Here is a 72,089-nt window from a genome sequence, read left to right on the forward strand (position 1 = left end):
TGGATTCTCCTATAACCTGTTGAATGTGTATGTTTAGCCAACCCAGTCAGAATAAAGCTCCTACCCTAATCCCTCCTCCTTTGAAGTGCCTGTCTCTGGTCTTGACCAAAGGCTGTGCTTCCCAGCCTGCAGGATGGCCACCTTGTAGGCTGTAACCCTTTATAAAAAATAAATTCTCCTTCTCCTTTTCTAAATTTATAGATTTTTTTTTTGACAGAATCTCGCTCTGTCACCTAAGCTGGAGTATAGTGGCGTGATCTCGGCTCACTGCAACCTCTGCCTCCTGGGTTCGAGCGATTCTTCTGCCTCAGCCACCTGAGTAGCTGGGATTACAGGTGCCCACCACCACGCCCAGCTAATTTTTGTATTTTTAATAGAGACAGGGTTTCACAATTTTGGCCAGGCTGGTCTTGAACTCCTGACCTCAAGTGACCCCCCAACTTCATCCTCCCAGAGTGCTGGGATTATAGGTATGAGCCACCATGCTCGGCTGAGATGTTGGCTTTTTTTTTTTTTAGTTAATATATCATTCCAGCAAGAATTTCAAATTTTAGCTTTGCTAAACATTTTTATTGTCATTTTAAAAAATCCTAGATTTTATTTCATCACTGACGTAAATTTTCTTTTCACCAAGGGAGCATCACAAGCCTCTGAAAATTGAGGCTTACACTGTATTTTCTTACTGGAATTTCACCAATGTGTTCTGGTGAAAAATGTTACTGGTTTAGTTTCACCATAGAAACCCTCATCTTTCTGTTGTGCCAGATGGACTTGGTGAGGAATCTCAAATACTGGCACTTTCTTAAACCACTCATTTCACAAGTTTCTCATCAATGCATTTATTTGGCAAATCTTCACTGAGCAACTACTATGTGTGGACACTGTGCTAGGCTCTGAGCATACAATAGTACATAAGAACAAGCTTAATCACAACAGTGTATTTTTAACTGCAAAGAACAGAAATCCACTCATTAAAGCTAATTTAAGCAATGGGGAATTTATTATAAGGACACTAGAACATTTCCCACAAGCCATAGGTAGGAAGTGGAGCTGGGTGTTTGCAGGGACTAGAACAAGGGGCTCAGTAGCTTTGAGGACTACAGGCAACTCTTTCTTCCACCTCACTTGTTATTCCTCCCTGAGGCTACTCGTCTCGCATCCAGGCTGCCCATTTCCTTCATTCTTGTCTCTATAGGCCATCTCCTCTGCACTCTCATCTACTTGCACACAGGTTCCAATGCTAGCCCATGTGACAACTTCGTGCAAATTAGAAGAAGGTATCCACTCCAGGGCACACAGTTTGGCAAGCTGAGTTTCCAGGCTCACTTGCTTCTCAGTTGGATGCCCTTGTACATGGCGGTCCTGCTTGCACATGGCCTTCTTCTGGCAACCCCAAAATGGTGTCCTCAGCCTCCAATTCCACATGACCTTCCAGCTAGGCTTCTCACAAGTAAATGACTACATCTTCATTACTCAAATTCAATTTCCTCAGAGACAGAAGTTAATTAGGCCAGGTGTCCATCTTTCATCCAATCAAGTGAGCCTGGGGTGAGCCAGGAGCAGACCCATGATAAACAGGGCTCTGGAAGGAGACTCTAGGAACCATACCTCTGCTGGGCTAGGGCAGTCCCTAGAGGGGAGTCACTGCAGGGGGTGTATGGCATCTGAATTAGATGGAACCGAGTCCTGGTCTTGCACATGAAACACTCAGACCCAGTGGGCTTGGAAAAGCAAAACGTTGGATGTTGATGACAGCTGTGCTTTATCCAGTGTCAGAGAATTTTAGGGTATTCTGTGGTTTTGATTTTCCACATCCTGCTCCTCTAATCTCATTTGAGACTGAGACACCTGTCTTGCGCATTTCATAACTATCCTTCCATATATAGCAGTTCCCACTGGGTCACCAAGACACAAGGAAGAAGGGGCACAGGTCACAGGGAAAGGAAGCTGTGTCCATTGAAATACAACCTTCAAAAACCTCCACCTTGCACCCCAGCATCCTTTAAATATGGGAGAAGCTCCAGTGAAATGTGCCAGGATCCATCAGGGTCTCCTTTTCCTCCTGTCAGCTGCAAGGCTTCTAGATCTTTTTAAAGGCCCCTTTGAGCTGCTTCTTTGAAAATACCTCTGAGAAAATTCAACCTAGAAAGTACTATCTCATTATACAGTGAGTTGTGGGAGAGCATATTGCAAAACATCTGATATTTTTATCTAAAAAAAAAATCTAAGAAATAATAAAACAAAGGAAAAAGAAATAGTTGAATCATGTAGACTCTCCTTATTAAGCATTTGGCTTGGGTGAAGGTGGTACAGTGAGTTCATGTTTTGACTCAATATCTTTGCTTCAGACATACAGAGGTGAGAGATTAAATGTTAAAGTAGAAAACCAAAAAGGTATAAGATGCATGGCTCAGGAATAAGTTAAGTCCACGGACCAGAAATGCAACATGAATGGGGCTTCATCATTGGGTCTGTTGATTCTGGGTCTAGAAGCTCACAATGATCACTAGGAGATCCACCTCTGAGGGATCTCAGCAATTAACAGTGCTCACCAGACCAAGATTAACAGTGCTCACCAGACCAAGATTAACAGTGCTCACCAGGCTACACTCACTGCTTAAAGCTGCTTAAAGCTTGGAGCTGGAGTGTAGATCCCTTAGTTGTGAAAGGAGACAGAAAAGTGCTGATCACTACCTGGGGCTATGGCAGAGTTTCTTACCCTAAGCGCTGTTGACACATTGGGCCAGATAATTCTGTGTAGTAGAGTTGTTCTATGCATTGTAGAATGTTTAGCACTGTTCCTGGCCTCTACCCATTAAATGCCAGTAACAACAACCCACCCCCTCCAGTTGTGACAACCAAAAATATCTGCAGACATTGCCCAGTGTCCCTTGTGGAAAAATTCAGAATTGCTGGGCTATGACTGTAAGAATGATGGGAACCTATAGAGGCTGGAGAACTCAGAGCTTCTTGAGTAAGAATTCAACTAAATTGGCCACTGCTTCATGATTGGATCTATGATTTTCCCAACAATACATGGGACAGGAGCCCTGAAATGCCATTAGAAGATCTGATTGGGGGTGATCTTCATGGAGGTAATTGCAAAGCTGTCAAATAAGGAAGTCAAGCAAGCAATAAAAGGTAAAATAAACCAACAAATGAAATAAGAACCAATTAGAAATCTTGAAAATAAAAAATATAGCCACCAAACTAGAAAATCAATAGTATAAACTTTAGAGTATATGTAGTTGGAGAAAGAATTAGTGAACTGGAAGATAGCACTGAGTTAACATGTGCTTTAGTTAGTAGCATGCAGCAGTAACATGACATTTTAAAAAACAAAACAATAATTTTTTTAAGTTAAGAAATATAATATATAGATCAAGAACTCCAATGTAAGAAATAGCAGAGAAACAGTATCTGACAAGAAACTGAAGAAAGGCATGATCACCTTATGTATAGTGTATGCTGAATTCCAAGCAGTACATATAAAGAAAAATTCACAGCTAAACACATCATAGTAAAACTGTAATACATAAAGTATAGTTTCTTATGGGCAACAGTAAAGGCCAAAGACACTGAAGGAATATGTTCAAAGTGTTGAAAAAAATAACTGTCAACGTATAATTTTTCCACCCCACTAAACTATTATTCTAGAGCAGGGACCTGCAAACTTTTTCTTAAAGGGCCAGAGAGTAAATGTTTTAGGCTTCAGGGCAATATGACCATTTTTGCCCACTAAGATTTATGTCACATTTGGGAGGAAGATAGAAATAATGAGCAATTTGGGACTTTGTTGTACAAATGTAGAATTAAGTAAGTTGGTTAAAATACTAAGGATGGCAGAATGTGGTGGCTCACCCCTATAATCTCAGCACTGTGGGAGGAAGCAGGAAGATGGCTTGATCTTAGGAGTTTGAGACCAACTTGGGCAACATAGTGAGATCATGGCTCTACCAAAACTTTTTTTAAAAATTAGCTCAAAGTAGTGGCATGTAGCTGTAGCCCCAGCTTCTCAGGAGGCTGAGGAAGGAGGATTGCTTGAGCCCAGGAGGTCAAAGCTACAGTGAGCCATGATCATGCCACTGCACTCCAGCCTGGGCAACACAGCAAGATGCTCTCTCATTTTTTGATGTCTCAAAAAAAAAAAAAAAGATTAAGGACGGCCACTAGAAGACTAGAAATACACTCTATACCTTCCAAACTTACAATGTAAACAAGAAAAATTATAGAAAACTTTGTCAATCTAAAAGAAGCCAGAAAATGAGGGGAAAGAAGTCAAGAAGTGGATAGCCAACAGAAACACACAAAATAAGATGACAGAAATAATTCAGTATCGCAAGAAATATAACTAATCAATTAAATGACAGAGACTATCAAATTGAATCAAAGCAAACTAAAAAATAAAATGTGACAAAGTCCAGCTAGATATTGGCCCGGAACTCTCCTAAAGGGCTGTCTACCACAATTACATTAGAAGTGAAAGATCTTCAGATTATTCCCCTGCTCCACCTAATGTCCGGTTCCTACAGAAGATTTAGTACCTTGTAGTTAGATAAATTTACTTAGTCCCTTCCATGAACTGATAGCTTAAATGTGAGTGAATTGGTTTGGAAGATCTCCAAGGTCTTTCTACCTCTAAAATGCCAAGCTATAGTGATTCCCCTGGATAGGCAGAGCTTTGTGCCCGCATTCAGGAGCATAAAGGACACTGTGGTTACCACCGACCATGTGATGGAGGCTGGCCTTGGCACTTGGGCAGTGAGCATTTGCAGTACAATCTCAGTTTGCACGTTGTCATTGGCCTGTGTTAAGGAGACTTTTGCAGTTGGACACATGCTTGTGATTACCATCGCGTATGGGCAACATGGAGATTGGCCTGTAAGAGGCAGGAGAGGGCTTTTTGCTCCTAATGTGTTATGAAAGTTTGATCAGAGTGGGAATTTTCTGTCATGGGTGATTAGTATCATCTCCTATTAATATTTACTTTCCCTAATTCAGTATGAAAAGTGCCAACATAAAAACACTTTGCTGTGAGAGGGAAAGAGGATGCAGAATGATGCCACATACAGGTTCTAGAGTCTCCTATCTTAAGATGATGGCTCCTCCCAACCCCACTGCCACCCTGTTTATTCTTTTCCATGAGTTTAGCCTCCTTTTTTCCCACCCTCACAATAATTCCTGAATTCATTGAGCTATCTATCCCAAGTCAGGGAGGAATGTCAGAGTTCCTCCATGAGTCCAATTACAAATACATAATAATAATAACAGTAATAACACTGATACATAACTATTGTGTATGGAGTGCTTACTGTGTGTCAGGAATTGGGCTAAGTTCTTTATGGATATTAATTCATTAAATTCCCTCCTACAGCCCTAGTGTCCCATATTACATATGTGGAAACTACGGCTTAGAGAGATTGTGGCTTGCCTGAGTTCCCGCAGCCAGTAAGCAGCCGTGTAGGGCTCTAACTCAGTGGGTGGGACTGGGATTCAACTATGTGGAACAGTGTCACCCGTGCTGTGGAGGAGAAGACCCTAACTTTTCTTTTTTTGAGGATCTCTTAGGCTCTCAACCAGAATTTCTCAGTCTTGGCCCTATTGACATTTTGGGCTGGAGAAGTCTTTGTTGTGGGGATTGTCCTGTGCATTGTAGGATGTTTAGCTGCATCTTTGGTCTCTATCCATTAGATGCCAGTAGCAGCCCTACTCCTCACCTCCAAGTTGTGAAAATTAAAACTGTCTCCAGAAATGTCCAAGTGTCCCTAGGGGGCAAAATCACCCATGCTTAAGAACCACTGCTGCAGACCAAGCTCTTCAACCCTCTGCCGCAGTGTCACATGGGAAGGAAGCCCTACTTCTTTCCTGCCCTCACACATTTGACAGGAGCTGCTGTTTGCAGAGATGGGACTAGTTCTGAGTTTTGTTTCAGGTGAGAGGGAGTTTCCTGAGCTCTGAGCTTCTGCTGTCTTAAAGGTATCTGGGCTTCCACTAGTCCAGTAAAAATGCAAGACTCCTTTGAGTCTTCTGGCAGTCACATTGGGTGGCTTGCCCAGCTCCTGTTCCCTGGGAATGGCTCAGTGTGCTCAGGGGGCAGCCATGTGTCTAGCCAGAGCTGATAGGCCCAGGATAGATTCTTAATCCACTTGAGGCAATGAGTTCTGTCTCCCAGGAAGCTGAAAGTGGGACCGACCAGGTTGAGTCTCTCTTGGTGGCTATGACTGTGACCCGCAAGTGTGGCAGCTCCATTGACCTTCTTCCTGCCCTGTACACTAGCTGGTATAGAGAAACGGTTCTCAAATTTGTGCTCAGATCAGTAGAAGTAGCATCACTGGGAGCTGGTCAGAAACACACATTCTCAGTTCCCACCCCAGACCTACAGATTCAGAAACTCGGAGGAGGTGTCCAGCAACCTGCAGGTTACCAAGCCCTCTGGGGGATTCTGATGTTCACTAAGGTTGGCACAGAGAGTGAGAGAGACTCAAGGAAATATGATCTATGGAATAGAGAGAGGAAACTCCTGTTGAAGAGATAACTTCCCAGTTCCCAGTTCCAGCTCTTCCTGCTGCCCAGCCACATTCCTGTCCTTCGGTTTAGTGAGACGCTTTTATGTCCTAATTACAAAATCTACCTGACTTTCCCCCTGCCCTTAAGTTGACTGAAGTCAGTTTCTGTTGCTTGCAACTGAAAAATTATTACTCATTCATGTCACAATACAATTCACGTGGAGAGGAAATTATATGGAGCAATGTCACCCCAGCTGCTCAGGAAAATACTGTAATTTTATCAAGGGCTCTTGGAAATATTTAAAAGCTTTAGAGAAAATACCCCATGTTTATTTTCTTATTATCGAGAGCAAGAATTGTGTATTTGTGTGTCTATTTAAAGAAGCTTATGTACTGACTGCCCCTACCCCTTATCTCTCTTTGTATTTTTTATTCTTCAGTGCTAAATGCTTGGTATTTTCTTGACTCTGCCCTCACTTTTTTCTTCCAGGTTAAACCTGGAATTAAGATAGATCTCAATCAGCCAACAAATATTTATTCAATGCCTACAGTGTGGCATGTGTTTGGAGGGTCGGTTGGTCATGATTCCTACATAGTCTCTCCTCAAAAGACTGATAGCTTTGTAGGAGAGAATGCAATTATCCTACTCCTGTGACAGTAAGACACACAGTGTCATAAGTCCAGGATTAGGTCTGTGTTTAGGGTTCAGGGGAAACCCAGAAGAGAGAATGATGAGCTGCCAGGAAGGGGGAAGTTCTGGGAAAAGAGGAAGGAAGGGTGGTAATCAGGGAAAGCTTCCTAGAGGAAGTTCCACCTAAATTAGACCTGGAACTATGACTAAATGTCTACCAGGTGGAAAAGGCAAGGGAAGGAGAATGTTCAGTTTGTGGTTCACAAGCACCAGAGAGAAGAATTTGATGCTTTGTTGCTTATCTCCTTCTTGATGTGGCTGACTTGGAGGGCTACAGTATCATATACACATTGAAAATAAGGTAAGGACTTTTTAAAATTTCTCAAAGCCTCTAGAAACTATCCGTTATAGCACTGGCAGTGCCTCTTTTTGGACATAATTTATTAGCTGGACTTTCAGTGTGACATGGCTGAACATCACTGGCCTTTAAAGTCATCCTTGTAAGGAGAATAGGCTGTCTGTTGGTTTATCTCAACTAGAAGAAAAATAAAGAGTATGAAGAGGAAAAATTCCCTATTAAGTTTTATAATTATAATATGAAAATTCAGTTAATTTCTTTTATCGTAGTGAGTCATTAAAGACTGAAGTAGGTTCCCAGCCTTTTGTTTCCAGAACAATCCCCCAGAGGCTGAGTGCTCTGTCATTCGAATGGGCCTGATTAAAGCAAGGAGCCACTATCTTCAGATTACTGCTCTTTGTCATTACCATTACGTTATCTTGCTCTTCAGACTGATCTTTAATTTTTATGCTTGCAATTATAAATGATTTACAGGGACATTCATCGCCCGACCTGTCCTGAGTCATTAAATTCACCTAGGTTGAATAGCCCGATGTGCACCTGAAATTAACCAAATCGGTGACATTATCTTGCTGGATTTTTCAGAGGCTTTAGAAATAGGGAAGTGACTCCATTCTCCCTCTCAACTCCTCTCCTTAATGGGAAAATATTTTTAATTGATAAAAGAGGTAACTAGGCAAGGCTAAGAGGTATGCACTAATTATGCAGTATATCTCACATAGTTTGGCCACGGTTTTTGGAATAGAAGGGTAGAAGGAAAGTGATTCGAATACAGACTTGGCTGTAGTCACATGGGGCTAGTTTGAGTGTTTTATCCTCAATCAAGTCTAGGAAGAGAACTGTGAGGATTTTTATTGAGCACGTACTATGTGTCAGGAAGATAACTCTCCCAATGGTCTTTTTGCCCCCTCAGTGTTTTGTGTTGCACTTTTCTGACATAAGGAATGGAAACTCCCTCAGGCTGGCTCAGATGAAATGGAGACTGTGACCTCACACAAGCTAAGGAAGAAGGAACCAATGGCAGGCTCTTTCATACACTTTCTCTGTTGTTCAGGAGCCACGTTATTGTTCTCATTCTGCTTCTCTCTCTCTGGCATCTGTTTTCCTCTCAGCTCTCTTTTTTTCTTCACTGGCTTCCTCTACTTATTTGTTTTGTGCTTGAACCCAAATAGCCCTTCCAACCCCCTTCGCCCAGGACCTTGCACCTGAAGTGTCTACCACTGGCTGGTGGACACTCCACTCCTTAGATGACATTCCCTATATAATGTCAGTGGTTTCTTATCGGCCAGTGGGTTTTCTACCCTCGAGTCAGGAATATGTCCCTTCTCTTCTGTGGCCAGAAGGGACAGGAATTGTGGGTGGAACAAGTAAAGTGGGGATAATAATATCTGTTTGGTGCATCTTTAAAAGAGGTATGATTTTCCCATTTTACAGAGGAGGAAACTGAGGCTAATGGAGGTTAAGTTACTTGTTAGAGGACAGCTGGCAGGTGTCAGAGACAGGAATTAGGGACAAGGTAAGACAGACTCCATCCTCTTGCTTCCACTTGATGTGCTGACTCTGCAACATCCTGCTATTTGTTGCACAAGATGTGTGAACAGGGGACACTCAACAGCCAGGCTGAATGCTGGTTAATGTGGTTGGAGACCCAGTGACTCTTCGGGCAGTATGGACAACACTAGCTTCTGCCCCATTCCCATATCTTTTTCTGTGTCTGTCCAGGGATATTGAAATAGCACATCCTGCCCTCCAAAAATCAGAAATGAAAGGGAAGATATGTTGCTTCATTTGAGCTTTGGAAAGCATCCAAAGAAAATCTGGTTGAAGGGTCATAAAAATATTTTTAAGGCTTTGACAGTGAGGTACGCTAAGTGAGGGCACCTGAAATTAACCCTTTCCTCCCTGTCAGAGGATGGAGACTTGTGCCTCCCTCTACCAGCTCTAGTATTTACTAGCTGTATGACTTTGGGCAAATTACTTAACTGTCCTGATTGTCTGTTTCTTCATCTGTAAAATTAGGATGATATAGTTTCAAAATTAGACCAAGCAGTGTGTACCAACAAGGACAGGCCCTTAGAAACAGCCGTCATCTTACGACTGTTCATTCTCCCTTTTTCCCTTTGCAGAGCCTGGCCCCTTCATAATGGTAGCCTTGGAGTTAGCTATTACTCTGGGTCTGAGACTCCCCTGGAAAATCCTACTGATCAAGGGATTCTAGCTTTCATTTTTCCAGCATCCCTTTCCTCTGTAAGGACCAAGGGAAACTTCCCCTTCACCCTCTGAAGGTTTGCTGAAAAAATCAACTCAAAAAAGACAGATTAATTGGAAAAAAAGCATATAAACTTATTTAACGGGTGCATGGGGAAAATCACAGTGTTTGCCTGTCCTTCAGCAGGGTTCAGAAACTTATATGCCATCCTGGCAACACAGGTTATGAGAGGTGGGAGGAAAAGAGTGGCAATAAAGGATTATTAGGGAGAATGAGTGGATCCCTAGTAATCCACTCATTAGTGGAACAGAAACTCACTTATAAATAGTTGTCTTTGACAGTGAAAGGGTCTGTTTAGGTGTGGTTACATTCTTGATATTTCAGGGAGAGGGAAAAAAAAACAATTGTTCTCCTTGGTAGGTCTGGATCCTAGGGAGATAAAGGAACTTCAGCTTCTTTGAGAGAGATTATGAGGTTCGGGGGGAAGGTCAGAGAGACCTTGAAGCTTCTTCAGTTGATTATGTCAAAGTATCATATTTTGGGGGTTTGGTTTCTGATCCCCAACACCTCCTTTACATAAAGCAGCACCCCCTTACTTGGAGGGCAGTGCCATTTTCTTCCAGTGTGGTTCTGACGAGGCTGCCAATTCAGTACCACCCCTGGCCTGGGCAATGATAAATGCCATCTGCTTGGCCTCCCTGATTGGGCCAGAGATGGGGACATGACTGAAGATGTTACCCGAAAAATACCAGGGTGGCAGACTCATCACCAGGCGGGAGCATACTGAGGCCCTTCTCCTATTTCCCTTTCGGCAACACACTTGAGTTAGCCCGAGCATGTTTCCTCAGCTCACTGCCTCACCTGTCAGCAGCCGATAAGGGAGGTTGAGTCAGAGCTCAGTCTACAGTCCCACCTGGCTCTGTCCCACCTAGCTTTACCAGATTTGTTACCTGAAAAATACCAGGGTTTCTTACCTGTTGAATAACAAACAACTCCCCACGAGAACACGGGTTTTGATTGATAGGAATTTTATTTCTTGGCACAAGTAAGGATGACACTGGGAGTATTCTCCAAAGCAGCGTCTCTCTGAGGGAAAGTGACAGTAGGGTTTTATGGGGCGGTGGAGAGGGAAGACGGGGGTCATTGCATGTTGAGGAGGGGTCCTAGTTGCATAGATGCAGCGAGTCATCATGTCAACACATAGGTTGCATGTTATAGTAATGAAGCTACAGCTCCACCTAGGGTGGAGACTTTAGCATGGTCATGAGAAAGTTCACTCGAGTTCATCTATGTTGCTGTGTTGCTGCTCCGTTGAGGAGCTGGTTTAAACCAATAAGGTGACTGCATTCCACCCAGTGTTTGGGGAAGAACAGGCTGCAGGGCAGGAGGTGGTAAACCAAGCTGATAGGTGGTTGATTAAATTCCTGTTATTCCTGGAGACCCTCCCTATCTGCTTATAAATCTTCCCCCTAGGGATCTTTCTCTAGTTGAGATCTTCCCCCTAGAGATATGTCATCCTCATTCTTCAGGGGACTGAGTCAGAGGTCATTCTTCTGTAACTTCCTCATGCTGACCAGGGCTGCCTGTGACAACTGTAATATTTCTTTTGGATGCTTAACCTACTTATTGCCTGCAGTCAGGAGGCCTCTTTCTTTCCAAATTGCCCCATGGGCGTGGAGTACATAGAAGGCATAAATGACATGGTTTGGCTGTGTCCCCACCCAAATCTCATCTTGAACTGTAGTTCCCATAATTCCCATCTGTCATGGGAGGGATCCAGTGGGAGGTAATTGAATCTTGGAGACAGTTGCCTCCTTGCTGTTCCTATGATAGTGGGTGAGTTCTCATGACATCTGATGGTTTTATAAGGGGATTTACCCCTCTTCACTCTGCACTTGTCCTTGCTGCTGCCATGTGAAGAAGGAAGTGTTTGCTTCCCTTTCCGCCATGACTGTAAGTTTCCTTAGGCCTTCCCAGCCCTGTGGAACTGTGAGTGTCAATTAAATCTCTTTTCTTTATAAATTACCCAGTCCCAGGTATGTCCTTATAGCAGCGTGAGAACGGGCTAATACACTTAGAGTCTGTGTAGAGAGTGATGGCCTTGCCTAGCCCTAAGGACAAGGCTTTGGTCAGGCTGAGATAATAATCTCAGCCTTCTGGGCCAATGTCCTGGGAGGTAGGCTATTAGCCTGCTTAAGCCCAAGTAAGCACACCACTGCACACACTGCTTTTTGCTGGCCCATTGTTATGAAACTACTCCCGTCTACAAACCAGACGTCTTAGAGTTCTGAAGGGGTTCACTTTCTAGGCCCTTTCCACTGGAATATATTTTATCAATAGTGGTTGAGCATTCATGTAGGAGGGGCTCCTGGGAGGTGGGCAGGAGCTTGGCAGGGTGAAAGATCTGGCACACCTTGATATGGATACTGGGGCTTCTCCAGGCAGGTTGTAGCCACTGCCATTAGCCATAAGGACCATCCCCTTGTGTTTCAAAAAAATAAGCCACCACTCTTCTCAGTGGTCCTAGCATTTGGGTAAGCACACCCACAGACATTTCCTGCCCTTCATGGACAAATAAGTAAAAAGATTTAGCCAAGTTAGGCAGGGCTAAAGCAGGAGCAGTGGTCAGTGCTTCTTTTAGATTGTTGAAGACCTGGTTACACTGCCCACCTCATTCAAAAGGGTCTGGCTCTGGCCCTTGTAGCTTTTCATATGAGGGCTTTGATAATATGCCAAAATTGGGAATCCATATTCTACAGAATCCTACCATTCCCAAGAATCCATGTAACTGCTTTTGGTTCTCAGGAGGAGGCATTTGACACATAGCCATTTTCCTATCCTGGGGAAGACTTCTCTGTCCCTGGGAAATTAAGTAGCCCAGTATTTAACTTGATCCCTTGAAACCTGTGTTTTCTTTTTAGATACCTTATAGCTACTTTCAGCTAGAAAGTTTAGGGTAATGACAGTATTTCTGTCAGATTCCTCTTTAGAGAGGCTACCAACCAAGGTATCATACACATATTGTAAGATAGTTCCCTTTTCTTTCTTTTTTACACACTTTTTTCCTTTTTTTATGGAGACAGGGTCTCTCTATGTTTCCCAGGCTGGTCTCAAATCCCTGGGCTCAAGTGATCCTCCCGTTCTGGCCTCCCAAAGTACTAGGATTACAGGTGTGAGCCGCTGCACTCAGCACCCTTTTCTAAATGTAAATATCTCAAGTCTTCACTTAACACACTACCCAAAATAGTGGGAGAGTTCTTGAATCCCTGAGGCAAGGCTGTCCAGCAATATTGTTGCCTTTGATGGGACTCAGCATCTTCCCATTCAAAGGCAAACAACCCCTGGGATTCTGGGCTCAGGGGGACACAGAAAAAGGTGTCCTGAAGATCTAGCATGGTATACAATTTGCTTTCTCCTAGAAGGTTAATCATAATGTTATAAGGATTGGGTACAACTGGGTGAATATCTTGCACAAACCAATATTCTTGAACAAACCAATATTCTTCAGTTCTTGGCTTTTTGACTGGCAAGATATAGGGCAACTGACAAACATAGATTACACCTTGCTCCAGGAGATGATGGAGCACCAGTAGAATGCCTCTCAGTGCCTCAGACCTCACTGGGTATTGCTTAACCCTGGGTCTCAGTTCTGGTTCCTTCAATCATACTGATGCCACTGGTCTAGCCGTTTTTGCTCCTCTGACCTCTTCCTGAGCTTACACCACAGGGTTAACTTGGCTCTCAATTTCTAAAGGAATCTCCTCTGCATCCAGAACTTCCCCATGAACCAGGGCCAGCATGGTGGCACCATGGGCCCAGAGAAACTCCACCATATCCTGTCCTGATTTAGAGCAATTATAGCCCCAAACTTAGTCAGAAGGACCTTTCCCAAAAGGAGAATGGGGCATTCAGGGACATAGAGGAAGAAATGAGTCAAAGTCTTAGATCCCCTTCACAGACCAGAGGCTCCAGGAATCTTAGAATTTCTTTTAGCAGACATACTTTTATATTATATTCCCTCTTGGAGAGGGGTCCCCTTTTAGTGAGACATAGAAAATGTAGCCCTAGTGTCAAGAACTCAACTGGCTGTCCCCCTACTTCTAGGGTTACCCAGGGATTCTTGAGGGAGATGTGGATCTTGACAATCCAGGCGGGGAGCCCCAGGACCCCGTTAGTCAGTTTTTTCTCCAGTTACAGGGAACTGGTGCTCAGGTTTGTCCTCTTTCTTCCCCCTCTGGAGAGGATCTGGACACTTCCTTTTCCGGTGTCCCTCCTGCTTGCAGTAAGCACATTGTGTGGGTCCCAGCTTAGGCAGCCTCTGAGTCCCATGGTGGGGTCTCTGCTTACTTATCCATGTTTTCTTCTTCCTTCCTCCTGGTTTACCTGAAGTAGTCTGTAGGGCTACTGCCAGAAAATGAGCCTGTCTCTCCATCTTCTTGTCCTCCCTTTTGTCAGATGCCACATCTCTATTTTTGTTGACCTTGAAGGCAATGTCCATCAGTTGGGAAGGGAGAGTGCCTGGATTTATCACCAATTTTGGAGTTTCTTCTGAATATCTAGGGTACTCTGAGAGAGGAAGTGGGAACCAAGCACTACTCGGCTTTCAGGGTCATCTGGGTTCCAAAGGGTGTAATCCTGGAGCCATTCTCCTAGTCTCTTTAGGAATACTGATGGATTTTCATTAGGGCCTTGTTCTATTTCCCAGAGTTTTCCCCAACTGACCAGGGGATGGCTAATGTAAGCAGCATATTCCTATAATAATCTAGCTGCTTTTAATCCCTATTACCGTTGGGGCTCGGTGAGGATTGGCTCTTGGGAATGACACCTTAGCAGCCCAGTAGGTTTTGTGACCATGGTTATCAGCACACATCTTGTCTGCCTCCTCCTTGGCTTTAGCCATGATGGCAGATTTCCCTTCTCCTATGCAGGGTTGCCTTTAAGGTCTGCATGTCTGGCCATGTGGGGCTATGTATGGAGAATATTCCCCTTATGAGAATTATGAACTCTTCTGGGCTCACCTATAAGACCTTAGTATGGAATTTCCAGTTACACAAGTCAGCAGTTATAAAAGGCACACAGACCCAAGCAAAATCTCTATGTCCATCAGGCACCTGCCTGAGGGGGAACAGCCCCCTTTAGGGTTATATGTATTCCCATTATGAGTGGTGCTCCCAGGCAGGGAGGGGTACAAGGGAGGAGGGCTGCTCTTGCCATAGTGGGAGCTACAGTCAACTCCTCAGAGTTTGGAGGGCCCAGCAACTGATTCCGTTTGGCTGTGTCCCCACCCAAATCTCATCCTGAATTGACGTTCTCATAATTCCCATGTGTTGTAGGGGGGACCCACTGGGAGATAATTGAATCATGAGAGTGTTTTCCCCCATACTGTTCTCACAGTAGTAAATAAGTCTCATGAGATCTGATGGCTGTATAAGGGGTTGCCCCTTTTGCTTGACTCTCCTATTCTCTCTCCTGCCTGTGCCATGTAAAATGTGCCTTTTGCCTTCCACCATGATTGTGAGGCCTCTCCAGCCACGTGGAACTGTGTGTCCATTAAACCTCTTTTTCTTTATAAATTACCGAGTCTGGAGTATGTCTTTATCAGCAGCATGAGAACAGATTAATACAGCAAGTATGGAGGAGGATGGTTGCTTTCCTGTGGAGCCACTGAGCATTCAATTCCTGAGGAAGGGGACTATTTCTTCCCTCTATTGGCAAAGGTTCCAGTCCTTGAGTGGGGTTAGAGGGCCTCGCTTCTTCTCTTGGAGGGAAGTAGAGACACTCCTTCTTCCTGTTACCTTCCCTACAGGTCCCCACATGACTGTTTTTTCTTCTCCAGGGGTGCCTAGAATTGGCAACATAGTTCTCTTTGGCCGTTTGGCCAATTTCCATGCCTCGTATTTCTTCTGCAGGGCTGGGTTTATATAGAAGGCCATAAACATTGTACATAGGGCATTTCATCCTACTTGCCTTGTTTCTTGCAAAATAAATCCAATTGGAAAATTACATCATAAGTGAGTGATCCATGTTCAGCCCATCTCTCCTAATCTCTTAGGGAGTAGTGGGGCCAGGCTGCATTACATTAATATATCATTTGCATTGTGTTCATGGGTAGATACCCAAACAGTTTCCAATGTCAGAGGAAGTACCTTAGTGGGCTCTCTTTTGGTATTGAGACCTGGTTCCCCATATTCTAGGGTCTTTGCACAGAGTCTGATTCCATGCTCCAAGATACTTCTATTGAGGGTTAGTGGTGACACAAATCCTGCAACTTTTAGCCCTCAGAATATTTCTGCCCTCCTTGCTTGCTACCACACCTAGGCCACCCTAGAGTAGAGGTCCCGGGAAGCAATGAGAGGATAACAGGGATTGCCTCTTCCTGGATTGTTTGGTCTGGGAAGCTTCCCAGGAGATCTCACAAAGCCACTAGAGTAGTTCTGGGCTGGGCTTGCGTGGTGGGGAGGTAGGTAAATCAATCAGGTAAGAGAGATGTTCCCTCAGGTGAAGGCACACACACTGTCTCTCTCTGTTCACCTATCCTTTGTGTCACTGCATTCTAGTTCCAAGGATCAGGACCCCACAAAACTGCCTGCTTCAAAAATGGGTCTCCTCGTCAAACCAGTAACAGTTCTCTTGTGACTGCTGCAAATGGAAGCTCAGTATTTTAGGGGTTGCTACAGACTAAGGGGAGGGGAATCCAGGCTTCACAGTCATTCAAGTCACAGACAAAGACAAACAAACACTGACAAAGTTGAACAAACATTCAGTCCTACGGATATACAAGACGGGCTGAAATCCTGAAGATGACAGTCCTTGTCTTTATGTTGGGCGTTCCCCTTGTTAAAATGGATGGAGATGTCTCTCAATCTCCCAGACCTGAAGGGGAGTCCTCCCTTTTCCCAACAACCCTGAATCCCTTGACCTAGGACCTAACCCTGACAACCCAGAGTCCTAATGATCAAAACCAAAATTACTCTTTTAAGTCAGTTCACAAAACTGCCACCACTTACCGCTGCAAAAGAGCACTGAACTGCCGGGCGCAGTGGCTCATGCCTGTAATCTCAGCATTTTGGGAGGCTGAGGTGGGCGGATCATGAGGTCAGGAGATCGAGACCATCCTGGCTAACACGGTGAACCCCGTCTCTACTAAAATACAAAAAAATTAGCTGGGCGTGGTGGCAGGCGCCTGTAGTCCCAGCTACTCGGGAAGCTGAGGCAGGAGAATGGTGTGAACCTGGGAGGTGGAGCTTGCAGTGAGCCGAGATCGCGCCACTGCACTCCAGCCTGGGCGACAGAGCAAGACTCCATCTCAAAAAAAAAAAAAGTGCTGAATGAAAAGGTCCAAGTGGCCAATTCTGCTGGCCCTGGGAGGTCCTGTGGCACCTGTGGGTTGACCAGACACCAGGCAGGAGTGTCCTGAGGCCCTTCTCCAGTTTCCCTCTCAGCAACTTAGGTGAGTTAGCCCAAGTGTCCACAGGTCGCTGCTTCACCTGATAGGAAGCCTATAAGGGAGGCTGAGTCAGAGCCTGGTCCACAGTCCCACCTGGGGTACCAGATTTGTTACCCCCAAAATACCAGGGTTCACTCACCTCATGAATAACAAATGACCCTCCACAAGAACACTGGCTTTGATCAACAGGGGTTTTATTTAACTCAAGTAAGGATGACACTGGGGGTATTCTCCAAAGCAGTGTCTTTCCGAGGGAAAGTGACAGGAGGGTTTTATGCGGCGATGGAGAGGAGGCAGGGAGCATCACTGCATGACGAGGAGAGGTCTAGTTGCACAGATGCAGTGAGTCATTATGTCAACACATAGGTTGCATGTCATGGTAATGAAGCTATAGGTTGCTCAGGGTGGAGACTTTAGCGTGGTCATGAGAAAATTCACTTGAGTTCATCTGTATGTTGCCGGGGGTCTGTCAGGAGCTGGTTTAAACCAAGAAGGTGACTGCATTTTACCCAGGGTTTGTGGAAGAACAGGCTGCAGGGCAGGAGGCTGTAAACCAGGCTGATTGCTGAAGTTGGTTAAATTCCTGTTATCCCTGGAGACCCTCCCCATCTGCGTATGAAGGTGGACTGATGAGAGTTTATGTTCAGATGTTGGCCGACTGGGGCTCTTGTTCTCTTGGGAGATTGTGAAGCTGGGATGATGTAGACTTGAGTTGCCTCAGTCATGCCTTCTACTTGCTGCAGAAGGAAGAGTCTGCAGGGGCAAAGAGAAACAAACAGAGATCAAGAGGAAGCTGGATGGTGTTCATCTGAGAAACTTGCTTCAAACCTTACAGTTCCTGAGGCCACTCTTCGACTCACCAGTTACTCAGGACAATAGATTCCCTTTTTTTGCTTAAGCCTTTTCAGCTGACTTTCTAGCCCTTGCAACTAGAAGGGATGGGGTAATTTACCTGAGACTGGTAAATTACCTGGGGTTGGTAAAATACCCAAGACTGGGTAATTTATAAAGAAAACAGGTTTAATTGGCTCACAGTTGTGCATGGCTGGAAAAGAGAGACTCAGCTTCCCCTAGTCAGGTACCTAGATGAGGTGTGGTTCAGGTCCCAGTGATGAGCCCTTCCAGCCAGAGCCATTCAGCCATTGGAGATCACAAAAGGCTCCTTGGAAGAGTGGTACTGCCACAGTGATGTCCCTGACTACCGATCTTCCAGAAAGTAGGCATGAGCCCTGAGGACCTCTTATGCTGTCTTCTATCCTCACCTCCTAAGCTGTGACATTAGCAAAAATGCAGTGCACCTTATGATCAATGAGCACCATTCCCAGCCATGGCTCAGCACCTGCTATTAATCTCTGACTGCGTACTGCTTGAAAAGCATGCCTCATTTCCTATCACAAAACCATTTAATTGGATTATAGATGCTTGCACTCACAATGTCTTCATGAGTACAAACCATCATTGATGAGGTGAAATGTGCTTACTGTTGCAGCCCTGACACAGGAAGTCCCACATCTCCACCCCCATGCCCGCATGTTTGCTCTCATCCACATCTGTAATTTGTACCTGTGGGTGTGCCCCCAATGCAGCTTCCCCTTCCCTTAGGCCTGCGGGGCCTTTACCTGGGTATTGACTCCTCTGGAATTTCTCCAAGCCTCCTCTTGCTGATTTCCAAGGTGAGCCTCATTAACAGCTTCCCTGTATTCTTCTGAACCAAATACACGGTTTCTAAGAGGCAACCTCAAGGGATAGACTTTGGAGTCAAATAGACTTCTGTTTGGATTTCAGTACTATTAACAACCAGTTATACAACTCTGGATAAGCCTCACTTTTCTCATCTGTAAAATGGAGATGTCCTAGGTTTCCCAGGCAGTGTGGGATGAGATATTTGGCAACAGCTTCCTCCCCTTGGATCCATTTGCATCTGTTATGTTGCATCAGAAACAGGTGCCTTCTGTTTGGAGGTATGCGGGTAAAAGTTTTTAACAACCAGCATATATGTACATACATAAGTTCATTATGCATTTTACTGATAAAAAAGATGCTTGGCACACAATTTACAAATTATAATGAAATATACAATCTTCTTTATTATAAACTGTTTACGGCCAGTTGGTTCTCACAAAATGTCTTTATTGATTTTTGGCTGAATTCTTCTATCCTTAGCCAACTTTTAGCTGCAACTAACAAACAATTGTACTTCTGGCATGAATGTTCATTGATACTTTTGTGTGCATGTTAATGAGTAAGAAGTATGTTGTGAGCTAAAAATAATAGTTTTTGAATACTTAAAAATATTTCCTTTGGCTGGGCACAGTGGCTCACGCCTGTGATCCCAGCACTTTGGGAGGCTGAGACAGGCAGATTGCTTGAACCCAGGAGTTTGAAGCCAGCCTGGGCAACATGGTGAAACCCCATCTCTATAAAAAATGAAAAAAATTAGTTGGGTGTGGTGGAGCACACCTGTAGTCCTAGCTATTTGGGAGGCTGAAATGGGAGGATCACCTGAGGCAGGGAGGTCAAGGCTGCAGTGAGCCATGATCACACCACTACATTCCAACCTGGGTGATGAAGTGAGACCCTGTCTCAAAAAATAATAATAATACTAAAAAAACTTTCTTAATTTTTAGTGCTGTTTACACTGCAGACATGATGCACTTTTAAACTTAAAATGCATTTTTAATATGTTCTTAAGTCTTTAGTCTAGCTCAGGGATCAACAAATTATGGCCCTTGGGCCAAATCTGGCCCACTGCCTATTTTTGTAAATAAAGTTTATTGGAACACAGCCATGTCCATTCCTTCAGGTATTGTCTGTGGCTGCTTTCATGCTACAAGAGCAAAGTTGGGTGGCTGTGACAGAGACCAGATGGCCCACAAATCCTAGAAGATTTACCATCTGGCCCTTTAACAGGAGAAGTTTGCTTACCCTCCTTCCCTATACCTACAACCAATAAAATAATAAATTCAATCAATAAATCAAAACAATAAATTTGCAGTGTTTGCTGATTTTCTTGGTATTCATAGTCCCACTATGGCAGATTTCAAGTTCTAACTCTGTGTCACGGAATACAGAGTGAGAAGGAGATTGACAGAATATAATATTCTCACTGCACAGATACAATAGATGTAAATAAGCTAAAGAGCATAGATAATAGTAAAATGTCATAAAATAATTAGGGATGATAAGTTTTGAGTATTACTTTGTTTTAACATAATTTCTTTAATTGTAAATCTATATTATTTAATTTTTAATAATGATCATCTTTAACCAACTCATAAAAAGTTCTGAGAATACAACAATTGGCTGTTGTGAGCTGGTACACACCAGCTCCCTGCCCCTGGGGAAAAATTGGAACTGTTTCTATGCTGAGGTTTGAATATACAAAGGGTGATTTAGTTAGAGATGGGGTGGGCAAGGGGAAGGGCAGAGGCCAACAGCAGGCAAATAGCAAAGAAGCAGAGTAGACCCCTCTAAAGAGAATTCTTCCTGAAGAGCAAGTGTCTGATTCCATTCCAGAGTCTGAGAATCGATGGAGATAAGCCAGGGTCCCCAGGCAGCTGTTGCTTTAATCCACCCAATCCAGTTGTTCTGGTGGAAGCTGCATGCCTGACTAGGAATGGGGCTATAAGTAAACCTAAAAGAGCTGAAATATCTCTGGATGCATCAGCTTTGCTGGGGGACCCCCCCAAGTCAATGGGTCTCAGATAAATACAGAGTGCTTCTGTACCCACGGTGCAGCTGGCAAAGGAGCACTCTTATCTGGGGTAGAATGGCAATGATGGCCACCCAGACACTGGTTCAAGTGGAGCATTGCTTGGTTTCCAGAGCCATTCTGGTTACAGAGATAATAATTCCTCCTCACAGGGTGTTTCTGAGTTGAAAGTGAGATAATAACATGCCAGGCACCTAGCACAGCATAGGTATTTAATAAGCATCTGTCCTGTCTGCTGCTTGTTTTCCCTCTCTCTACTATTCCAAGGCAGCTACCTCAACTTTATTATCTTGGTCCCTGATATAATTAGGCTTTATATCCCCACACAGAATTGTAATCCCCATGTGTCAAGGGAGACAGCAGGTGGAGGTAATTGAATCATGGGGGCTGTTTCCTCCATGCTATTCTTGTGATAGTGAGTGAGTTCTCACAAGATCTGATGGTTTCATAAGAGGCTCTTCCCACTTCAGTCGGCACTTCTCCTTCCTACTGCCTTGTGAAGAAGGTACCTTGCTTCCCCTTTGCCTTCTGCCATGATTGTAAGTTTCCTGAGGCCTCCTCAGCCATGGTGAACTGTGAGTCAATTAAATCTCTGTCCTTTATAAATTATCCAGTCTCAGATAGTACCTTTACAGCAGTGTGAGAATGGACTAATACTGTCCCTAAGTAACTTGCCTTGCCTTCCAGATGCACAAAAGACATCCAGCCCAGGTAACTCACTGAGCATTGTTCAGCATGAAGCTTATATTTCAGTTAGCTCCTGCTGTGTAACAATTCATCTCAAAATTCACTAAGATTCACAAAAACAATAATGATTAATGTTGCTCATGAGTCTTTTATCTTTACTAGATAGTTCTTTTAGTCAGAGCTGGGCTTGCTCTGCACCTGTGGTCAGTTAGGTATCTTTATTGATCTTGGTTGTACTCCTTCACATGTCTAGATCTTGGCTGGGACAACTGGGGTGACTTGGCACTGTTTTATGTGGTCTCATGCTGCAACAGGTTAGCCTGGGCTTGTGCTCATGGCAGAAGAAGGATCTAAGAGAGCAAGCACAAACACTGCAAGCCCTCTTGAAGCCTAGAGTTGGAATTTGCACACCACTTACACTATATTCGATTGGCCAAAGCAAGTCAAAGGCCTGGCCAGAGTCATAGTGGGTGGGGACAATGAAATTACAGGCAAGGGGCATGAATATAGGAGGCCATTAATCAGGGCCAGCAATGCATCAATCCTCCACAAAGCCAAAGTGTTTGTTACCACCTGCATGACACTTTCGCATGTGGGATACACACAGGGATCCCAAACAGGGCTGCTTAAGGCTTTGCTTTGCTCTCAGGCCCCCTGCCTCTCCAGGCATCAGAGGCCACTGTTCTGGGCCCTTGGGGTTTCCTTTTCAGGAGATTATAATTTTGGCTTATTTTCTTACAAATGGTCTTTCTGAACATGAAATATCCAAGGAAAGTCCTTGCTATATTACAAAAAAACTGTGGGAACTGGATATGTATAGATTTAGAATTTTATTACTTTTAAGAGTATATGACTTACTTCTAAAGTATTTTTTTTTTTTTTTTTTTTTTTTTTTTTGAGATGGAGTCTCGCTCTGTTGCCCAGGCTGGAGTGCAGTGGCGCGATCTCGGCTCACTGCAAGCTCCGCCTCCCAGGTTCACGCCATTCTCCTGCCTCAGCCTCCCGAGTAGCTGGGACTACAGGCGCCCGCTACCACGCCCGTCTAATTTTTTGTATTTTTTAGTAGAGATGGGGTTTCACCGTGTTAGCCAGGATGGTCTCGGTCTCCTGATCTTGTGATCCGCCCGCCTTGGCCTCCCAAAGTGCTGGGATTACAGGCGTGAGACACCGCGCCCGGCCTTTCTCAAGTACTTTCAATGGAGTCCCAGCTCCTCTCTAATTTTCTCTTTCCTTGCTCCAGGAGGGAAATCATTTCTCCTGGTTTTACTCCCATCTCCAGACCTCTTGGTCTCATTCTCCCTGGAGCATCCTTCTTTGTGCGCTCTTGAGTTCTCCCAGAAGCAGATGTTGAAACTAAGATTTGAGTGTGAGTGATCCATCTGGGAGGTGATCATAGGGCACACCAGTAGAGCCATTGAGAAGTGAGACAGGGAAGTGAAAGATGCAAGTACAGGGTATAGTAATGAGGAGGTAACTGCTGTGAGCAACTGGGGCTCGATCCCACCGGGACCTCTGTGAGATGGTATGGAACACATTTGAGTTGTCCCACAAGAGTCCCATCAACATTGGCTGAGGGCTGTTTACCCTGGCATTTCTGGCCTGCATCAAGCTCGACTTAAGAGAAAGCCCTTGGATGGAGTTACAATAGGATGCCATTGGCATGCTTGGAAACAGTGAGTGCTGAGCAGATTGGGCAGGGCACTGAGGCTTCTGTCACAACTCCATACATGCAGGTTTTGCCCTCTATTCTCTTTTCTGCCCGTACTCAGTGCTCTCTATGTACAATGTCATACACTTCATGGCTTCAATATCAATCCACATACCAATTTTTGCCAAATCTCTGTCGCCAGCCATACTCTCTTTCTCAGGTTTTAAGCTTCTATTTTCCACTGCTTAATGGAATTCTCCACTTGAATGTCCAACAGGCATCTTGAAGGAAACACATCAGAAGCTAAACTTATCACCCTTTTCTTCCTACTCCTCTCCAGACCACACATTCCTTTCATAATCTCATTCTTAGTGGATGACATCACCATTCTCATCCTCCTAAGCTAGAAATTTGAGTCATCTTTTTGCAGCATCCCTATGATTAGTCTTCCTGCTGTCATATTTTCCTGCTCCAACCTATCCAATATTTAGCAGCCAGAACTATTTTCATACAGCGTGCTCATACTACTCTCCTGAAAGCATGTCTATCATCTGTTGTAAAAGACACCTTTTGAGATATCTGCCTTGCTCCTAATGGCCCCTGTAACTTACCTTTATATTCACATAGATGGGTCTGTTGCAACCGTGTTACCTTTAAGACTATCCTCATCTCCACCATCACAGTTAATTGTATGAACTTCACTAGTCAGAGTCTCCCAGGGACTTCTAATGTTCTTGAATAGAGAGAAAGTAAAACTTGAGCTGGGCATAGCAATGTTTCTTCTACCATACTGACTGAAAACACAGAAAACTGGTCCATAGAGAAAGAAAGAAGAAGCTGTGATGGACATGTTTTGACTGTCCAGTATCTCTGTGAGAAATCACCCTTTTCATTCTCAGTCCACGGTTCAGGTGGACTCCCATCAGGGAGGCATGGCCAGAGAACTCTGCTCCCCTGACTACAGTGATTGGCTTGAGGTTGAACACATGAATCAGGCTTGACCAATCAGTGTACTCTGATTTCTGGCTACAGTGATTGGTTCAAGAGTGGGTTTATGACCCAACACCAGGCCAATCAGCCATTCCCAGAGCTTTAGCTGGAACTGTCAGGCAAGAGACTCTCTTTTGGTGGCAATCATGAGGTATATAGAAGATTTAAGAGCAGGGTGGCCATCTTTGCCACCAAGTAAAGAGATTCTTCTTGAAAATGAAGCAAATAAAGAGGAAAGAAGAACAAAATAGTGACAAGATTCCCATGAAGGCACTTGAACTGTTGCATCTAACAGTGCCTGGAGTTGTATTTATTATACTTCTGGACACCTCACTTAAAAAAAGTTGTGGTAACCTATACAAAGCATTTACTATTTTAACCATTTTTAAGTGTAAAGTTCTGTGGCATTAGGTATCTTCACATTATTGTGCAGTTGTCACCACCGTCCATCTGTGGAATATTTTCATCTTCCCACACTTCCCAAATCCTCTTTGGCCCCAGCCCCTGGCAAGCACCCTTTTACTTTTTGTCTCTATGAATATACTATAGGGACCTCACAGAAGTAGAGTCATACAATATTTGTCATTTCGTGACTAGCTTATTTCACATAGCGGAATGTCCTCAAAGTTAACCCCTGCTATAGCATGTGCCTAGACTTCTCTTTTGAGAGTAAACAAATTCCCTTTCTGGCTTAAACTATTTTGAGTTATATTTCTGCCACTTATGACGAAAAGAACAGGTTAATAGAAAATAGATGTGGAGAGAGAGGGGGAAAAAAACCAAGATAAAAGATTGAGGAGATCACACCTGTAATCCCAGCACTTTGGGAGGCCGAGGCAGGTGGATTGCTTGAGGTCAGGAGTTCAAGACCAGCATGACCAACATGGCAAAACCCCATCTCAATTAAAAATACAAAAAATTAGCTGGTCGTGATGTTGCGCACCTGTAGTCCCAGCTACTCGTGAGGCTGAGGCAGGAGAATCGCTTGAACCAAGGAGGCGGAGATTGCAGTGAGCCGACATGACACCACTGCACTCCAGTTTGGGTAACAGAGGGAGACCTTGTCTAAAAAAAAAAAAAGAGAGCGAGAGAGAGAGGAGGAGAGTTTCTTTAGCTTTCCAGTTACCAATTTCAGCCTCTTTTTAGGTCTGACTATATAAAGCCCTTGAGTTCTTTGAACACTGAAGGTCATCTTTCTCACTTTTAGGCCAGTTCATTTGGTTAAAAGCAGAGTTGTAACCAACACACCTCCTCATTCTATCTAGGATAAAGCCTGAACTTCTCCAGCATGGATAAAGAGCTTCCATCTGCTTTAGGGCCTGTGCCCACCAGGTGAATCCTATTCTTAATCCTCGCAGAAGCTCTTGCCATTTACCAAATAATCTCCATTTCTCCTGCCTCTCTGCCCCATGCTGTCCTCTCTGCCTAGAATGTCTCTCTTTTCCTAACCAGAAAACTCCTACATAGCCTTCAAGACCCTGCTCAAGTGTTACCTTCTCTTTGCAGGCTTCTCTGGCTTCCTTTTCACTCTCCCAAGCCAAGGACACCTTGTATTGCAACTGTTTGTAGGTTTATCAGTCATTAGTCTAAGAGCATGGGTTGTGTTTGCTTCTTTGTGTCCCAGGACCTGGCACAATTGCTGGCACTTAGTGAGTTTTTCTTGAATAAATAAATATAAAAATTACTTGATAATTTTCGATATTTGATATCCAAATAATACACTGAAAGCTTTAAAAATATTTTGTCATCTAAATGGGTTAAGTATGTCTCTGAAAGCTTTTTAAAACTTACTACTTCCATCACTAATAAAAAATTCAGAGTAAGCCTTCAGCCCAGTGCACACAGATTTAACAAACATTTCCAAGAGTGGAAACCCAGATTCATGAGACTTGACCATATTTAGTCAGATGGAGCACAGCATTTTCTGTGGCCTGGCTTGTTCTTTGCAGTATTTATTCTTTTTAAGGACATATGATGCCAAGTCACTTTCTAGTTATATTGGATTGTTCTTTAATCCTTAGATTCCTGGGTGAACTACAGAACTGATGGGTCCTGACATAACGAAAAAATTCCACCTTCCTTTGCTGCCTAGCACTGTCTCTTTCTTTTTCTTTTTTTGTTGCAATTGTCTCTCACTGACGTATTTGAAGGATATTTGAGCTGGAAAGCTCAACCAAATGATGCGTTTTTGCTAATATGATGACTTCTCCATAGACTTCTTTAGATTTATATATGTTCCCGTGCAACTTATCAAACCTTCTCATAGTGCCTCCTGGCTTATCATGGCTTTTGAAAGAATAGAGGATCTTTGTCATTTGAAGTTTCATGTCTTTGATTTTTTTTCACCCACTGGTATTAGGATTCACAAGTACAGACTATTTTCTTCAAATTTCTCTGTTCACCTAATTCCTTTTTTTCTCCAAAAAAGTACTTTGTATGATTTTGATATTATTACAAGTTCATTTGGAAACTTGGAAAAGGATAAAGAAGAAAAGAATCATCATTAATAATCTCACAGAGACTAATTTTGTTAAGATATTGGTATATTTGCTACTTGCTAAGATATTGCTATATTCCCCTCCATTCTGTTCTTTCTTTAAAATAACTATACTGAGGTATAGCTGACATAAAATAAGATGCACATATTTAAAGTGTGCAATTTGATGAGTTTTAGCATATTTACAAACTTGTGAAACCATCACTACAATCAAGATCATGAACATCACTACCATCGCCCCCAAGTTTCCTGGTGCCCCCTTTGTAATCCCTCCCTTCTGCTCTACCCCCAGGTAACCATGCATCTGCTTTCTTTCACTAGAGATTAGTTTGACTTTTCTAGAAATTTATATAATTGGAACCATACATTATGCATTCTTTTTTTTTTTTTGATCTGGCTTTTTTACTCAGCATAATTATTCTGAAATTTTACATGCTGTTGTGTGTTCATTCCTTTTTATTGATGAGTAGTATTCTATTGTATGGATGTGCCACAGTTTGTTTATGAGCCTGTAGACCAACATTTGGTTGTTTCCAGATATTACAAAAAAAAAAAACCTACTGTAAATTAAAATCACAATGAAATACCACCTTACTCCTACAAGAACGGCCATAATTAAAAAGTCAAAAAACAATAGATGTTGGTGTGGATGTGGTCAAAAGGTAACAGTTTTACATTGCTGGTGGGAATGTAAGTTAGTACAACCAATATGGAAAACGGTATACAGATTCCTTGGGGAATTAAAAATAAAACTATCATTCGATCCAGCGATTTCACTACTGAGTATCTACCCAGAAGAAAAGTCATTATATGAAAAAGACACATGCACATGCATGTTTATAGCAACAGAATTCACAATTGCAAAGATATGGAACCAACCTAAATGCCCATCAACTGAGTGCATAAAGAAAATGTGGTGTGTATACACCATGGAATACTACTCAGTTATAAGAGGGAATGAAATAATGTCTTTTGCAGCAACTTGGATGGAGCTGGAGGACATTATTCTAAGTGAAGTAACTCAGGAATAGAAAACTAAATATTGTATGTTCTCACTTATAAATGGGAGCTAAGCTACAAGGACACAAAAGCATAAGAATGACATAATAGACTTTGAGGACTCAGAGGAGAAGTTTGGGAGGGAGGTGATGGATACAAAACTACATATTGGGTGCAGTGTACACTGCTCAGGTGATGGGTGCACTAAAATCTCAGAAATCACCACTAAAGAACTTATCCATGCAACCAAAAACCACTTGTTACCCCCAAAACTATTGAAATAAAAATAGATAAATAATGAAAAAAGCTACTGTGAATACTCCTGTACAGGCCATTTTGTAGACATACGCTTTCATTTCTCTTGGATGAATAACAAAGAGTAGAATGGCTGGGTCATATGGTAAATGTATTTTTTACTTTTTTAGGAAACTACCAAAGTAGTTTCCCAAGCAGTTGTGTAGTTTTACATTCTCATCAGCAGTATATGAGAGCTCTAATCCTTCACATCTGTATTAGACCGTTCTCATGCTGCTAATAAAGAAAGACATACCTGAGACTGGGTAATTATAAAGGAAAGAAGTTCAATGGAGTCACAGTTCCACGTGGCTGGGGAGGCTTCACAATCATGGTGGAAGACGAAGGAAGAGCAAAGGGACATCTTATGTGGCAGCAGGCAAGAGAACGTGTGCAGCAGAACTCCCCTTTATAAAACCATCAGATCTCATGAGACTTATTCACTATGACGAGAACAGCATGGGAAAGACCCGCTCCCATGTTTCAGTTATCTCCCACTAGGTCCCTCCCATGACACGTGGGAATTATGGGAGCTACAATTCAAGATGAGATTTGGGTGGGGAGACAGCCAAATCATATTAGCATCCTTGTCAATACTTGCTATACTCCACCTTCTTAAAAATTTTTTTTGAGCTTCATTTCCAGTTCTACCTTTTTTTTCAACTTTTTTTTAGGTTCAGTGGGTACATGTGCAGGTTTGTTACATGGGTAAATTTCATGTCACTGGGGTTTGGTATGCAAATGATTCCATCACCCAGGTAGCACACCCAGTACACGATAGTTTTACAACCCTCACTGCCCCCCACCCCAAGATGTCCCCCAGTAGTCCCCAGTGTCTATTGTTTTCATCTCCATGTCCTTGGGTATTCAATGTTTAGTTCCCATGTATAAGTAAGAACTTGTGGTATTTGGTTCTCTGTTCCTGCATTAACTTGCTTAGGATAATGGCCTCTAGCTGCATCCATGTGGCTTTAAAGGACATGATTTCATTCTTTTTATGGCTGCATACTATTCCACAGTGTGTGTGTATATATATATATATATCACATTTTCTTTATTCAGTCTGTTGTTGATGGGCATCTAGGATAATTCCATGTCTTTGGTATTATGAATAGTGCTGGGATGAACATATGAGTACATGTGTATTTGTGGCAGGATGATTTATTTGCTTTTGAATATATACCCAGTAGTGGGCTTGCTGGGTCAAATGGTAGTTCTTCTTTAAGTCCTTTGAGAAATCTCCAAACTGCTTTCCATGGTGGCTGAACTAATTTATATTCCCACCAACAATCTATAAACCTTTCCTTTTCTCTGCAACCTCTCCAACATCTGTTATTTTCATGCAGGTATTAATAAATAAAGACTCCATTGGCCTGACACAGCTCCCTCAAACTCCGCTTGAAGAGATGACTCTTGACCTGTGGTTCTCCAGTGTAAAAAAGATGACTGAACCTTGCAGAACCTGACTTTTTAATAATAGCCATTCTGACCAGTGTGAGATGGTATCTCATTGTGGTTTCGATTGGCATTTCCATGATGATTAGTGACGTTGAGCATTTTTTCATATGTTTGTTCACTGTATGTATGTCTTCTTTTGAGAAGTGTCTATTCATGTGGTTTGGTCATTTTTATACAGGGTAATAGGTTGTCTGATTACTCTGTTAATAGTTTCTGTTGTGCAAAAGCTTTTTAGTTTAATGAAGTCCCACTTGTCAATTTTTTGCTTTGTTGCAATTGCTTTTGGGGACTTGATGCTTTTTAGTCATCAATTATTTGCAATGGCCAGTGTTCAGCATGTTGTTTCCTAGGTTTTCTTCTAGGATTTTAATAGTTTTAGATCTCACATTTAAGTCTTTAACCCATCTTGAGTTTGTTTTTTGTATATGGTGAAAGGTAGGGGTCTAGTTTCAATCTTCTGCATATGGCTGCCTTGTTATCCCAGCACCATTTATTGAATAGGGAGTCCTTTCCCCATTACTTGTTTTTGTCAACCTTGTTGTAGGTATGTGGCTTTATTTCTGGGCTCTCTATCCTGTTCCATTGGCCTATGTGCCTGTTTTTATGCCAATACCATGCTGTTTTGGTAGTGTGATGCCACTGACTTTGTCTTTTTGTTGTTGTTGCTTATGATTGTCTTACTATTCAGGCTCTTTTTATTGGTTCTATATTAATTTTAGAATAGTTTTTTTCTAATTCTGTGAAAAATGACGTTAGTAGTTTGACAGGAATACCATTGAATCTGTAAATTGCTATGACCATCCTAACAACATTGATTCTTCCTATCCATGAGGATGCAGTGTTTTTCCATTTGTTAGAGTCATCTCTGATTGTAGAGATGTTTTGCCTCCTTGGTTAGCTATGGTCCAAGGTGTCTTATTCTTTTTGTGGCTGTTATAAATGGGATTGCATTTTTGATTTGGCTCTTAGTTTGAACATTATTGGCATATAGAAATGCTATTAATTTTTGTACATTGATTTTGTATCGTGAAACTTTACCGAAGTTCTAGGAGCCTTTTGGCAGAGTCTTTAAGGCTTTCTAGGCATAGTGTCATATCATCTATGAAGAGAGATAATTTCACTTCCTCTCTTCCTATTTGGATGTTTTTTATTTCTTTCTCTTGCTTGACGGCTCTGGCTGGGACTTCCAGTACTATGTTGATTAGGAGTGGTAAGAATAGGCATCCTTGTCTTGTTCTGATTCTCAAGGGGAATGCTTTTGGCTTTTGCTTGTTCAGTATGATGTTGGCTGGAGATTTGTCATAGATGGCTCTTATTATTTTGAGGTGTGTTCCTTTGATGCCTAATTTATTGAGGATTTTTAACATGACGGATGTTAAATTTTATCCAAAGCTTTTTCTGTGTCTATTGAGATGATCATATAGTTTTTGTTTTTAATTTTGTTTATGTGGTGAATCACATTTATTGATTTGCATATATTGAAACAACCTTGCATCCCAGGAATAAAGCCTACTTGATTATGGTGAATTAACTTAGTGATATGCTGCTGGATTCAGTTTGCTAGTATTTTGTTGAGGATTTTCACATCTATGTTCATCAGGGATATTGGCCCAAAGTTTTCTTTTTTATTGTATTTCTGCCAGGTTTTGATATTAGAATGATGCTGGCTTCATAGAATGAGTTCAGGAGGAGTCCTTCCTGCTTGATTTTTTTGGAATAATTTCAGTAGCATTGGTACTAGCTCTTCTTACATGCCTGGTAGAATTTTGCTGTGAATCCATCTGGTCCAGGGCTTTTGTTGGTTGGTAGGTTTGTTTATTACTGATTCAATTTTGGAACTCGTTATTGGTCTGTTCAGGGTTTCAATTTCTTCTTACTTCAATTTTGGGAGGTTGTGTGTTGGAATGTATCAGTTTCTTCTAGGTTTTCTAGTTTATGTGCAAAAAGGTGTTCATAATAGTCTCAGAGGACTTTTTGTATTTCTGTGGGGTCAGTTGTAATGTCACCTTTGTCATTTCTGATTGTGCTTGTTTGGATCTTCTCTCTTTTTCCCTTTGTTAGTCTAGCTAATGTTCTATCAATCTTGTTTATTCTTTCAAAGAACTATCTTTTGGAGTCATTGACCTTTTTTGTATGGAATATCACATCTAAATTTCTTTCAGTTGTGCTCTGATTTTTATTATTTCTTTTTTCTGATGACTTTGGAATTGGTTGGCTTTTGTTTTTCTAGTTCTTCCAGATGCAATGTTAGGTTGTTAATTTGAGATCTTTCTGAATACTTGATGTAGCTGTTTAGCACTATAAACTTTCCTCTTAACATTGCTTTAGTTGTGTACCAAAAATTCTGGTGTGTTGTGTCTCTGTTTTCATTAGTTTTAAAGAATTTTTTGATTTCTGCCTTAATTTCATTCTTTACCCAAAACTCATTCAGGAGCAAGTTGTTTAATTTCTATGTAATTGTATAGTTTTGAGAGATCTTCTTGGAATTGATTTATATTTTTATTGTACTGTGGTCTGAGAGTGTGGTTGGTGTGATTTCATTTTTTTTTTTTTAATTTGTTGAGACTTGCTTTATAGCTGAACATGTGGTCAGTCTTAGAATAAGTGCTGTTTACAGATGAGAAGAATGTATATTCTGTTGTTGGGTGGAGTATTCTGTAGATGTCTATTAGGTCCAATTGGTCAAGTGTCAAGTTTAAGTCCGGAATATCTTTATTAGCTTTCAGCTTTGATGATTTGTCTAACACTGTCAGTGGGGTGTTGAAGTCTCCCACTATTATTGTGTGGTTATCCAAGTCTCTTCTTGGGTCTCTAAGAACTTGTTTTATGAGTCTAGGTGCTCCAATATTGCGTGCATATATATTTAGGATAGTTAAGTCTTTTTGTTAAATTGAACCCTTTATCATTGTATAATGCCCTTCTTTGTCCTTTTTGATAATTATTGATTTAAAGTCTGTTTTATATGACACAAGAATAGCAACTCTTGTGTCTGCTCTTTTTTGTTTGTCATTTGCATGATAGATCTTTCTCCATCCCTTTACTTTGAGCCATTACATATGAGATGGATGTCTTGAAGACAGCAAACAGTTGGGTCTTGCTTCTTTATCCACCTTGCCACTCTGTGCCTTTTAAGTAAGGTGTTTAGCCCATTTCCATTCAATTAATACTGATATGTGAGGACTTGATCCTGTCATCATGTTGTTAGCTGGTTGTTATTTAGATGTGATTGTGTAGTTGCTTTATAGTGCTAGTGGCTATGTACTTAAGTGTGTTTTTTTATGGTGACAGGTATCTTTCTTTCATTTCCATGCTTAGCATTCCTTTAAGGACCTCTGGCAGGTCTAGTGGTAACAAATTCCCTTAGCATTTGCTTGTCTGAAAATGATTTTATTTTTTCCTTTGCTTATGAAGCTTAGTTTGGCAGGATAAGAAATTTTTTGTTAGAATTTATTTTCTTTAAGAATGCTGAAAATATGCCCCCAATCTCACCTGGCTTGTAAGATTTCTGCTGAAAGGTCCACTGTTAGCCTGATGGGGTTCCCTTTGCAAGTGACCTGCCCTCTGTGTCTAGCTGCCTTTAATTTTTTTCTTTTGTATTATTTTGGAGTATCTGATGACCATGTGTCTTGGGAATGGTTGTCTTGCAGGAGTTCTGTGAATTCCTTAAATTTACACGTTAATCTCTTTAGCAAGATTGGGGAAATTTTGTGGACTACATCCTCAAATATGCTTTCTAAGTTGCTTACTCTTTCTCCTTCTCTTTGAGAAATGTCAGTAGGTTTGGTCTCTACATAGTCCCATATTTCTTAGAGTTTTTTGTTCCTTTTTAAAAATCCTTTTTTTCTTTATTTTTGTCTGCTTACATTGACTCAAAGGATGAGACTTCAAGTTCTGAGATTCTTCCCTCAGCTTGATCTGTTCTGTTGTTAATACTTCCATTTGTATTATGAAATTCTTGTGGTGAATTTTTCAATTCTAGAAATTCAGTTTGGTTCTTTCTTAAGGTGGCTATGCCATCTTTCAATGGTTGGATCATTTTCCTGTTTTCTTGGAACGAGGTTTAACCTTCTCCTGTGTTTCATTGAGCTTCCTTGCCATCCAAATTCTAAATTCTGTGTTTGTCATTTCAGCCATTTCAATCTGTTTAAAAATCATTGCTGGAAGCTAGTGTGGTCATTTGGAGGTAAGAAGACACTCTGGCTTTCAAAGTTGCCAGAGTTCTTGTGCTGGTTCTTTCTCATCTGTGAGAGCTGGTGTTCCTTTATCCTTTGAAGTTGCTGTCCTTTGGAGAGGGCTTTTCGTTTATATGTTATTTACCTGGAAGGTTTGACTGTGGAATAAGTTGGGCATAGTTGATTGGCTTCATTTCTGGATGCTTTCAGAAGACCAAGGCTCAGCTTGGCACTCCTGGGCTATGTGCTCTAACCCAGCAGGGCTGGGACCAGACCCACAGCTTTGTCTTCTCACTTCTCAAAGTTGAGCACTGGCTGAGTTTGGGGGGGTTGGGGGAGACAAGGTGCTCCAAAGCTGCTAGCAAAATTGCTCCACTGGGGGTAGTGGCAAAAGTGCCCCATTGGGGTGGCAGGGGCTGCTGGTGAAAGTGTTCCAGCAGGGCAGTGTGGGGAGCCAGTGAAAGTGCTCTGGCAGAGCAGTGGAGGCTGTGCTGTGTGCCTGCTCCCATGGGAGGGGCTTCCAGGCAGGGACCCTGGGAGAGGCTGGTGGATGGGGAGTGCACAGATCAGACTCGCCCCAGTCCTGTGGGAAAGATGGTCTTGCTGTCTTCAGGTCCAACAAATAACAAAGGTCAGAGGCACTTAAAGGAATAAGGAGAGCCTTGGGGGATGGACATCTCTGGCTGTGTTCCTTTGCCTCTGCCCCGATGCCAAACTCCCTGGGCTCCAAAGAGACTCAGGATCTGTTTCTGCCAACTCTCAGGCAACCCCCATGCCAACGTAAATGTCCATGATGATGTGGGATCTACTGCAGCTAGGACCCTGCAGGTCTGTGGTGAGAGTGGGCTGCCCTGCAGTTCTTTCACTTACTGTTTCCTTGGGAGCCATTTAGTGCCAGGAACAAGCCCCAGCACTCAGCAACCCTGCACAGAGTTCTCAGCTTCCTCCCACTTCAGCCCCATTGTCTCTATCATCTCTTCATCTGCTCTCAGTGCTTCCTCTCAGAAGATCTGTTCAGAGTATGCTTGTCTGCTTGATATTCTGATCTCTCTCAGGAGGAGAAGCTCTTCCTGGCTGTATCTAGTCAGCCATCTTGTCTACCTTCTTAATTTTAGATGTTCTAGTGGATGTACAATGGATATCTCATTGTGGTTTTAATTTGCATATCCTTAATGACTAATGACATTGAACACTCTTTTATGTTCTTATTGCCATCCATATGTATTCTTTGATGAAATACCTATTCAAGTCTTTTGCACATTTTAAAATTATACTGTATGTCTTATTATTGAGTTGTGAGTGTACTTTATGTATTCTAGATCCTAGTGTTTTGTCAGATATGTTTGGCTACTATTTTCTCTCAGTGTGTTGCTTGTCTTTTCATTTTTGAAATAGTGGGTTTTGAAGAGTGTCTTTGTCTGTTTGGGATGCCATAGCAAAACGCCTTAGATTGGGTAATTTAAAAACAACAGACATTTCTGGAGGCTGGGAAGTCCAAAATCAAGGTGCCGGGAGATTTGGTGTCTGGTGAGGGCTCTCTCTGTGCTTCATAGATGGCATCTTCTTGCTGCATCCTCAAAAGGCAAAAGGGGCAAGGCAGCTCTCTGGGCCCTTTTTTTCTTTTTCATCCAAAGGATTATGTGAGGAGGGCCATTTTCATAAGGGCACTAATCCCCACTCATGAGAGCTCCACCCTCATGACCTAATGACTTCCCAAAGGCCCACCTTCTAATGCTATCACCTTGGTAATTGGGATTCAACATATACATTTGTGGGGACATAGATATTCATTCAGGCTATAGCAAAGAGAAAAGGGTGTTAATTTTGGTGGAGTCTAATGTGTTGATTTTTACCTTTATAGCTTGTACTATTGTGTGTCCTATTTAAGAATGTTTGCTAAACCCAAAGCAACAAAGATTTTCTCCTATATTTTCTTCTATACGTTTTTAAAGTTTGAGCTCTTAAATATTGATGTATGATCCATTTTGAGTTAATTTTACATGCGATGTGAGGTATGGATTCAATTTCATTTTTTAAATGTGATTCTCTAGTTGTGGCATTTTGAATAGTTTTGTATCATCCATTAGTACTCATACTAGGATGAACTTGATATCTCTGTTGTGCCATTGACTAACTGTGTGACCTTTGACAGATCACTTTGACTTTCTGAATATCTCAATTTAAAAATCTGTAAAATAGGGATAATAGCTATTGGCTCTATTTATCTGACAGGGTAGTTACAAAGATCAATTTGAGATAAGTAATATCATTTATGATTTTTTTTCTCTGAACAGTCGGAAACTTGGGAGTCAATACCTCCCTTCCCATCACCCCCACACTCAGGCACCTCTTAGAGATGTCTTGGATCTTTTGTCTCCTCACTGCTTCTACCCCCACTGTCCTGGTTCACAGCAGACTCTGCTCTCACCTCTACTGTTGCAAAATCCTACTAACTTATTTGCTGATTCCAGGGTCTTGTTGTCTTCAGACCTAACCTCTCTGCTGACCCCAGGGTGACCCATCAAACGTTATTGGTCATATTCTCTTCAGCTTACTCTGTATCATCTGCAGGGTCAAGTCCAAGCCGTAGATCTTGTGTCCAGGCCATTCATGCTGTAGCTCTGCCTCACCTCAAGCCTCATCTCTCACTGCTCTCAGCCTGGCATTTTACCTGCCAAAACACACTCCCTCCACACTCCCTGAGCAGGCACGCATGCATGCATGCACACACACACATGCTCACACACACACACGCTCACACACACACATGCATGCATGCACAAGCACACACCAATGCCATTGTTCACCTCTATCAATCTTGACTCCAGCTATGAGATTTGCTACTTCTCTGTGTTCCCATCATTCTATGGGCCTTCCTCCATGCCCACAGCACCACGCTGCCTTTACTACATTGCATTATAAGTACCTACTTGTGTCTCTCACAATAGAATGTAAGTGGCTCAAGGGGAGGACTATTGTTTTATTCATTTTTAATTCTTGACATCCAACATAGAGTCCTGCTCAGAGTAGAACCAAGGATTGTTTGAAGATCTAAACATGATACCAGGAAAGGGATGACTATTATTATGAAGAATTACAGCAGTTTGGTGCAGAAAGGCTCTTAGAAGTCATTCAGTAGTGTGACTATGGAACTGTCCTTACTCTTTGAAATACACACTGAAATATTTAGGAGAAAGTGGCATGACATGCACAACCTACTCTCAAATAGTTCAGAAATAATCAGTTAATCATAAAGCACATGTGGCAAATGTTAAAAATGGATGACTCTGTATAAAAGATACCCAGGAGTCCACTGTACCGTTCTTGCAAGCCTTTCTGTCAGTTTGAAAGTATTTTTAAATAGAATCAGGCTGGACATGGTGGCTCACACCTGTAATCCCAGAACTTTGGGAGACCAAGGTGGACGGATTGCTTGAACCAGAAGTTTGAGACCAGCCTGGACAACATGGAAAAAACCTGTCTCTACAAAAAATATAAGAATTAGCTGGGCATGATGGTGTGTGCCTGTGGTCCCAGCTACTCAGGAGGCTAAGGTGGGAAGATCACCTGAGCCTAGAAGGTTGAGGCTTCAGTGAGACATGATCACACCACCGCATCCCAGCCTGGGGTGACAGAGTGAGACCTTGTCTCAACAAAAAACAAAAAACAAATAAATAAAAATAAAATCATTTAAAAAATCACCTTTGGATTCATTAAATAAATGACACTCTGCCCATACAAGGGCGTATTCGGCAGTCATGATAAGAAATATATTTACTGGCATGGAAACGAATTCATGATATGTAATTGATCAAAGAAAGCAAGTTTCAGTATGATCTTGGTTTCATTAGAACAAAACAAAAATCTCCTGTCCTAAAAAAGTCTGGAAAGATGTATACCAAAATGTTAATTCTGGTTCTTTCTGACTTATGGAACAAAGGGTGACTTAAATTTTCTTCTTTTTATCTATACTTTCTACTTTTCTACAGTGTGCATGCATTAATTGTGTAATAAAAGTTAATTGTTTAAAAAATATGAAGAAACAAACGATAAACAAGCTTTAAAGCCACCCAAATGCTTGGACTGATGTTGGGATCCTCTTAGCTGGAGTACCTGCCTTATTTAGTAACCTCTTTCTGGGGCAGAGATTCAAGTTCTTTCAACTTCCCAAATCACACCGTGGTGATTCCAAGAAAGAAAAACTCTTCATGTTCCATCGTCTGTCTCCTCCAATTTTGCCTTCTTCAGAGAGTTATTTCTAGCATATTTGATATTCTGAATTGTTCTCCAGGGATTTTGAGTATTTTCTGACACTGGTGATTTGAAATAGAGTTTTACATTACTGCTGTGCACATTCTCCCGGACTTGTCCATAACGAATTGCAAGATGCTGGATATTGGGGATTTTGTTGAGTGCTGTGGGTGTGGGAAGCATCACCACACCCTTCTGAGCTTCCATTCTCACTGATTCACAACAGGTGCCCAGGAATGATTACTGTATCCCTAACCTGCTTAATTTTGAGGCTTGAACTATCCAGTAATCATGTTTCAGAGATGGTTTCTTGGAAATCTGTTGCTGAGTGGGCAACTCTAGCAAAGGCAAAAAGCACAACAGTTGTGATATCATTAGTGTGTAGATTCAATTTTTATCTAATCTAGTCTCTCTTTCAGAGCCATCTTTAATGGTTGATTCCACTTCTTGATGTCTGAAAAAGCAGATCATTATCTACCACATTTACCCTTTAAGATTGTATTTTCCTGTTAATTGAGCATAATGTCACGGTCTTCTTATTTTTACTCAAAATGTTTTAATGCATTTGTTTCACATCCATCTTTTTTTTTGTCTTGAATTTTTCATTAGCTCCTTTAACATTCAATTTCTGAACACCGATTTAGAATTTTTTGCTTGTTATATATTGTGCCTCTTAAGACATGTTGGATTTTCTTGTCATTTTGACACTGATTTACCAGAATGAACTTCCTGTGAGAACACTGTGGCAAAGAAATTGTTCTTTCTGACAGTAGATGATTTTCATTATTTTTATTTTCCTCACTTTGGGAGCCCAATGTATGCACATTGAAATGTGAAGTAGCAGTGATCTGCAGCCAAGTGGGTCTAAGCTTTCTCCTAATTTGAACTCTTGCCAGCTCGTTATATTAGCTTCTTAGATTTAGAGCTAGGCAACTTGGTTTGGAAATATCATTTTTAATATTAGTATATTACCAAGTGGCAAGATAAACATAGCATGGGGTAAAGGCTTATTTTGATATTTGCTCAACCTCACATCTTGCTAGAGTTGAGTTCTGAGAAATTTTCCTTATTACCTATAGCATTTGTCCTTTAAAATAAAGCCAAATATACTAAGAAGCAACAGAAAGCTAAACAAAGGAAAAACTCAGTATTCTCCAGGTCATGGTTCTTCAAAATATGAGACTGTCGGAAAACATTCCTTCCCATTTTTGTCTTACCTCCAATATTTTTGGAAGCAAAACAGTTTATATGTTTCAAATAAATTTATTTATCTATGGGGTCATCTCCTCTAGGTTTGGAAGTACTTGAAAAATCTAGACCTAAAATTATACTTAAATAGAAAATGGGACAAGTTCACAGGTATAGCCATGCAGAATAATAGGTAACTGAGGCAGAAATCTACCTAGGGAGTGTGGTGTTTCTTTGTGGTGAAGAACCCTAAGTTTCATCAATAACCTCAAAGCCTGGAAGGAGTTGGTGGAGGCACTTGGTTTTGCTGCAGGTGCCATTGCTACCAAATACTGACCTTGGTGAGAGCTGGAAGCCAGTGAGCCAGGAAAGGTCCAGGTATCTGTCCTTTAAGCCCTTCCCTGAATATCTCTGGAAGCCACAACTTTCATTTCCATTGTTGCCACTCAGCCCAGTTCTCAATATCTCAATAGTCTCCTAACCGGTGTCTCTGCCGCTACATATGACTTCACTAATCCATTTCCTAGAGTGCTGATCTTGAAATAAAAAGATGGTCATGCCACTCCCTTCCCAAAACAGAATAGCTTCCTGCTGTCTTAGGATAAAATCCAGTTCCTATGTGATTTGGCCCAGCCACCTGCTCCTGCCTCATCTGCTATCTTGCTCCCTTCCAGTCCTGTGGTCCAGCCACAGGGCCTCACTGGTTTTGGTTTCTCAGAAGCTCTTTGCTCCCACCTGCCTCTGTCTAGGTTAGGTTCTTTTGTTATTGCATTTCATACAACCATATACAGTTGTCCCTCAGTTTCAGCAGCGGGTTGGTTCCAGGATGCCCTGTGGATACCAAAATCCAAGGGCGCTCAAGTGCCTGATATAAAATGCCATAGTATTTGCATATAACCTATGCAGATCCTCGTGTATATTTTAAATCATCCGTAGGTTACTTATCATACCTAATATAATGTAAATGCTACATAAATAATTATACTGTTTTTAAAAATTTTTATTATTTTAATTATTTTCCTTCTTTTTTTTTCCTGGATATTTTCTACTTGAAGTTGGTTGAATCTGAAGATGCAGAAATGGCAGATACGGAGAGCCAAATGTATATAAACTTCCTGCGGAACACTCACATTTAATTTGTGATGGAGTATTCAATATTGTCTCTCTTTGATTAGTGTAGGGTCAAGAGAAGAGAACCTTTTATCATGGTGGTATCATCAGCACCAAACCCAAGGATAATGTTAATGTATTAGTCCATTTTGCATTGCTCTAAAGGAGTACCTGAGACTGGGTAATTTTTTAAATAAAAGAGGTTTATTTGGCTCATGATTTTGCAGGGTGTACAAGAAGCATGGTGCCAGCATCTGCTTCTGGTGAGGATCTCAGGAAACTTTCATTCATGGTGGAAGGTGAAGGAGAAGCAGGCAACACATGGCAAGAGAGGGAGAAAGAAGAGAGAGCAAGAGGTTCCAGGCTCTTTAAACAACCAGCTTTCATGTGAACTAACAGACTGAGAACTCACTCATTACTGTGGGAAATTCATGAGGGATCCGCCTCATGACCCAGACACCTCCCACTAAGCCCAATCTCCAACTTTGGGGGTCACATTTCAGCATGATATTTGGAGGGGACAAACATCCAAACTACATCAGTTAAAGTGGTAAAACTTAAGTCAAAGTCTAGATTGATTTACCAGTTTCTGTTGAGGAGTTGAGATCTTAGCTCCACAAATTGATTGTGCTTGAGTCATTGCCACCAAGAGACCAAGAAAGACTTCTGTTGTACCTCTTGAGTAAATTCCTGTTATGACAATGCAGTAAAAATTAGTTATGTTCTATAATATTTACTATGCAAATTTCATTGGCTTAATCTTCCTCTGGCTCAATGGCTGAACAGGTCACCTCTCCCCTTTGAAGCATCCCTCAGCTTTTCCTGGAGGTTTCTAAAGTGTAACAGTTGCCACCCCTCATCCCTCTGGGTCTTTCCCTCTTGCCTGGCTCCCTGGTTTTGATGTCTGTGACACTGGACACCACCTGAAGGAACAGCACAGTGGCCTTCATTAACAATCATCACTATCCACACCCTAGCTGGTTACCAGGGTCCTGATATAAGGAGTCTTCTTAAATAAGGGAAAAGTCTGGCCCAAAGGTGAATGTAAGTCTCCACCCATAGAGACCAAAACCATTTGCAAATTTTGAAAAACAAGCAAACAACAACAATAACCACAAAAATCTTTAGGGTCCAGAAATTAGCCAGGACACAAAAAATATGCATTGTCTTATTTAATTGCCACAAAAATCCAATCAAGTCTGTGTTATTATTTCCATTTTAAGGATAAGAAAAACTGGCCGAGCACGGTGGCTCAAGCCTGTAATTCTAGCACTTTGGGAGGCTGAGGCAGGTGGATCACCTTAGGTCAGGAGTTCAAGACCAGCCTGGCCAACATGGCGAAACCTCGTCTCTACTAAAAATACGAAGATTAGCCAGGTGTGGTGGCAGGCGCCTGTAGTCCCAGCTACTTGGGAGGCTCAGGCAGGAGAATCGCTTGAACCCAAGGGGTGGAGGTTAGAGAGAGCTGAGATGGTGCCACTTTACTCCAGCCTGGGCAAAAGAGCAAAAATCCGTCTCAAAAAAAAAAAAAAAAAGAAAGAAAAAAGAAAAGAAAAAAAGAGATAAGAAAAACTGAGGCTCTGGGACATTGAGTGACTTATTGAGATCACACAGGAGCAGGGCCAGGAATCAAATTCAGATCTAATGACCTTAAGCTTTTAGACAGTATTCTGTACTGCATGATGACAGTAATAGAAATGATTGATATGTCATTTATTTCTATTAGTCTTCCTGGGCCCTATATACCTGAATAATTCTGTGATGACAATATTAAAATAGGCTTGATTGAAGATAAATTATTTTCATAAAGACACACAGAGTACATTCTTAAGTGCTAGTTTCATCTTAATCTTTTAAATTTATACATGTTCCCATTTAAGGTATTTTCTATTTCTTTTTTTTTTTTTGTCTTTAAAGAACTTTTTTTAGAGACAGTGTTTCATTGTGTCATCCAGGCTTGAGTGCAGTGACACAATCATGACTCACTGCAGCCTTGAACTCCTGGGCTCAAGTGATCCTCCCACCTCAGCCTCTCAAAGTGCTGGGATTACAGGCATGAGCCACCATACCCAGCCTCTATTTCTTAATGTGGGTATTTATCCTTGAAACCACATAATCTGCTACCACCACACAGTCAGAGGCTTCTTTGTGTGGGGTCCCGAGGCCTGAATTGCCCTTCAGCTGCCTGTGCGATGCTCCTTGAGGACTCTGCACAGTCTCAGGCTCATGCTGCCAAACCCGTGTTTATTCTGATTTGAGGGGAGTGTGGGAGTGGACTTCCTGCCAGAATCCTGCCCTGATATTCCAGGTAACTGACCACAAGCCGTGGCCCATTCTATGCTATTTATAGTGAGTGACAAAAATAGCCTCACCCCTCTGAAAGGCATACCTGTGCCATCTGCCCACTGGCCTCCTACAACCTGACAGGCGCTTTCTCTCCCGACCTCAGGAGGAGGCAGGACTGTGTCCTCACACAGACCCAGGAGCACTGGGTCCCTCATGTGCACACTTCCTTCTCCAGAGGGACCCAGGGCTTCAGAAGGCACCAAAGCAGGGCTTCAGCACAGGGGTCCAGGCAGAACCTAGTTATGGATGCAAGGAAGGAGGCGGGAACTTGGGGAAAGGGGAGAAGATAAGACCAAGTCCCACTGTTGGAGCTAGATACAAAGTCAGGCTGGGATCATGGGCACTGCTGGTCTGATTCTGAGCCATGGTTGCCTCGGAGACTCATTGGTCCTCAAGTTTGGGCTGGGGCTGAGTCTGGGGGTGGGGAGGTTAACGAACCCAGCTGAAGGGGCTGGCAGGAGGTCCAGAGTGTAGACCTCACCTGTCTTTCTCTCTTTTTCTTTCTCTTTCTCTTTCTTTTTCTCTCTCTCTTCTTTCCCTCCCTCTCTCCCTCCCTCCCTCCTTTCCTTCCTTTCTTCCTTCCCTCCCTTCCTTCCTTCCCTTCCTTCCTTCATTCCTTCAATAGAGGCTTGCTTAGTCACCCTGGCTAGAGCTCAGTGGGGTGATCATAGCTTACTGCAACCTTCAACTCCTGGGCTCAAGTGATCCTCCTGCTTCAGCCTCCTGAGTAGCTGGGACTACAGGCACATGCTAGGCTAATTTTTAAATTTTTTTGTAGAGATGGGGTCTCGCCCTGTTGCTCAGGCTGGTCTCAAACTCCTGGGCTCAAGCTACTCTCCCACCTCGGCCTCCCAAAGTACTGGGATTATAGATGTGAATCACTGCGGTGGGCCCTGATCCTGCCCCTTTCTGGCTGCGTGAGTGTGAGCAACTGATTTCATCTCTCTAAGCTGTTTCCCTATCTGAGGGGGTAGCGCTAGACAAGAATGTCTTATGCGCAGGTGTGTACATCAGAATCACCTGGGGAGCTTGTAAAAATAAGGATGCCTGGACCCCTCCATGTGGGTTGATTTGGAAGGCCTGGGAGGATGATGCTGGGATCTGTAGGTTTACCTGCTTCCCTAGGAGATTCTGATCCACGTCAGTGTAGAAAGCACCTGTCCCAGATGATCCCCAAGGCATCTGTCTTTCACTTCTAACATTCCCTTATTCTAGCGTACACTAAATCAGGGATAAGAAAGCATGAAGATAGGAATTCGCTTCCTATGACAATTAGGCAGCATCAGAATCAGACACTTTATCAGTCAGTTGTTACATCCCAGGAAACCCACTGGGAACTTATATTCAGAGCCAATTTTCTGTGTGGAAGGCTGAAACTCTGGCCTCAAGTTCATCATCCCCTCCTATCTTCTCTCCTGGGCAGTGTCTGTCTCCCTTATGGTTTGATGGCCGTCTATCTCAGAAGTCACAAACTGGAGGCCCACAAGGCAAAATGAGGCAGGCCACACTGAGTTTTATCCACTCTGCCCAGTATTTTTTAAAGTCTGAATTTGTCTGGTGTCAGACTGGTATTTGCTGGCCAGTGCACCACAGTCCCACCACAACAACTAGGTCACACCCAGCCAGCTTCAACTCTTTACATTGCCTGTCCGGACCCTGAGTTTAGACCTAATTCAGTCTCTCAACTCCCATCTCCAGCCCAAACCTCTCTTCTGATCTTCAGGCCCATCTATCCAATTACCTCCTGGTGAGATCATCCAGTTTGTGTGCTTAAAGGAAGGCCTGGCCTGTAGTACATATAGTACAGGGCTAAATAAACGTGAGTTAGTGACATTATTATTCCTGATGCTCACCTCTTCTTAAAATCTCACAGGTACCCAGCTCAGCCTCTTCAAAATGTCACTTCATTTTTTTTTTTTTTTTTTTGAGACAGGGTCTCTCTGTATCACCTAGGCTGGAGTACAGTGGCACAATCACAGCTCACTGCCTCCTTGACCTCCCAGGCTCAATTGATCCTCCCATCTCAGCCCCCCAAGTAACTGGGACTACCCAGCTAATTTCTGGGTTTTTTTGTTTTTTTTGTTTTTTTGTAGAGACAGATCTCGTCATGTTGCCCAGGCTGGTCTCGAACTCCTGGGCTCAAGCCATCTGCCCAAAGTGCTAGAATTACAGGTGCAAGACACTGTGCCCAGCCAAAAGTTCACTTCAACTTGACACTTTCCCTCCTCATCTTCACCCCAAGCCTCCCCTCCACCAGTGAAATCATCAGCAAGATGCCTGAGACCGGAAGTCGTCCTGGGCTCCTTCCTCTCCTTCACTCTAGTGTATTCCCAGACCTTCTGTAAAATCTCTCCTGAATCCATCCAGTTTTTTCCATCTCCTCTGTCACCACCTAGTCTAAGCCACCATTGTCTTTGCCAGGACTGTGGTAGAGGCCTAACAGCTCTCCCTGCAGATATTGTTGTTTCTATTGTAACCCACTGTTCAATTTGAAGCCACAGATCTTTTTACTAAACATAATCATTTAGTTTACTAAACAGACCATTTTACTAAACTGGATCTTGCTCTCCCATGCATACAACCCATTTATTGACTTCCCATTGCCCCAGGATAAAATCCAAATTCTTTAACGGATCCTTCCCAGCCTGGCTCCTGCCTCCTCCCCAGCCTCCCCTGGCAGTATGTGTTCCAGCCATCTGGGACTTCTGTTATCTCTGGGATGTGCCACACTCTCTCTCTGGCCTCTGGGCCCTCACACGCATTTCTCTTCCAGGAAGACTCTTCCCCCTACTGTTCACTGGGATAGCTCCTACATGCTCGTCCTGTCTCAGCTTAGCTGTCCCTTCTCAGAAGGTCTGCCTGGACTTCCTAGACCAAGTCAGGCCCCTGCTAGATCCTGCAGAATCCCTGTGCTTTTCCCAGCATTGCGTTCATCACAATGCATCATAATCTCATCCAGTGATTTCTTCCTCTCTAGACGAAGGCTACCTGTGAGCAGAGACTTTTGCCACCTAGCTTGTTCACTGCTGTCCCTTCCATGCCCACCAAACGCTTGGAATGTAGTAGGTGCACAACAAATATTTGTGGAGGAAAGGAAGAAAAGGAGAGGAGAAAAAGAAGGAAAGAGTGGAAGGGGGCAGCCCGATTTTTCTTTCCTCTGCAAGCGGAAAGTAACACAGCTAGCATCTACTTCTTGCCAGAGGAGAAAACAGGAGCTGACGCTACCCAGACCCTTTATTGAGAACTCCTGAGGAAAGGCATTTTCCCTTGCCCAAAGATGTATCCTCAGCATTTAACTAAGAGCAGGTGTGCAATAGAGATTTTGAATGAATTCACTCATTCTAAGAACCTACTGACCTAGACTATAACCAAACATATAACCAGCCAGAAAAGTGTGTGTGTGTGTGTGTGTGTGTGTGATAAGACTTGAACAACTATTTGAATTTTTAAAAGTAGTCACATATATATAAACTTCAATAGAAATTAAAACCTAAAAGAAAAGAATCAAGGGGGAACATTCTCACTCAGGAGCCTATTACTGCCAACCAAATCAGGGCATGAACTTCCAAACATGGGGCATATTGCCTAAATGCGATGACACTGTTTCAAAGTCCCAGAACCACTTAAAAAAATGCAGTTCATCCACTAGACTGAAATGTAGATTTTGTTTTCGCCATCTAGAGATCCAGAATGGGGGAGAAAATGAGAATTTTGCATCAAGAGAGCCCAAAGTTTGGGTCCAAGTCCACCAGTTACTGCATGCATGTCTTTGGGAAACTTATTCCACCTCTTTGCTTTATTTTCTTCCCTTAGAATGGAGAAACTGAGACCTGCTTTGCAGGGTTGTTTTGCAAACTAAGTATAAAATGTAAAGCACCTAGCACCGTCCTGACACATACCAGGTGTTCAGTAGACTGCATTGTTTAAATGCAATTCAATTATTTAAAAATATAATTGGGCTCACACAGAAAACAGGGTGCTCATGAAATATTGCTCTCCTAGTGGGAAGAGGCATGATTTCTTTACTGTCCAAGAGGAAAACAGTGGCAGAGAATAGAAAAGAAAGGTAAGGGAAATAAAAGCAAGTGATTTTGATTTTCACTGGATCTTGGAGTCATGCTGAAAATTAAGCAAGCCTTTTCTTTTCACCTTTCCCCTTTCCCTCTGCTCTAGACTAAATGTTTGTCCCCACTCCCCATTCATAGTTGAAACCTCATCTTCAGAGGTGAGTCCTTTGGGAGGTGATTAGGTTCTGAGGACAGAGCTTTTATGAGTAGAATTATTAGGTTGGTGCAAAAGTAATTGCAGTCTTTACCATTAAAAGTAATGTATGATGAGCTGATGAGCCCAGCTTCCATGTGAATTAAAAGTAATGGCAAAAACTGCAATTACTTTTGCACCAACCTAATAGCACCTTTATAAGACACCTCAGAAAACTCTCTCACCTTCTTCTGCCATGTGAGCACTCAGTGAAAAGACAGCCATCTATGAACCAGGAGGCAGGCACACTCCAGACACCCACCTGCTGGCACCTTGATCTTGGACTTCCCAGTCTCCAGAACTGCGGGAAATAACCTTCTGTTGTTGATAAACACCCCCCGGGGCTATGGTATTTTGTTATGGCAGCACTCTCACAGTACTCGTGAGGAAGCCTTCTAAGGCAGGGAAGTGGAGGCAGGACCTTGGCAGAAGGAATAAGGAGCCTCATTTATCCCACTGCTCATCCTTCTAGTGCTTCTTTAAAAAAAAAAAATTACATTCAGCCATTGAAAAAATAACATGTTCTTTTATTTCAGAGGCAAATTATGTTCATTTGGGAAGATTCAAGTAAGCAAAAAGAAGAAAAAATTATCCACAATTCCACTGCTAGATAACTACTGAAAACATTTTGCAGCCTAGCTTTTCAACGTTTTTTCTAGGCAATGTGTACATAAACCAACATGTTCTTGTATAATGAGTGAGATCACGTGGGGTAGAACATGCTGTTCTGTAACCTGATCTTTTTCATTGAACATCTTTCCACGTCAGTCAGTGGACATATCTCATGGCACCGTGGGTGACCGTGGTGTACCCTGAGCGGGGCTGGCCACATGACACTCTTGGTGGGTGCCCTCCCTGAGCGGAGACTTGTAGCTTGTTTCTGTTTCCCCTTCACGAAAAATGCATCAATGAATAACTTTGTAGTCAAACTTTATACAACCCGTAATTCTTCCTTCACAATGAACTCTCATAGTCAATGTTAATTTTTGTCAAGAGAAGAAGACAGTAAGACAACATGTTTAAAATGTTTAAGTCATCTGTGGGCTTCTTTGGTACAGAGGAGAGGGGGCTGTAACTCAGCTCAATGCTTTTTATTTCCGATTCTGTTCAGCCTCCAAATTTTATCTCAAGTGTCACCTTGTTCCTATTAGACAAACTTAAAAAGTGAACAAGACACAGCCCCTGTTCTTTGAGATTAATATCTAGCAGCAGAAATAAGAGACACAATAACTTATTATCTCTAATAAGTGAGTTTCCCTTCTCATTTAGCATAAAAGCACCTGACTTTTCATCATGAGAAGCAAGAGAACAAGATGGACATAAGTATTAGGTTGGCGCAAAAGTCATTGTGGTTTTTGCCATTAAAAGGAACTGCATGTATTAATAATAGCCAATGTTTAATAAGAACTTACCCTGTCTAGGAACTGTTAATATATTAAATGGTATACGCTCGTCATTTAATTCTCACAGTCAGCCTGTGAGGTAGGTTATGATGTTAGATTGTTGTAGAGACTGAGATAGACTGTATTTTAAGGGATCATTCTATAGTTCATTACTAGAGATTTCTCTGAACATGCAGAGCACTGTAAAATAAAAAATAAATAAAATAAAAAGAAACAAAGATACAGGGAAGTTAAGTAATTTGCCAAAGGTAATTTGGTTAAGTGGCGGAGCTGGGATTTGAACCAAGGTCCTTTGAGGCTAGAACCCTCTGCCACTGAAACAGGCTGCCTTTGGGCTGGGAGACAGCATCATGGTGCCCCAGAATAAGCATTGTGATTTAATCTTCTAGGTACTGTGGCCTGAAAACCAGCTTGCAGTCATCCTCCATGCTGGGGTTCATGGTGGCCAATCAGTGTATCTACCACACACCTATCAGGTTTCCTTAGATCCCAGTGGCTGCCTTGGTTGTGGAGAAAGTGAGTCACTCCAGTGTGCATTACCTCCTTGCTCTATTTCCATCTAAGCCCACTGAGGAGCTGCTCTCCGTAGATCACCGTGACCTCAGTGATGGCTTTTTCTTTGGCCATCCCATGTTGGCACAGTTTGATGCTCTGGCCTGTACCACTGGTTCTTCAGTTCAAGTCTTTGTGAATCCAGCCACCGGCAAGCCAACAAGCCTTCCAAAAGACTTCCAGAGGGGTCTCCTGCAGCTGATGAGGACAGCTTCCTTATGAATCATACATACTGTACATGGAATTGTGTATGTCATAAAATAAAGTTTAGATTATTCTCTAGACAATTTCTTTTGATTCTTTTGCATATATTTTTGACCTTAAAATGACTGTCAATTCATTAATACTTTTTATAACAGAGTCATCTAGCGCCGTTGATCAAGTACCTTCTTGCATCAGGGCTTGGGGCTAAGGGCTTTCCTCTCTGAGCCCTTGCAGCCACCTTATGAGGTAGGTACTGTTTAGACCTCCCTTTTACAGAAGATGTAAACTTCAGTGCAGTAAAGCCAGCTTTCTTTATATGTTTAAAACAACCAACCAATAAACCTTTGACACTTTTCTGTTAAATCCATAACCTCAATCAGTCACTCATGCCATGGATTGCAGTAACCATGAATAAAATAAATCTTTGATGCTGAAATACATAAGGACCATACTTGGGGGCCATAATAAAAATGGCTGCCATTTGCTGAATGCTGAAGACACAAAATGCTTTACGGTCATTGCTTCAATCAATCATCATGACTGTTCTATACAGCAGGTGTTATTAGCACCATTTTCCAGATGAGAAAGTTGAGGTTTTAAAGAAGACAGCTGAGTCAGGTTCTAGTCCAAGGTCTGTCTCCACCTCAGTGCCACAGGGAAAACCATGGGTTTAATCTCTCTGGGCCTCAGTTTCCTGATTTGGAAAACATAATCCCCAGTGACCTTTTCCATCTGGATTCTTGAATGCTTTTTGCATGTATGGAGACTCTCCATCTGCTATGGAATTGAGTTCCAAATCCCTGCCACTTATAAACATCTTTGGAATACCCTCACCATAATAAAAACAATTGCCAAGTGCTATTCTTTTGTCATTGAGGCCATTTAGTTCAACCTAGTAACAGATTGATTTTGGGGTTTTAAAAATGCTTCACATGAATAATTCTAAAGCATGAAAAGACGATTAAACAGCAGCCTGGTGTTTGCAGGCATTGATTACCTAACCTCTGGCACTTGACCTGCTCAGGAGGGTCAACAGGGAGCAATCCTTTTATGTGTGTGTCACTTCCCAGTCCTCCAGCTCCTTGCACATGCATTATCTCACCTCATTTGCACAGCTACTCTGGGAGCTAGGTATTATGATGATGATCCCCACTTTAAAACAGAACAGGCTCTTCAGGAGGAAGGTAACCTGCCGAGATCATAGTGCTCCTGAGTGGCAGAGTTAGAACTCGAATTCAACCAGGACTTTGGACCCGTCTTTCCATGCTACCAACTCTGCATCTCATCACAGTAGTCCTGAATTTTCAATGACACCATGCTCTCCCACCAGTTTTAAAAATTGTGGTGATAGCCCTGTTGGTTCCACTGAGAGGCTCCTGAATCAGAGGCAGCATAGTGGAGTGATTAACAGAGAGATCTGTATTTGTATCTTTTATCTGCCATTTGTTTACTATTTTTTTTTTGAGACAGAGTCTCACACTGTCACCCACCTGGGCTGGAGTGCAGTGCCGTGATCTCAGCTCACTGCAACCTCCACCTTCCAGGTTCAAGCGATTCTCCTGCCTCAGCCTCCTGAGTAGCTGGGATTACAGGTGTGCACCATCACGCCAGGCTAATTTTTTGTATCTTCAATAGAGATGGGGTTTCATCATGTTGGCCAGGCTGGTCTTGAACTCCTGACCGCATGATCCGCCCACCTCAGCCTCCCAAGTGCTGGGATTACAGGCTTGAGCCACCGTGCTCGCCCTTATCTGCCATTTCTAAGTAGGGGAACCACATGTCTCTGTTTACCCAAGACAGTCCTGGTTGCCCTAGCATCATGGCAGGCCATCCCCTAACACTTGTGGGCCCCATCATGGGAATAAAAAATGGAGGTCACCTTATTATTGTTCTTCCTACCAATGGGCTCCATGTAGGTGTGTGTGTGTGTTTTTGTTGCTGTAACAAAATACCTTAGACTGGGCCATTTATAAAGAATAGAAATTTATTTCTCACAGCTCTGTAAGCTAGAAAGTGCAAAATCAGAGCCCTGGTAGGTTTGGTATCTAGTGAAGGCTGCTCTCTGCTTCCAAGATGGTGCCTTGTTGCTGGGTCCTCACATGGCAGAAGGGCAAAAAGGAGGCCTAGCTAGTTCTCTTGAGCCCTTTTATAGAGGCACTAATCCTATTCATGAGGGCCCTGCCCTCATGAACTAATCACCTCCTAAAAGCCCCACCTCTTAATACTGTGAGAGGAAAATAAAAACTTGGGATCCCAATTCGCTCTGCCACAAGGAAAAGTTAAGCTGAAAGCTGAATCATGCAAGAAGCACCCTTTCCTTTTGCTCCTGAGCAGATACCTACCGATAAAGGTTAAATATTTCCACAGGTAGCTACTTTATATTCCCCTTACTGTATGTAAAGTACCGATTTACTGAGCAGGAGACGAATACATAATTCACTATTCCCCTACCTGCTCTTTTTTCCTTGCAACTTGTGGATTTCCATATCCTATCTCTCTCTTTCCCCTGCCGCCTATTTCTCCCTTTAAATATTGAAGTCCTCAAAATCATCCTTGGAGAAAGGCACAGACCACAGGCTGTTTCTTTGATTCTGTGTTTTGTTTTGTTTTTTTCCTCCCAGGCACATCCTTAACCTTGGCAAAATAAACTTCTAAATTGATTGAGATCTGACGCATACTTTTTTGTTTACAATATCATTGCCTTGGGTCTTAAGTTTCAGCATATGAATTTTGGGTCTTAAATTTCAGCATATGAATTTTGGGTGATTCATAGATTCAAACCATAGCAGTGTGTGTGAACACCCCAGCCTGCAGGTTTACATCAAGTCCACCCCCTAACAGCTGCCCGTTGGCCATCCTTTGGGACTAGAGGTGGGCTTACCTGCCACGTTGCCTGCCCTTTGGAAGATATACCTGGGGAAGAGGCTGACCCAGGCTTTGGAAGAGACTTGGGGTCATTTGGGCAGAGAGTTCTGGAGTCATTTGGGGACTTGGAGCATGGTCTAGAAGCAGGAGGCACTGGCTCTGAATGGGCAAAATTTTTTGGCCCATGGACTTCTCAACCCGTGGAAAAGAACATAGTGAGATGAGGAGTGGAATGGGTCTTTACTAGTCCCAAAGTGGGCACAGCAGGTTGTCCAGGATTCAGGGAGATATTGATTAAAACTTCTGCCTTTCATTGGCAAAGGTGTCCTTGTCTGGACAATCAATTACACAGTCATCTCATATGTGAGTTTGGTGGCTTTGGGCATTACTTCTCTTTCTAGTTCCCTGATTTGTAAGATGGGAAATCCACTGTGGTAACCACAGATGCTGCTCACCAGTGCTTTCAGCAGTAGGATCACACTCTCCTGCTCCCTTGAAGTTAGATGTGCCACACGACTTGCTTTGACTGACCAATGTTAGTAAGCATGAGTGACAGGGGCCACTTTTAGGTGGCAGCAGTGGATTGCCTGTGTGGGGTCTCCAGTGGATATGGGTGCTTGTGGAGATGCCTTGCTGAGACCCCACACCACAGACAACTGGCCAGGCCACAGCTGGCTTTGCAAAAGCAAAGATTATACCTCTGTTGCTTTAAACCACTGAGATGTTAGCATTGTCTGTTACTGCAACATAACCTGGCTTCTCCTCTTTCCTACAAGTACCAATCTCAAGGGCTGCTGTGAGGGTTACATGAGAAAGAAACGTATGTACGTGCTTGGTATAATTCCTGGTACAGAGCTATTAGTGTTTATTCTAGGAGCAATGAAATGCTTAAGTGCTCACTACACAAACACCTTTGAGGGAGAAGGTAGCCAATCCTTACAGCCATTTTCTTTGATGGACTTCTGTGGGAGAATCAGACTCCATTTTCTGTTTTACATGAGAAAAATTATAGAGGTACTAAAAGCCCATGGGGTGGTGGGACGCATTACACCTAGGGTATGTGTCCCCAGCCGCGGACCCTGGGACTGACCAGAATTGAGGATGGGGATGGCTTCTTTGGAAATAGCCCCAAGTTCATGTAAATCTCATGAGTTTACTGATGACACAAGCTTTCCAGCCAGTACTCAGACTTTTAATACTTCAGTGTGAGCCAAAGTGATGAACATTATGCCACTTATTGGTTTTTAGTGGGAATTGTAGTGCTATAAACTCATTTCAATACTTCAGAGACAGCCAGATCTCAATTGGATGTTCTTGGAGAAACCTGAGATTTTATTATGAAAGTGACAAAATAAATCTAGAAGGAAAAAAAAAATCCCGTCAGCCACTCACTACCTCACCCCACGAGATATTTTAGCTGAGCTGCTAACAAGCAGCCACACAGCAACTGTTTGCTGGGGACTTCTGAGAAGATATGACTCATGCATTTGCTAATAAGCGAACAACTACCATATTCCAAACAGGTGAAGAAAACCTTCAGGTATGGCAGATTTTCTAACTACATTTTTGTGACACTTGAATTCATTCGAAAACCTACAGTAAGAGACGAGGAGTGTAAAATGTGCATTTGTGTTTTGCTTGGACAGACTATGGCTCCTAGCAATTAATGCTTTCAGTCACATTAAGCATTAAATAATGCTTTGTGACATTACAGTATTTCCCATTACAGATCAATTTTGTAGCATTTGTTCATAATCAGACTTGAAATGTTACCTAGAAACGAAATATGTTTTCCTTGAAACAGTCAGACCTTATTAGAAATCTAAGGTTTTACAAATCACCATGTTAACAGTTATGTCCCCTAGGTAAGGTTTTCATTCTTTAGTGTTAAATTCAGCCCCAGAAGCTCTAGTATCTTTCAGGGTTAGTCTTCCAGTGTGCACTGACTTGAAAGGAAAAAGTTAATGCTCCACATATATTTAATGTCTTACTACATATAATAATAAATCAACTATATTCCTTTTTGGAGGTGAAAAATAATGTCATCACCTTTTAAATTGTTATGCTTATAATTAGGTTACACAATATTATTTTCTCATTTTTTAAAAAACAGCTTCTCATTGCTTTAAAAAAAAAGCCATCAGCTTATTTCTAGTAAAGCGGAGTTATTCTCATTTCCTTACCAAATAATCATATGCTGTGGATGAGCAAAGAAATAAAGAGAAAACATATGAAATTTTGAGATTTGGAGCAGCAAAACTTAAAGCTAAATGGAAGAGAACTTTGGAGCCAGGAACACCTGGAGTTGATGTCTTGCCTTGCCATTTAATCATTGTGGAATCTTGGGCAAATCGCTTAAAGTTCCCATTTAGCAATTGTTAGCTATTTTAATATTTTTTACAGAATTTTTTTCCCTGAGGGATATTCCCTTTGATTAAAGCCATCAGCCTCTCATTCATTCAGCAAATAATTCCTGAGCATTTATTGCTGCTAGACTCTACTGTTCGCGGTCCCGGGAAATAGCAGTAAATCAGAAAACGAGACTGCTGGTCTCATGGTTTATATTCTAGCTTGGGAGAGACAAGCAATGTCCAAACAATATAATGTCAAGTGGTATAGTAGGTTAGCTTGAATGGCGGCCCCCCACCAAAAGATATATCTACCTGCTAACCCGCAGAACCTGTGAATGTGATCTTACTTGGAAAAAGGGACGATATAATTAAGCACTTCAAGATGAGATCATCTTAGATAATCCAAGTGGGCTCTAAATCAAATGACAAGTGTCCTTATAAAAGACACACCAAGGAGAGACACAGAGAAAGGAGAGGAAGGCCTTGCGAAGACAGGGGCAGAGATGACGCAGTGGAGTGATGTAGCCACAAGCTAAGGAACTCCAAGGAGTCACCAGAAGCTGGAAGAAGCAAGGAGGCATTTTCCCTAGTGCCTTCAGAGGCAGAGCAGCCCTGCTGACACCTTGACTTCAGACCCTGGCCTCCAGAACCGTGTAAGTCTCTGTCACTGTAAATCCCCCACTTTGTGGCCATTTGGACAGAAGGCATGGAAATGAATATAAATAGTAATGCATACCAAGAAGAAAATAAAAGGGGGATGTGAAACCGAGATTCAAGTCGGGATTACTTTAAACACTGGGGTCTGGAAAGCCCCCCTGAGGAAGTACCATGTGTTACCCGAGGGAGTGAGAGATGGGTATTCTGAATGTGAGGGGGCAGCAAGTGCAAAGGGCCCAACCTGGGAATGACCTCGATGTGTCTGAGGACTAGAAAGTTTCTGGGGCCAGACTATAGGCGGTATGAAAGGGACAGTGGTAAGGAGATGCTGCTGCTGCTGGTAGGGGCCAGATCCCATAGGCCTCCTCCTACAGGGCCTCGTAGGCCCAGGGAAGAAGTCCAGATTTTCCAGGTGCAACCTTTTTCAGGAAGATTTTATAGTTAAAATGACCTAGAAAAGTAAGGACATTAAGTATATACATTTATTAAATTAGTAAATATGAGTCTATTCTGAACATTCTAGTAATTGGATGAAAAAAAAACCCAGAACCTTTATAATGTTATTCATGGGATCCAACCCCACTGTTTTATGCTATGTGAATAATAATGTCACAAATAGCATCTGTGAAGTCAAACACCACAGGACACAGTAGAAAATCCTTAGGGGGATCCTTTATTTCATTCACTTCCTCCTTACAAGGTGAAATTTCAATCTGTACAGGTTGTGTCTGCCAGTTCAGTCCACAGCTCAGAGTATCATCTTGTCCTCATTCCATGTTATAAGCTATTCCGGGGGGACAGGTCTGAGGGTCGTGGTTTCACTGGACTGGATAGGACATGATCCAGAACTCTGCTCCATTTGGCTTTCCAAGGATCCCACCACCTCATTCTAATCAGTGATCATTGAGGAGATGCATTGTATTCCTATTCACTATTTCAAAGACCAGGCCTACCTCAATGGCATATTAAGAAAGTTTTCTCAAGTATATTTAGTGTTTATCATTTTACTATAGTTCTTCAAATGTCTGACATTCATCTTTTCCCTACCTCTAAATTCCTTTCTTTTTCACATTATCTTTCTTGATTGCTTTTTAATAGAAAAACAAACAAAGACATGGATTTACTGTGCATATCAGCAGATCCATACTGGAAAATGCATGGAGGTTTCATATACACCACTTACAGTAAGTAACAACTCAGAGTACAAAGTCGAAAAGAAAGAATCTGAAATATTAGACTTGTTCTGAAATAAGCTTACCTAGGATGATACCACTTTTGCTCAATCAGAATTTCCCCTTTCCAACTATTTAACAGTGGCAAATATAAAAAATCTGGTAGTTAAAATACATAGCAGTCACTTCATATTTACTGCCTCCCTCAACCCACTCAACTTCTGAAGAACAGGGCGTTTTCAAGTTTGGTTCCCCTTTAAGTTTTAACAGAAAAAAAAAAAAGTTTTAAGTCATGTTGTACCAATATATCCCCAGAGAGAACTGCAATTTACCAAGGTTTTCATCTGTTTTGAGAGAAATCTTACTGAAAGACTAGTGATATCCATTTTCCAGTAAATACTGAGCAAAAAACAATTTTTATACCCCAATCCGAGGTATAAACTTGCTTTTTGTGGGATCACAACTGCTGTAAATTAGACAATTGTAGCAACATTCCAAGACAATAACAGAATGCCTATGACAGTCTGCCATATTCTGGTGAGTGTCTATCAAAGCTCATCATGATTTTTTGTGAGATCTTCCCCATAATTGGTAGCTTGGCTTCCAACAAACATGTTCCAGTTCTCCAATATTTCCTCTTTAGTTAGCTTCTCATCCTATAGAAGAGATCAAAGAGCTCTGTCACGGAAGCTCTGGTAACTGTACTAGTTCAGTATGATGTTCATATCATTTCACTGATGTGCAACATTTAAAACACTGTATTTAGTAATCCAGAAGCTACTGGGCACCTCCTTCATCTACCATGACTGCACTGCAAAACTCCAAATTGGAACAGGCTCTTGCTATAAAAACTGTGCTAACATGTGTCAGGGAAGTCCCCGAGTAATTCAGAAGCTAGAATCCATTTGTGTCCACAAGCAGTGTTGGTCTTCCCAAAATAGGCCCTCAAGAATGCCACTTCCCTCTTATGGCCTCACTGCCTAAACTGACTGTTGGCATAACCTGAGAATTTGAGGGCAATCAGCAAAGTGGGGAATAGGACATTTTTCTAAATGTATTGATTTGTTTATTTGGATGTTTATCAATAGATACCGAAGTACTAGGCATTAAAGCCAGAAACCTGAGCTTGCCTGAGGATATCTGGGCTTTAATGGGATGGGCTTCCTTGTTCCTTACACTTCACAGATGTTTGATAAGTATTTGGTGACAATGAATGGATAAATAAGCTGATCCTAGGACAACACGGGGTATACTTCTTAAATCGTGTCCTGCCCACAAAGTTCTGCAATCTTAGGAAATGTGACTTAATGTAAGTCTGTGGCTCATAGCTGACCTTCCAGGAAAGTTGGGGCCTAATAATTTTACTGTGGGTTATCATGGTATTAGCTCAAGTTTACAGGTCTCCACTGCAGGACAAGAAGGAAAAGTCAATAAAGACATGGCTACATGGGTCAATGCTATCGCCGAGAAAGCAAACAAAACCAATCTTATGTAAACTGTCTCCCTTCAATCAGTGATTCCAGAAGAATGGGAAATACCTTGTTTTTGTCTGACTCATATACCAGATGCCTGGCCTCAGCCTGTGCATGATCGTAATCTTGAGGGAGGATCCAGTGGCGAATCTCATCTTTGTCCAACTTCCCGTCCTTGTTCAGATCCCGGAATTCATTAAACTGCTCCCGTTCTGATAAAACCCAGTCTGGCTCAGGGCCATTCTCCTCATGGGAAAACATATCCGCTAGAAGGGAAGGTTGTTGTTGGTTACAAAGGAAAGTGGGAAGGTAAGCGCCCCCTAAAAAAAGAACTTGACCTTCTGAGCTCTAGGAAAGGCGATGACCAATCCAGAGACCTAACTCAAACAGCTGGTAGGCAGTTTCTTGGGGATAATGATGCAATAATTTATTCATGATGAAGGCCATGTGGTGGAGTAGAAAGAACTGAGTTTAGAAGCCAAAAGATAAATCCTGGCTTTTGACTTAGTTCAGTGACTGAGCCTGAAGTTTCCTTGTCTGTAAAATGGAGATGATAATTTATAAATCATGGGGCTATTATGATCAAATGTGCCATTTTGATGTAAAAGCCCTCTACAACCCATACTGGCACTACATAAGCAAAAACTAATAATAATGACTAACATTGAACACTACGGTCCAGATACTGTATAAAGTGTTCTACACACAGTTTTCATTTGATTTTCACACAACAACCTTACGAAGTGAGTGCTGTTTTAATTCCCATTTTACAGATGAAAACAACGAGGTAAAGTCTTACCCAATGACCCACAGCTCATATGAGCTGGAGGCTGCACAGGAACATGGCCACTCTGCTTTCAACCCAGAGTCTTAGCCACTGTGTTTAGTACTATTGTTTATATCATTTCCAAAGGGCTTTCACTTGTCATTTTATTTCATCCCTATAACAATTCTACAAGATGGGTCATTATCCCCAAATGACCCATCCAAATGGCAAGGAAAAGAAAAAGGAAACGTTTTTGCATTGTGTGTGTGTCAGTAGCTCTTGGAAAAGAGAGACACCCTGCAGGCAGTTTCTCTGTCATGGAAGCAGAGCTTGGAAATGTCAGGTGGTGAACGGAGCAGGTAGTAAGCGAAGGAAAAAAAAAGACAAGACCCTTGACTACAAGGTAGACCCCTAACTGACATGTCTACATTGTTTTTGAGAAAGAGCTGTGATACATGTTAGCTAATTCGAGCTTCATCGAATCCTGTAAAAATGGGCTCACTTTTTTTTTCCCATTTTACAGATGAGGAAGCTGAGGTTTGAAGCCATTACATGACTACCCCAGGGTCACACAGCTAATCGGTGGAGAAGCTAGAGCTCCTAATTCCAGTGCCCTTCCTACTACACCCCCCACCACCCACTTTCCACTTGGCGCTGCCTGAAGAGAAGCCTCCCCGAGAAGTGAAATGACGAGTCAATACATTGGGTTTCCTCTGCCTGTGAGTCACTAGGTATTCGATTTTCAAGCGCAACGCCTCCACCTCCCTCTCTCTATTCATTGTAAAGAATGGGATGCTTCTTTTAGGCAAAGTCACTCAAAGAGTTCTGCCCCTGACTTTGCACCATTTCAATGCACAGTTCTGGAGGGCTGGGCAGAGCGCACACTTTCAATCAAAAGCACTACATTGTTTGTTTTAATCATGCAGTCTTTGCTTTCAGTCTCATTTCATCCCCAGTGCCACGGTAAGAGGTCTGCGCCTCCGAACGTGACCTTCACACGTGGACCCAGCAAGAGGAAGGCTCAACTGCTTGCTCTGATGAGGGAGCTGTCAGCATATGTTATTCTATCAGGGTAGTGCCACCAAGATTACTTTAATTACTGTGGCAAGAGCTACCTTGTCTGTTACCAATGACACACAAGGAACAGTGTTTGGCTCATGATCAAACATAATTTCTAATGATTAGAGGAAAGTCTGCTCTTCATTGCTGAAGGCACTTGTTCTCGTGTCTGGAGTGGCAAAGTAATATAACCACAAAACCAGAGACAGCAACTCAGGCTCTGGGTTTTACATTTAAAGGTAATTAGTGGCTTCGATTAAAAATCTGTACAAAAATTATACATATTTCATTCCTCTTTTCATAGGTCAACACCTAAATCAAATGATTTTCCAGCTTTTACTTTATTGAGACTTGGGAAAAGAGCTGCCATGAGAAGGCAGCCTGCAGCTGGAGCCATGTGCCATAGCAGGTGGGGAGGATCAAACGGAATTGTCCTTGTTGCCTGCGCTAGTCCTTTCTAGCGGGGGTTGGACTGGGGGGGATTTGGGGCTACCAGGAAGGGCTCTAACCAGCAATGGTGGGTTCAGACCCAAACACATTAATTTGACTCTATAGGACTCCCAACCAAAGGATGGGAAACAAGGGGCACAAAATGAGCATATTATTGGGCAATTGTGCACTCTGTAAAGCATTTATCTTTCCAAGAAGAAGGCCTTTCTGCAAAGTGCTCAGACACATAAACAGTTCTGTTAATCACAGCTGCACCTACTCAGAGTTTCTAGGCCCCATTGACCCAGTCCAGTTTTAGAGTCTTTGCCCTGACACTGTCTCCTCTATCTTCACTGTAAATCTATGGGATCTCCAATGCCCTTTTGCAAAGGTAAAACTAGGCAGTGTGACGAAGGGCACCTCTCAGGGTCATGGGGCCAACTGTTGGCCAGCCTTGTGTAGGGCCAGCCTTTTCATCTCTTCTCCACTGAATGAGGCCTAATAATACTTCCCTGATACTACGCCACTAGGGCTGATGGGACAAGCAGGCTGGAAGTTCACAGGAGTGACTTACAGACTTGCAGCTGTTGCTAAGAGAGACGTCTGGGGAAAGTAGCCAGACGTGTGGGTGGGGGCATGTGGCCCAGTCGGGACAGCTGAGCAAGACTCTAGGTCAGTACTCACCAATATACTCATCCTGATCCACAAACCCATCCCCGTTCTTGTCGATGTCCTCCAGGGTTTCCTAGGAAGCAAAGGGTAAAACAGAATGCAAGATGGCCATGTGCTCTAAGAAGTCTGAGAATTCTATCGTCCTCCTTTGTCCAGCTTGTGCTCTAAGAAGTCTGAGAATTCTAGTGTCCTCCTTTGTCCAGCTTTTACAGCTGAATGCTTGGTGACTTCTGGCTCATCTCCTTACTTCCCTGGGAACTAGTTTTTTATCTGTAAAACACAGGCAATAGTTTCTGTTCCTAATCCCCCACCCCAATTTCAAGAGCAGAAAGCTTTCTTCAAAGCAAGATGTACCTGTAACCCCAGAGGTGCTCTGACGATATCAGGAGGCCCTGCCAAGCCAACCAACTCCACCATCCAGCCAAAACACCCACTGGGGAACATGTGAGAAACCCGGTGTGACAACCACTGGATTAGATGAGCACAAGAATAGACTCTAGTGCTAACAGGACTATGAATACTGAGTTGGTGTCAGAGAAATGTGAAACAGTGGGCAACTAAGAAATAAAAGTATATCTGACTTTCTAATGTATTGTGCTCTGTATTTAGTTTACTTGACCTCTTATTTAGTTTTTTTTGATTGGGTCAATAATTAAATGAGTTTACTGTTCATTGGCACAGCAACTCAGAGGCATCCTGGGTCAAACCAAAGAGCCAACCTGAGAGCAGAGAGCCACTCCCAAAGGCTTGTAGTCTACTCTGGATCATTCACCACCTGCACTGTCCTCTGCCACATTAGCTATCACTACATGGATGTTGAGTGGTAAAGAGAAATGATTCTTAGAGCCACTGCCCAGTCCTTACAGTCATGGCAGTCAGGAGGATGAAGCATGAGCGGACCCTTCCACCACCTGGATAACTAAAATCATCCACAGCTCATGTAAACAAAAGCTCTAGCCATCTGTTTCCCAGGATTGAAACAGTTGGAACTGGCTTGGTGCATCTGCCCAGGAAAACAGGTGATGGCATTTATTTAATTGTCATGGAAAATGAAGACATTTGGGACCCAACAAGACACTATGGAAAGCAACTACATTCTGAGGCCTTACAAGCATAGTCATTCCTCAAAGCCTAGGACGTGATCCACCCACCCTCCAAAGACCCACCCCCTAAGGGTAGCATCTCTTCCAGCCATAATTTTTACTTTACATTTCCATACAGTTTTAACAATCCAATTCATTCCGTTTCTGAGTCTTTTTCCAAGTCCCTTAAAATTGAGAAATGGGGCAGAGACTAGCTAGTTGCTCACTTAAGCCATTTGCTCTTTCTTTTATTTATTTATTTATTATTTTTATTTATTTTTTATTTTTTTGAGGAGTCTCACCCTGTGGCCCAGGCTGGAGCGCAATGGCACGATCTTGGCTCACTGCAACCTCCGCCTCCTGGGTTCAAGTGATTCTCCTGCCTCAGCCTCCCGAGTAGCTGGGATTACAAGCGCACGCCACCACGCCTGGCTAATTTTTTTTGTATCTTTAGTAGAGACAGCATTTCAACATATTGGCCAGGCTGGTTTCAAACTCCTGACCTCATGATCCACCTGCCTCAGCCTCCCAAAGTGCTGGGATTACAGGCATAAGCCACCGTGCCTGGCCCCCATTTACTCTTTCTAGGCACATATCTAAACTGTATTTCCCAGCCTCTTCATATCTAGGAGGGACCAGTGGAACATAAGCGAAGGGGATGTGTCATTCCCTGGCCAGAAGAGTAAACAAAGACTGTATCTTCTCATTCCCTCTCTTTTCCTTTGTCAGCCAGCTGGGTGTTGCCAGGATGACTTTGAAGCTACAAGATGGTAGAGCACAAGTAGGAGTGCTTAGAGGAGAAATGGGTACCCAGCTGTGCTCAGAGAACAGCCCAGGAGGTCCATCTGGCTGGAACAAGCTTTGCTAGTGTTAAATGGCTACAACTGGGGGCTATTTGTTACAGCAGCCAGCCTGACTTGACTAATTTTCTTGGTAGACAGGTATTCCAACAAACTCTACTTGAGAGTCCTTCTCCAGTTCCCTTCAGGCTGAAAAATGTTCTCTCTTTGGAAGAGACAAGATTTGGAGGCAGTTTTCTCCCCAGTCTCTTCCCAGCCCAGACTTGTCACTTATCTTACCAAAACCACAATTTCCTTCATATGTTCAAACTCTTCAGGATGCAGAAAGGCAGTGAACTCCTCCCGAGTAGCTGTCAGGTCACCATTGAGGTCTGCAGCTTTGAATCTTCTCTCATCACGTGGCAGCATCTTTTTAAAAGTGTGATGATCTGAAGAATCATGAAACTCTGCGGGGTTTCCTGCAGGATGTATGTATGCAGAAATGTTTTTAAACTGTGCAGTCAAGAAAGGCATTTCCTGCCAGATCACTCATCCTTCATGCTCAAATGGTACACATAGGGAAAAAAGGTCCTGACCTACTGAGTTCTTTAAAACATTTTATGTCAGAATGCCTATAATATCAGTCCCTTCAAGCCACCCCATAATCTAGGCCTCATGGCATATTAGGGGAATTACTGCAAGTGGTTAAGAGTGCAGGCTTTAGACTATATTACTGCCATACTTCTCTTTGCAGAACTCTACTTTCATCATCTCATTCTTAGATCTAGAACATACAGAGGCTCTTTGGTACCCAAAACATCTTGTCTCAACGCCATGCCTGGCTTTCAAGATCTCCCCGATTCTGGCCATGTGTGTGCATCTTTGGTTCTCCTTGGGCCTGTTTCTTTGCCATCCTCACCATGCACCCAGCAGGTCTGCACCCCGTGCCTCTGTAATCTCACTTCTCCTTCCTTCTCCCGATCTTGTTTGTCTTGGATCTAAACCCTTCCCATTACTGCACGCATTAATGCATCTTTGCCCCTCCAGTTGACCCACCTTCTCCAAATATAAATCCATTCTCCAAGGCTCCAGTTTCCAAACCACCCACACCAGGAAGCCTTCCCTGACTGCTCCGGCCCACTCAATCCTTGCTATCCGGAATTAGGCAGCATTTTGAAAATGTACCACAGACACACTTCCCTTCTGCTTTCTTCTCCGTGTGTGCATCTGAGATGAAGTTGAGACGGGGTCTCAATCTAAGGGATTTTTTTTATTAGCCTTCACAGCCCTTCCCTCCCACCTGTAACTTCACTCAGTGTAAGCAACTCAGTACATTCTGAGTTTCCAGAGGAGGGTGTTATACAAGCGGGTTCTACTTAGGAGGCTGTGACATCTCCCTGAAGGGAGTGGATATGATAAGAGAGGAGAGAGTCGACAAAAAGCTTGTGACCTGGGCCCCCACTGTGTCATCGCTCCTGCAGCACCTCTTACCTAGGTAGTAACCATAGGTGGCTTGTTTGTATTCTTCCCAGGAAATTTTATCATCCTTGTCCCTATCATAATCCTTCCAGACTTTGGCGACATTATCGAAGATGTATCTTTTCTGCACCCGTTTGATCCAGGTTTTCAGCTCCTCAGTAGTGACAAAGCCATCCCCATCATTGTCAATTCGATCAACAATCTTCCTGCAGTACAAAAAAAAAAAAAAAGAAAAGAAAGAAACCCACACACATGCACAAGGCTATTATAATATCAAGGCTTATGTGATGCTGGTCCAGCAAAAGATCAAACACCTGCACAATCTAAAATGCACATACAACTACAACAGAATCAATGATCCAAGGAGGCTGGAAGGAATCTTCAAGTTTATCCTTCCAAGGTTGATGTGCTTTCCCCCAACCAGTGCTGATGGCAGACACTGCTAATGGATCGTGCCCCTCTGTCCTGATAAACCTAGAGGTGCTCTCAGAATTCTCAGCACTGTGCTCTGGTGATGGCCATTACCGACGGATCAGAGCTGATCTGTAAGATGAAACCTATTAATCTTCCCTGCTGTAGTCCAGCACCCTCATTTTGGAGTAATGGAAACTGAGGCCCAGAGAAATGGAATAACTTCTAAGATTACACAGCCAGTATTTGGTAAAACTGGGGTGAGAACTCATGTCTTCTGGCTTAGGTCCAATGCAAAAAGTGGAAAATTGTATGTAAATCAAAAGATAAGTGAGTCTTTGTTTTTTTTTTTTTTAAATCCCACCACCATGGATACAAAGACTTGAAACGTAAAGCAGGAAGACACCAGATGGTGGACACAGCACAAATGTCAGGGCTGAAGGAGCCTTGACATCATGGAATCTATTCACAAAACTTGACCAGCTGATCCACTCTAGGAACCTTAAACCCTTTGCTCTTAGGGTAAAGACTCCTATACCAGCTCCACAGCTGGCCTAGGTTTCAGAAACTTCCCACTGAACTCCACTGAGGTACCCTAAATACTAGCTAGCCCAGAGCAAACTTCAGGCTGGGAACTCACTTTTGTCATCTCTAGATCAGATGGTCCCAAATCAGGACAGCATCCCGGTAGGGAACTTCAAAAACACCCCCAAGCTATTCCCAGTGTTTAAAAAAGTTTCACCCTTGTAGTCCATTTACCTGGGAGGAGGTCATACAGGCTAACTCTAGATTTCTTTCTTTGTTTTGGGCTGGAATTCTATCAGCTTCAGTGGTAAAACTTTCTTGTCAACAGACATTCTGAGTGGCAATTAATCTTTGATTAATAAAAAATGGGAAACAAATTCATCAGTAGTTTGATAGTTTGATAGAGAAAATCTCCTATAACTTTTTTTTAGGTGGGGGAGGGTGTACACGAGAAGGGGAGGAGTGAATAATCAATGTCTCCACCTCCTACCTGAACCCAAGAACCCAAGCTCCTCTTTCTCAGGAAGGTGTAACATCACAGCTTGAAAGTACCCCTTCATTTGCAAGTTTAACAGGTCTCAATCCTAAAAGATAGGCTGGATCTGTGATCCCAGCGCTTCAGGAGGCTGAGGTGGGAGGACTGAGGTAGGAGGCCAAGAGTTTGAGAGCAGCCTGGGCAATATAGTGAGATCCTGACTCTACAGAAAATTTAAAAATTAGCCAGGAATGGCCAGGCATGGTGGCTCACGCCTGTAGTCCCAGAACTTTGGGAGGCCGAGGCAGGTGGATCACGAGGTCAGGAGATCGAGACCATCCTGGCTAACACGGTGAAACCCCATCTCTACTAAAAATACAAAAAAATTAGCCGGGCGTGGTGGTGGGCGCCTGTAGTCCCAGCTACTAGGGAGGCTGAAGCAGGAGAATGGCGTGAACCTGGGAGGCGGAGCTTGCAGTGAGCCGAGATCACGCCACTGCATTCCAGCCTGGGCGACAGGGCGAGACTCCGTCTGAAAATAAAAAAATTAGCCAGGAAGGGTGATGCATGCCTGTAGCTCCAGCTACTCAGGAGGCTGAGGTGGGAGGATTGCCTGAGCCCAGGAGGTTGAGGCTGCAGTGTGAGCTATGATTGCACCACCGTAAACGAGCCTGGGCAATAAATCGAGATCCTGTCTTTAAAAAAAAAAAAAAAAAAGACTAAAACACCAAACTTCAAGTGTCTTCAGGCCTCTTCCCCCAGGAAATCATAGCCAGACACAGCATAATTCTTTTAACATTGTGCAGTGTTGAGCCCAGTTATGTGCCAAGCACTGCTCCGATCCTGGGGACACAGTGGAGACATGCCAATGGGTTACCCAACGCCAACTGGGAAACATAATCTCAGGGTAACGACATCAGACTCTACAATCCTCTTCTGTGGAAAGGACAGCATCTAATCTATGCCAAATAAACATCTAGGACATAGCTCAGCCTGACACATATTAGGGACTCAATAAATATTTGTTGTAAGAATAAATAAGATCTTAACCTTCTCTTTAACAGTCTCAAGTGAGATCCTGGGAAAGGCAGCTAGGATGGAGATGAAGCCCAGCACTTTCATCAGAACACCTGGATCCCCGTCCTGCCTCTGGTCCCCATTATCTGCGTGATCTTGGGCAAGTGTCTTGACTCTCTGAGTTTCCGCATCTGTAAACTGAACACCTACTTCACAAGGAATGTTGTGAGGAATAAAGGAGAGAATGCATGCCTTTCCTTACTAAAGACAATAATCTAGATCAGTGGCTGATGGTAGCTGCTACACAGTAGCCATTCAAATGTTTGTTGCATGAATAAATGAATGAAGTTAAGGTGTTGATCCAAGGAGCAAACCCAGACCAACTCCATCATCATTTGTTCTCAACACCAACAGGTAACAGAATGAGCAAAACCTCTTGATAGGACCTATGGCCACTTGGAGGTACCCTGCTAGCTGCCAAACAGGGCTGGCCGACTCTGCTGCAGACGATGACTGACACATGGGAATAAAGGTGTCAAGAGAAGCCAGATATGGGGGTCTGTATGTGAAATCATGCAAACTTTAAATGTGGGCAAGTAATTTACACTGTGTGGCATATTTGTGAATGCATGCAGCCTACGGGTTCCCACTTTGCAAACTCTGGTCCAGGTGTCTTTAGGGGCCTTGGAGCTGTCACATTTTCATGACTGACAGGTGATGGTGACAAAGTTGCCTAGATCCAGCCACACTCATTCCTCCTCAGCCCAATCTTGGAGGGGACCACTGAAACAGAAGCTTTGGACAGAGGGGCAGCTTCTCACACTCAGCCCCATCCCAAACAGGACCCATAATTTCCAGCACCTCCTACCCCGCCTCTACCCCAGATTTAACCTACAAGTGAATGGTGCATCCATCACCCATCTGTTGGCTAAGGTCAGAGACCCAGATGTCCCCTTGATTCCTACCTCCCTCTTCTCCCCCTCGTTGAGTCAAGAGCAAGAGCTGCCAGTTCTACCTCCCACTGGTGTCTAGATTCATCCCCTCCTGGAATCCGGAGAGACCAAGCCCCTTTGGCATTCACCTCCTCTCCCTGCCACTGGTCTAGTCTGTGCCTTGATTATGTTCTTTGTGTACTGCCCTCCTGCCAGCCTGACTTTCCCAATGAGTTTTGGGGATTATGACATTTTGACAACGTACAGGATAACATCTCATGTCCATCTCACCAAGGTCCTTCCTGCTCTGCACTTGGTTTCCCCTCCATTCTCACCTCTCACTTCCCTTCCCTGCCCCTTTGCAGACTCACCACCCCTCATGCCCCAGAACACTTTTCAAACCCTTTAGAAATGGGCTGTTTTCTCTTCAGGAAGGCCTTCCCCTGCTGTACACCTGGCAACCTCCAAGTCATCCTACAAACTCTGATCAGGTGACAGCCCAATCCTCTCTCTCTAACCTGCAGCCCTGGCGGCTCCTTCTCCTGAATGTGCTCACAGTAGGTTTTATAGGCCATCACTGCAGCAATTGTGCATAATGGCTAGTTTGTCTGTGTTTCTCTCCTCCACATTTGCTTACAAGCGCTTCGACGCACAGAGCATAAGGTTTCATCTTTGTACCTGCCAGTTATCTAAACTGGGGCCTGGTACACAGTAGCCATTCAAATGTTTGTTGCATGAATAAATGAATGAATTCAAGGTGTTGATACAAGGATCAAATCCAGACCAACTCCAGTGTCACTTGTTCTCACTACTAGGCTGAACTGTCATGATGAAGGCATTAACTGGAAGCTGTAGGACCACACCTTATAAAGTTTTCCAAATCCCAAAACCTCTCCCTGCCTCCTCTCCAGTGACAATGTGGCTGCCACTCAGGGCTCCAGGATAAATCAGTCTCCAAGTGCCTCAAAGCAATACAATAGACTGAACTCATCAATGGCCCCCATTGTTAAGTCCTAACCAAGAAGAGAAAGTACTCTGCAAGATAAAAGGTAATTGTTTGGAGGTGACTTTGAAGTTCAAAGGTCTTTTTATCAGAGCAGGCAAATGGTGCACCTACACAATAGGTATAATTTATCCTCATATTCCAATGAAACACTTTGGCCTTTGGAGGCCCCCAGGAGCACAGGGATGGCTGTGTTCTCTCTCATGTGGCAGAACATGAAGATCCTTCACCCCCAGGAATCAGGTTCAGGGAGATCTGAGACCCGGTGCCCAGTAGGCAGGACTGCTGGTTTCCTCCACAGCCCTGCCTCCATCTGGGACCAGGCTGCCTGCTGGGTCCTCTGTGCAAGGACCACCAGATATCTCCGCACAATGCCCAAGTGTGTCCTCAGGGGGACCCGGGGAGGGTGTACTAAAATGCGCCAAAGTTTTGTTTCCCGGGTTTGGTTCCTGACTCAACTGCCTTTAACAGCCCAAGTCAAAATCCTCCACCACCAAGAGAACCCTCCAGCTTTTTGCCCCCAAACAAATCCGTTGCCAAAGAACTGAGTGCTTCTGCAGATATCTGCTGCCAACAGAAACGTTTCAGGCGACCCGTTTCCATTCCTGCTTCCTCGTGTTTCCAATCGGAAACTGCGTGTCCCTTTTCAACCGGATTTTTGTATCCCTACACTAGATTTTATTTTATTTTTATTATTTTTGAGATGGAGTCTCACTCTAGCCCCGGCTGGAGTGCAGTGGCGCAACCTCGGCTCACTGCTACCTCCGCCTCCCGGGTTCAAGCGATTCCCCTGCCTCAGCCTCCCAAGTAGCTGGGATTACAGGCGTGTGCCACGACGCTCGACTAATTTTTGTATTTTTAGTAGAGACGGGGTTTCGCCATTTGGTCAGGCTGGTCTCGAACTCCTGACCTCAGGTGATCCCCCCCGCCAGCCTCGGCCTCCCAAAGTGCTGGGATTATAGGCGTGAGTCACCGCGCCCGGCCTCCTTACGATAGATTTACAGGGCGATTAGGCAAAAGGCAAGACCACTCTGGCCGAGACCAGGAAGCAAGCCTGTCGCTCGCCTGCCCCTTCATCTTTTATCCATTTATGTTCATCCCTGAGACCTTCTTAGCGAGTGTCTCAAGCCCTTCTCCCCGGGAGTGGGGGATCAGAGAGAAACTGCGAGAGAGTGGGGAGGAACTCATGTCACTAACAGGCCACTGTGGACAAACTCTTCTTTTGTGTACTCTCCCCTCCCTTCTGATGCAACCCGGGGGAGGGGGCGGGCCCTCGCCGTCCTGGCTCCCGCGGCCGCTGCCACGTTCTCGCCTCCCCGCGAGAAGCCACCCCGGCCGGGGCGCGGCGGCGGCGATCTCCAAGCTGGGGTCCGGGGCCCTCCGGCAACTTAGCCTGAGCCCCAGAGCCGAGTTGGGCAGGCCCCCATCCTCGAGGCCGCGCGCGCGATTTCGCTTTCGCTTTGGCGGTGGTATCCCGCGTGGCTCCCGCCCAGGCGGCCCCCGGACACCTGCGCCGCCCCCCGCACACCTGCGCCGCCCCCCGCGGGGCCCTGGCCGCGGCCTCACCCCAGCCTCTGCTTGCTCTCGTCCGGGGTGAGCTGGTCGAAGGTCTTGGAGTCCTCCTTGCCCAGGAAGGCCTCGTGGTCGTACTTGAAGCTCTGGTTGTCCTCAGGGGGCCGCTCGCCCAGCTCCGAGTCGGGCCGCACCACGCGCTCTTTGCGCACCGTGGGCTTGGCCCGCAGAACCCGCGGCGCCAGCACCAGCGCCAGCAGCAGCCCCAGGGCGAACCCCAGGCGGCGGCCGCGGCCACCGCGCGCCATCGTCCCGAGGAGAGGGCGGCCGGGAGGGAGACGCTGAGCAAGCGACAACAGCGGCAGCTCGGGAATGGGGGCTCGGAGCGCGGCGGCAGCGACGAGGTTGGGGCCGGCGCGGAGGAGGGGACTGGCCAGTCCCTCCGCCAGTGCCCGCCCCGAGCCGGAGCAGAGGGGCGCGCCGGGGCCTCGGGCTGGGAAGCTGCGGGCGGCCCCGCTCACGCGCCCATTGGTCGCTGAGCTGCCGGGGGAGGCCGGGGCCGCGGAGCCACGTCGCCAGCCAGGGTGGTGGGCGCGGGGCTCGTGTTTCGCCTCGGCCCCTCCCCGCGATCTCGTTGCTAGGGGCGGGCCCGGGTGAACTGGGCTAGGGACTGGAGGGCTTGGAGGAGGACTGGGAAGTTCTTTGTCAAGCAACAGATGTTCAGGATAAAATTCCCTCTGACTTCCTACAGTTCGGGAAAACTGTAAGGAAGGAGACGTTGCCCCTCCTCAACTTCCAACTGAGACCCCGAATCTCAGCCCTAGACCCTGCTCTAAGATGTGCTCTCAAACCCAATTCAACCCCATTTAGCAAAATTTGGAGTCTGGTTACAAACGCGAGCCTGGAAGGAGACCAAGACGGGCGAAGTCCCCTAGAAACGAGGGTCGTACTGTCAGTCGTCAAGGAGGGTCAAGCGGGGAACTTCTATATGACCGAGAGTCCCTCTAAAGGGAGCGGTACTGTGCGTTCCAGCTGCCAGGGGAACGCAGGCCCCACGCTGATAGGTAGTCCTGCTTCCCAAATGAAATCAATCAGGATTTTAGATTTTTATGTTTTATTTCTAAATGTGGGTAACTCATTTTACAAAAGCACTAGTTGGATCCAATCTTACCTGTATTCAGTTGGTAATGCTACCAATACAGATATCTGTCCCATCAAACTTTCTGCAATGATGGAAATGCGCTCTATCTGGTCTGGCCTGTAGGTAGTGGCTGTTGAGCACTTGATGTGTAGCTTAGTGTAAGTGAGGCACTGAAATTTTAATTTAAATCTAAACTTAAATAGCCACACGGGACTAATGGCTACCATATTGGACAGTAAGGTCTCGAGCAGTCTCAGCCTTTTGAAACTCATTGAAAGCCATGAGCCTCTTCCAGAAAAATGCACATACAGCTACTGACACGGGTGTTTGATTAAAGAGTCGGAGGATTCATGGATCTTTTGAAGCCCCACCTGTGAGCCCCAGGTTAAGAATGCCTAGAAGGCCGGGCGCGGTGGCTCATGCCTGTAATCCCAGCACTTTGGGAGGCGGAGCCAGGTAGATCACCTGAGGTCAGGAGTTCGAGACCAGCCTGGCCAACATGGTGAAACACCGTCTCTACTAAAAATACAAAAATTATCCCGGCGAGGTGGCGGGCGCCTGTAATCTCAGCTACTCGGAGGCTGGGGTAGGAGAATCGCTTGAATCTGGGGTAGGAGAATCGCTTGAACCTGGGAGGCGAAGGTTGCAGTGAGCCAAGATCATGCCATTGCACTCCAGCCTGGGAAACAAGAGAGAAACTCCATCTAAAAAAAAAAAGAATCCCTAGAAAACTGAAACCATAGTTGACGAGGGAAACCCGCCATGACAGCTAGATATCTGTACTCCTAGAAATTTCCTCCATCTTGCCTTGCCTCCCACCTCCATCCCTGATGTTTTCAAAAAGGTCTGGGATGTGCTTCTTGCCCTTGCAATAAAGAAGTCGTCTCAACATAGATGCAAGTCCCTTTCTTGTGACGCCCTCTTTCAATCAATTAATAAATCATTACTGTCTTACTACTACAGCCTAAGCGCTGGACTGGGTGCTGAAGGTACAATGGAGAACAAGATAGTCGTGGTGTCTGCAGAGCTATAGTGTATATGAACAGATGTTCATTCGTTCGTTCGTTCCATAAACTGAGCACCTGCTAAGTGTCAGGCTGTGCTGGATTCTGGCTAACTGAGATCCATGGATCACAAGTCAGCATGACAAGTGCTCACAGAGAAAGGCATTTAGTGGTCTGGGGGTATTGAATCGATCCAGACATGGGAATCAATCAGGGAAGGCCTCCCGGAGGAAGACACATTTAAATTGAGACTGAAGGTGAGTAAGATAAGCTAGATGGGAGGATATAGTTATATGAGAGAAGGATAAGATCCTGTACGAGCTAGCAGAGGACAGCTCCACGTATGAGGCAATGTCTTTGTGAC

At 43.5% G+C, this 72,089-nt stretch overlaps 1 protein-coding gene and 1 long non-coding RNA gene across 2 annotated transcripts; both read right to left on the reverse strand.

The window, feature by feature from the left end:
- Positions 1-17,325: 17,325 nt before the first annotated feature.
- LOC129048648 (uncharacterized) lies at positions 17,326-41,133 on the reverse strand. The gene is made up of 3 exons (XR_008511165.1): positions 40,741-41,133; positions 18,771-19,102; positions 17,326-17,904 (listed from the first exon to the last, which is right to left on the reverse strand). It is a non-coding gene; the product is annotated as an uncharacterized LOC129048648 (long non-coding RNA).
- Positions 41,134-55,452: 14,319 nt separating this feature from the next.
- On the reverse strand, positions 55,453-70,293 carry RCN1 (reticulocalbin 1). The gene is made up of 6 exons (XM_002821913.5): positions 69,635-70,293; positions 63,718-63,911; positions 62,527-62,705; positions 60,378-60,438; positions 57,506-57,705; positions 55,453-56,623 (listed from the first exon to the last, which is right to left on the reverse strand). Exons 1-6 carry the CDS (start codon positions 69,886-69,888, stop codon positions 56,516-56,518), a joined length of 996 nt encoding a protein of 331 aa, XP_002821959.1. The 5' UTR covers positions 69,889-70,293; the 3' UTR covers positions 55,453-56,515.
- Positions 70,294-72,089: the final 1,796 nt, after the last annotated feature.

The sequence above is a fragment of the Pongo abelii genome, chromosome 9, assembly GCF_028885655.2.
Source record: "Pongo abelii isolate AG06213 chromosome 9, NHGRI_mPonAbe1-v2.0_pri, whole genome shotgun sequence".
Classification (NCBI taxonomy): domain Eukaryota; kingdom Metazoa; phylum Chordata; class Mammalia; order Primates; family Hominidae; genus Pongo; species Pongo abelii.

Excerpts from the sequence above, each read along its gene's own strand:
- RCN1 (XM_002821913.5), bottom strand. The coding sequence starts at position 69,888 with ATGGCGCGCGGTGGCCGCGGCCGCCGCCTGGGGTTCGCCCTGGGGCTG. Across the intron at positions 62,706-63,717 it reads CACCTATGGTTACTACCTAG|GAAACCCCGCAGAGTTTCAT; the intron begins GTAAGAGGTGCT and ends TACATCCTGCAG. Across the intron at positions 56,624-57,505 it reads ATGAGTCAGACAAAAACAAG|GATGAGAAGCTAACTAAAGA; the intron begins GTATTTCCCATT and ends TCTCTTCTATAG.